General features: G+C 44.3%; 3 protein-coding genes across 3 annotated transcripts; 1 reads left to right on the forward strand and 2 right to left on the reverse strand.

Annotated features, from left to right (window-relative positions):
• Window positions 1-3,728: 3,728 nt before the first annotated feature.
• Window positions 3,729-20,836, forward strand: MCM10 (minichromosome maintenance 10 replication initiation factor; the record flags this gene model as incomplete). Its single annotated transcript, XM_080361300.1, has 19 exons — window positions 3,729-3,735; window positions 4,532-4,849; window positions 5,639-5,743; window positions 6,346-6,480; window positions 6,918-7,092; window positions 8,431-8,596; window positions 9,245-9,412; window positions 10,662-10,778; window positions 12,118-12,317; window positions 13,322-13,422; window positions 14,433-14,534; window positions 14,652-14,769; window positions 15,667-15,895; window positions 16,560-16,719; window positions 17,646-17,764; window positions 18,971-19,084; window positions 20,001-20,146; window positions 20,347-20,389; window positions 20,753-20,836. The coding sequence occupies 19 exons, from the start codon at window positions 3,729-3,731 to the stop codon at window positions 20,834-20,836; spliced, it is 2,607 nt and encodes an 868-aa protein (XP_080217426.1).
• Window positions 20,837-24,695: 3,859 nt separating this feature from the next.
• On the reverse strand, window positions 24,696-37,671 carry PHYH (phytanoyl-CoA 2-hydroxylase). Its single transcript, XM_080362023.1, has 9 exons — window positions 37,450-37,671; window positions 34,748-34,803; window positions 33,837-33,947; window positions 33,553-33,718; window positions 32,781-32,862; window positions 30,799-30,980; window positions 29,550-29,699; window positions 27,994-28,125; window positions 24,696-25,592 (listed from the first exon to the last, which is right to left on the reverse strand). The coding sequence occupies exons 1-9, from the start codon at window positions 37,540-37,542 to the stop codon at window positions 25,539-25,541; spliced, it is 1,026 nt and encodes a 341-aa protein (XP_080218149.1). The 5' UTR covers window positions 37,543-37,671; the 3' UTR covers window positions 24,696-25,538.
• Window positions 37,672-45,410: 7,739 nt separating this feature from the next.
• On the reverse strand, window positions 45,411-66,578 carry SEPHS1 (selenophosphate synthetase 1). The gene is made up of 8 exons (XM_080363262.1): window positions 66,379-66,578; window positions 63,106-63,209; window positions 58,627-58,734; window positions 57,600-57,754; window positions 56,730-56,820; window positions 53,616-53,715; window positions 51,879-52,091; window positions 45,411-46,834 (listed from the first exon to the last, which is right to left on the reverse strand). The coding sequence occupies exons 1-8, from the start codon at window positions 66,569-66,571 to the stop codon at window positions 46,620-46,622; spliced, it is 1,179 nt and encodes a 392-aa protein (XP_080219388.1). The 5' UTR covers window positions 66,572-66,578; the 3' UTR covers window positions 45,411-46,619.
• Between the last annotated feature and the right edge of the window lie 4,577 nt (window positions 66,579-71,155).

Raw genomic sequence — 71,155 nt, forward strand, 5'->3', positions numbered from 1 at the left:
GCATAGTTATAGCAGATATCTTGTATTTGGATGTGACAATTCTCCTGTCAGCCTATGTCCATAAATAAGTGCTCCTCTAAATTGTCCTTTGGATGAGGATCCAAGTCACGAGGAGAAAACACACTGAGCAGATCAATAGTGGAATTAGAAATAAAAAGTTTAGTCACTCAGTATTTTGCTTCAAACCTCAAACAGAAACTATTATAGAGCTGATTAATTAAAAAACAGGCCTCAATAGCATAAGATTTATGTTTCACTTGAAGCAGATGAATATTCTTAAAATACACACAAAAAAAATACCTGCAGATGTTTCCTGGGCCAAAGAGAATATTCTTGCACGTCGTGCTGTCAGTGAACTCTCAGCTACTGATACGAGGAGCAACAATCCCTTTTTTGCCTTTATAATTAAAGTGAGGAGTCGCTTTCATTTTGCTGGTTGTCACCGTTGTTCTAATTCTCCCTCGTAGACTCTGGATTCTACTTTTTTTGTTACCTGTAACTCATCTTCTCACCCAGTTTCATCTGTAGCTTCAGGTACTGCGAGAGCGACTGACATCTGTTGTGAAGAGGTGTTCCTGGGCTTGGCTGCAACCTTCTTCATCAATTACAGGTACTCCCAGCAGACACAATCTCTTACCAGCTTTTAGGTGGTTCCTTGAGACAACAGGATTTATGGGCTTTTTTTCCCTGAATCCAATTTTATTACAGGAGCTTTGTGATAGTTATGGATTCCGCAGCGATCAAAATCTGATGGAAATGCTACTAGGCCAAAATCAAGCTAATAGAATGGTAATAGAGCTGATTTCATCTCAGGAGCATTAACCTTAATGAAAATACGGAAAATCAATGTGAAACGCCAACAGAGGAATTACTTATGCATCCATCAAGTCCAAATTAATGATTTTAAGAGGCTTCAGAAAGAGAAAGGCCCTAACACAGCATATAATTGATGCAATGGGGAAATGAGTAGAGCAATAAGCTGGTACGTATTCAGAAATATTTTTCACAGAATCATCGCTGCTTGTACTGAAGAAATACTGAACCGGACCGCAAAATCCTGTCAAGTACACAGGACAGTCCCCTTGCTACAAGCCCTTGAGGTGTTGGACCGAGTTCAGGGAAGGGAATGGAGCTGGGGAAGGGGCTGGAGCACAAGTGTGATGGGAGCGGCTGAGGGACCTGGGGGGTTCAGCTGGAGAACAGGAGCTGAGGGGAGACCTTCTGATCTCTGAACTGCCTGAAAGGAGCTTGGAGCGTGGACGGGGTTGGTCTCTTCTCCCAAGTAACAAGTGATAGGATGAGGGGAAATGGCCTCAAATGGCACCAGGGGAGGTTTAGATTGGATATTAGGAAAAAGTTATTCATGGGAAGGGTTGTTAGGAATTGGAACAGGCTGCCCAGGGCAGTGCTGGAGTCACTGCCCCTGGAGGGGAGGTTCTTAGGGACATGGTTTAGTGCCAGTGCTAACAGCTGGACTTGATCTTGGTGGTCTCTTCCAACCACGATGATTCTTTGATTCTAATACCTGAGTTTGAATTTGCTCGCTTAACACAACTCCTTTAGGTTATTCAGCGGAGTGTGACGCTGACTTTAACCACCCCTGAGGACACTGACCAGACACGGCCAGTCACACCCACAGCCACCCAGGGCTGTGGGGACACTGCCTGCAGCCCCTCTGAGGCATGTAACACCGGCATGACGTCATCATCCCCACACCCGTGACGTCACTCAGCACAGCAGCTCACCCCGTATTGTCGCCGCTCCCTCCCTTGGCCCCAACCCCAGCAGCCACAGCTCGCCCTCCCTCAACCAAGATGGCGCCGGGCGGCGCCCTCTGCTGCCAGGACTAACGATGGCGCGGGGCGCGCACCCCCGGAGTGGCGGCCGCGCATGCGCGGGAGGAGGCGGTGCCGGATTGAAGTTTTGGCGGGTGCCGGGCAGCGCGCGGCCAGCGGTGAGCGGGTCTGTGTGAGGGAACGGCCGGGGGACTGGAGGGCCGGCAGCCCCCACAGCGGTCTTCGGCGGGCGGGGGCTGGGGTGAGGGATCGGAGATCCACGGGGGAGCCCTGGAGGAGGTCGGGGTTCCCCTGGGTGGGGGAGAAAGCCGAGCGGGGACGGGGAGCCGAGAGGAAGGAGGATTCTAAGGCGGGGTGGGGGGGGGGTGTGTGTGGATTCCGGGGATCTCCTGAGAGCGGGGATGGGGATCCCGCGGCTGTTGGGTCCGTGAGGAGAGGGGAGGCGGCGGGCACGGTACAGCCGAGCTCTTCTGGGCTTTGGGAGCTGTGGGGAGAGGGACAGGGGGGGCGATCCCGGTGGGCCGGGGGCACCGCGGGGCCCAGGCCTGGGACCCAGGTACACCAGCCCCAAGGGGGCCTCTGCCTGTCCACCCATGCTAGAAGACGTGAGGCACAGGCATGTATTAGCAGCCTCCTGCTCCTGTATTAGCAGCCTCCTGCTCTGGTGGTGAGGAAGGTTTTAGGGTAAGAGGGGGCACATGCAGTAGGGGACCCCCTTCCCATGCCAGGTGCAGTTTGCCTGTGCTGCCATGAAGCTTGGCCCTGAGCCTACAGATCTGGGTTTGGACCCGCTTACCCCAACTACAGCTGAACTGCAGGCACAGCAGATGTATTTCACGTACCAGGGCAAAATCTGGCTTCATTTCCTTGCCCTAAGAAGACCAAGAGGTGTACCAAGCTGATGCTGATGTAAATGAAGATGAACCCACAAGCTATGTTGACTGGAGCCCCAGAATTCATAGCGTAGAAAGCATCTGATGAGAGTGGGAAGATCTGCGATGGGAAGAATAAACAGTCCTAATCACTCAGAAGCTTGGGTCTGCAAACCACACCTCTCTCAAAGCACTATTAGCAGTTTATTCAACCTTTTGCCGAAAAAGATAATTTGCATCTGTGTTTTCTGAACCTGAATCCCTGTGTGGGGTCCCTGTGGGGCTGTGTGGGGTCCCTGGCCTTCTCCTGTATGCGCTCAAATTCTCTTTTGTTCTTTGCTGAAAATTAATATTTTGGAGCAAAAGAGAGAACTATTAAAAATGGAGTTTATGGGCAAAACAAAATTCTCTGCAGGAAGACGTGTAAGCACAAAGTTACACTTTGGGTTTGTGAGTAACCAGTCCATAGTGGATTTCCCTTCTCCTTACCCAGTCTTTCCTTGGCCATTTATGTCCGCCTGTGCTGATTATTTTCCATGGATATGTGTCCATGAAATGGAGGAGCTGTGAGAAAAGTAAAATATACGCTTTAAAGAATAAAACCCTATTGGAAGAAGGTGGCAGGGTTTAGCTCTGCTCACATTTTCAAGTGTAGGCTGAATCCTTTGTGGAAGATTTGCTTTAGTTAAATGCTAATTATTATTATGATGCAGGAGTGGTGAAGTGGAAATGGTTGTTACTGTGAGATCATGGTAGGCATTTCATAAAATCTGCATCTCTTGTGGGCTTTTATCCAAAAGTAGAGCCCTTACACTACAGTGAGTTCAGCATAAGTCAGACTTTGAAGGTAGAAATTGTACATGAGGGTTTTAAATTTAGTGGAGTCCTTATCTGTGGCTGTAAACAAAGACAAGGTGGTGGTTTGCAAATTGTCAAATAAGGAGCCTGAACGCAATATGTTTCTAGTTGAGCTATATCTATTTAACAATACCACTGTTGTTCTCCCCATAACAGAGAATATTATTGCTTGAGGGGCACTTGAAGAGATTCTGGTGAAATCATGGAAGGTAAGGGGGAAAGTATTCTTTTACTTTCAGTAAGAAAGTTGTCTTCTGATCAATATGTTGCTAATAAGTTCAAGTGTTCAGAAAACTTGGTAAACTTTTTAGCAAAAGAAATTATGTTGCAGAACCACTTGAGGTTTGCATTTTGCCTTCACTCCTGTCACCTTTCTGTGAGGCTGCTCTGTCCCTTCCCTGGTTTTCTTCAGCAACAAAGGCTAAATACATTTCTTGGTTTGTTCTGAATTTCAGTTCTGCTCTGTCTGTCCCATTCCTCTCTCTGTACGTGATTTTCTTTTTCTATTATTTGTCCCTTTTGTCCATATTTCTTTGTTCTCTGTTCTCTTCCTTGAACAAACCATACCTGAGAACATGCTTTCTTGCCTGCCTTGCATCTTCTTCTTCACCTTCCACTGGCAAAAGCCACATGGGTGTCTCTGTAGAGCTCCTGGCTGCACCTTTACAGGTCACCAGGCTTTTCTTTGTAACAGCAGCTATAGTGCAAACATGCATAGGGGGAAAAGCCACTGCTAAGTAGCCTGCAAGTTTTCTGCTGACTGTCAGCCTGGATCACAAGCTGAGAGTGTCTGCAGCCACGTTTCCATCCAACCACACATCAGGAAGCTGCTCTATCTTCCTTTAGCCAAAGCTAAATTAATTTATTTTTTTTTAAATGCCACTTGCTGCTCTGATCTAGTTTCAGTTGTCATTAGCTTGTAATTAGAGTATCTTGGATATTTTATTGCTTGACAGCTTTCTTGTAACCGAACAGAAATAATGCTGAGTTTAATTTTTGCCTTAGCTGATGATGACTTGGATCTGTTGGCTTCCCTCCTGGAAGAAAGTGAGGCAACTGAGGAGGGGAATCCTGAGGAGGAAGATGCCCCAGAGAATGAGGGGGGAGAACCAGATGAATACGATGAGCTCTTTGATGCAGAAGACGATGTGTCCTACACCGAGGAGGTTGATACCGAAGACAGTATGATCGATGAGCAGAAGGAGAACCTGGCTGCGCTATTTGGAGATGTGGATGACCTGCTGGAAGAGGAGGAGGCAGAAGAAACTGCCCACACTTCAACTCCCAGTCAGACAAAAGAGAAGACCAACCAAGAGCTGCAAGGTTTCTGCAACAGCATCTTTTATCTGTTTTATCATACGTATCTTGTCTATAGATTAATAATGGGCAGAAGGCAGGGCCTGTTGATTCTCACTTCAGGATGGTGCCCAGAGAGGGAATATAGAAATTCCTTGTCAAAGTTTCTAAGTCCAGTTTTCAGTGCTCAGTGGCCAAACTTACCAAACCTATCTTCTCAAAAGAAGACAAAGGACTGAAATAAACCAAATCAGGGAGACTAAACTAGCTCAGGTGAGCAGGACAGGGAAGGTTGCCTGTGTACCTGCGCCTTGTCTGATGAAGACTGATGTTGCTACAGTCTTCAGGGCTGTTGTCCTGGCGTCTTTGATCAGCACAACAAATGCTTCCTCCTCAGGATTTACTATCAGGAGGTTCTGCTGTACTTGTCAGTGTGGAAGCAGAGTTGGTCACTAAGCTTTCCTGTGTCCAGGCCACATACTTGATTATATCAGAAGTATTTCTTTATGCTAAGGAGTGCTTACAAGCCATTTAAATTGTCTTATGTTCTGTAGGAAAGACATATGCAACATGGCAAAGAACGTGCCACAGTCAAGTAAAATATTTATATGAGACAAGTCAGCTCCAGGCTGTGTGGAAAAATGTCCCTTCACTGTGAGCTGTGTGGAATCAAGTGAATCTGTATCATGGCTCTAGCCTTTGTTTTCTAAGTTCCAGTCATGTAGTAAAACTGCCAGACTTGCAGGGATCTCCTAAATCCCTGTTTGCCATGGTTTCCCGCTGTCTTCATTATTATCCTTCTCATCTCTTTCCTAGCTGAGCTGAGAAAGCTGCAAGAACAGATGAAGATATTACAGGAGCAGTTGCAAAAGACTGCAATTGGGCAGCAATCCAGTTCAGGCACTGAGAAGAAAAGCCCTGGTAATGAGCCTAATTAAATGGATTTATGATTTGTTGGCCTACCAACATGCAATTTATAGGCAAGACTCAAATAATCCTGAAGTGGGTACTGAGTAGCAAGTAGGAACAGTGGTCTGGTGAATTCCCACACAGGCTGTTACCTGCAGCTACAGACTAAATCAGCAAGCCGCAGTTTTGGTACTTGCATTGTGGGTTGATCTACACGGGGCAGCTTTCCTGGCTGAAGTGCTCCAGCGTCTTCTGCTGGAAATGTCCCTTCTTACTGACAGATGTTGGTACACCCAGAAAATACAGCTTTGTTTGTTGCTGTAACACACTGGATGTAGTAATAAAATTAAAAAGTAAGGGGATGTTCCTACTTTCCCCAGCTGCTAACCCCAGCTTTGTGGTTTCAGTAACATCCAGAGTTTTACATCCTCATGAGGAAGAATCATAGAGGCTTTTCCAGCTGTTGCATGTCAGATGATGGCAACTTAGCTGAAGAGTGTCTATGTGGGACCCTGACCTAGGCTTGTCATTCAAAAAAATTACTTAGTTTGGACTAGTTCTTAATGTTTGTGTCCAAATCCTGAGATCTCATAAATATTTGTGTTCTTGGCCAGGTAAATCTCCCTGTCCACCCTTAAAGGAAAGAAAAGTTCAGAAGCTGCAAGAGTCACCATGTTTCTCGGCCCAGCTGGGCAATCCTTTACCACCAGCCAGACGAGGAGTCCAGAAATCAAAAGCATCCTCAGCAGGTACTGTTCTCACTCTGCCTTTCGCCCAAACACCCTGGGCTTTTGACAAATGCTGATCTAGTTCCCAGCAGCAGTGCAGACACATCCAGGATAGCTTTACACAAGTCTGCGCACCAGTAGCAGTCTGGTCACAGAGCTTATTAGAGAGTTAATTGTTGTATTCTTTGCAGTGGATCTGCGGTCTGTGCTGTTAACCCCGTCACTGACAGCAGTCCAGCTTGCATCTGTGTATTCTACAGTTTAGCATCTCTGTAAAGTGAGAGCTGCTCTGGGAAGCTCCTCACCAGGCAGAACTTATTGCCTGAGTTACATGCGACTGATCTGGGGCTGTCAGTTCCCAGCTGACTGGGAGACCAGTTCAGTACAAATAAGACAGTTTTACATCCTTTTCTTAAGCATGTATCAAGTTTTATTTTCTTTCTTTTTTCCTTCTAAAGAGAACAAGACTCCTCTTCCACAGAAAGTCCTCAGTCTGGCATTCCAGCCTCTCAAGTCTGCCGCAGGGAACACACCCAGTAAGGTGCCCAAAGAGAAGACTCCTCACGTGTCTGCATGCTCCAGTGCAGCACCCCAGCCCGTGTCTGTGGAAACCTTCTCGGGACTGAGATTAAGGTCAGCAGCCCAGCACTGGGCTCTGGGGATGTCAGTTCTCCCCTAATGGGAGAGAAAACCCCATCAGTCCAACATCCTGTCATGCTGGTCACACAAGTGCTGTACGGGGGACTGGATTTCTGATTCGATGTATACCCTGTTTCCCTGAAAATAAGACAGGGTCTTATATTAACTTTTGCTCCAAAAGACACACTAGGGCTTATTTTCAGGGAACGTGATGAACAATAATCTACATTTATTCTTGAATTAAAAAATCAACATTTATTCAAATACAGTCATGTCATCACATTCTGTTACATCTGTCCTCCTTCATTCTATTGGCAATTAATTAATCAGCGTAGCAGGGCCAGGAGCCTGAATAACCTACCAGCACAGGGGCAGTCACTGCTCAGGTGCTTCATGAAGTACCACAAGTGCTACAGAAAGACAGGGGTAATTATAATACCCTGTTTTCCCAAAAATAAGACAGGGTCTTATAAAAGTTTTGCTCCAAAAGATGCTTACGTTTTTACATGTATAGCTGCCTAGACACTATTTAAGTTGACTTTGTTATGAACTCTTACTAGGGCTTATTTTTGGAGTAGGGCTTGTATTTCAGGTATCCTCAAAAATCCTGACAAATCATGCTAGGGCTTATTTTCAGGACAGGTTTTATTTTTGGTGAAACAGGGTATACTTCGTTTAACCATGTCCGATTAGTCAGTTGTCATTAGAGACAGCACACAAAGCCACAGCAGTGGCTGGTTGATCAGTAAATAGGTAACATAGACTTTTGTCTTAGTACCATGTTTTCTATTTTCACCTTTGCTCTTTTCTAACCAAAAAAAGCTATCACTTCATTAGTGCTGCCTCCCCTGGATGTCCTTAGCGGTGGAGGAGGGAAGCAGCCGGCACGTGCAGAACCCAAGTATGCTTCTGTTGAACAGATTTTGCTCCACGCTGAGAACTTTTGGGAGCCACTTGCCATCCCCATACTCGAGGTGGCCACAAGAGGTCTCTGAATACTCACGGTGTCTTTCCTCACCAGAAATCATGCTGGGCTTCCAAACCTTGCTCAGACAGTCATGATACTCAGTCCTTCCTCAAATGAGCAGAGTTAACGAAGGCTTGGGGCTAAGCTGCAGTGCAGCTTTTTGGACAAAAAACAGCATGATTAGTAACTTTCTGATATTTGTACATTGTCCTGAACTGGGAGGCTTAGTTTCAAGTGAACTCAGGGTTCACAGAGATATTTCACAGCAAGACATAGTCTCCCTAGGAGAATGCTGGATGGTTTTGTTTCTCTCTGTGAATTTATGCCAATGGATTTGTTCTTTTACATGCCATCACTTGATGTAGAAAACCCCGGGTTTCATCAGCTGAAATGGAGAGGAAAATGGCAAACCGGAAGCTCATCCGACTGTCCCAGCTCAAAAGCAAACTTGCTGCAGAAAATCTGGAGGAAATAGACTGGGTGACATTTGGAGTCATCGTGAAGAAGGTCACTCCTCAGAGCGCAAATAATGTAAATAACTTCATTGTATCGCTTACTTAGTCCCAGCAAAATGCTGGTTGTCTTTCTTGAAAAACTAATTAGGTTTTTAAGTTAATCAGTCAACTCCACGTAGTTAATGAAAAGCTACTGTATTAAAGGTCTTTGCTCATCTGGTTTCATGCAGTAATGCTGCTTTTAGTTTTCAGGATAAGACTCTAGTTTATTTAGTGCAATTGTGTCAGACACTATTGTAAGAAATTCTGAGTCACCATCCGTGGAGGTATTTAAATGATGTGTAGATGGGGCGTATAGGGACACGGTTTAGTGGTGGGCTTGGCAGTGTTGAGTTAACAGTTGGACTTGATGACCTTAAAGGTCTTTTCCAATCTAAACTATTCTATGACTTTCTTGTTCAGCAAGCAAAAGTGCTGTCCAGCTTTAATGTCAGGAAGATTGGTGGTATTACTTTGTTGGTTTGTCATTAAGAATCCCATAACCAGCTGTGTGGCATGGCTGGAGATATCATATCTGACCTCTGCTGAGGTTACAAATTGTGCTTTTCTAAATCAGGAAAACGCAGGGGGAGAAGTAAGACTAACTCTTTAAAAGCAACAGCTGGAGAGGATGCACTCAGTGTCTCTTGCTGACTGCTGAAAGGAAAGCGAATGTCTGTTCCAGGGCAGAACCTTCAGCATCTGGCGGCTGAACGACCTGCGGGATCTCAATCAGTGCGTCTCGCTCTTCCTGTTCGGTGATGTCCACAAAGAGCACTGGAAGACAGACCAAGGCACGGTCATCGGGCTTCTCAACGCCAATCCTATGAAACCTAAAGAAGGCTCAGATGAGGTGAGAGGATTTTTCACTTGCCCATCAGCTGCAAATAAAAACCTGTAGCTGAAACTCTTTCAGATCTTCTTGAGATTTAGCTTTATAACATGTGTTAAGGCTGAAATTCCAGCAGTTTGCCTGAATGGTTTGAATTGCATTCAGATATGTATTTGTAGTATTTGCTCCTGGCCTTCTGGAAGACTGAACTTCAAGAAGTCATATTAAGCATCTAAAACCAGAGTTTATTCAAGTGTTTAATCTGCTCTCGGTCTCAATCATCTCTTCTGTAGGTGTGGGGAGTGTATTTTCATTTGAGTTTATTGAGCTACTTCAGTGCAGTGCCTATTTCAGCCAAGAGGTCTCTCAAAGCTGAAAATGGTGGGGAAGCTCATTTCTCGCTTCTAATTTAAGCATGAGATGTGATTGCAAAATGTTTTGTGGTTCCAACATCGTGACTGAGAAGAAGCAATATTTGATTTATTTATCAATGTTTAATATCTTTTTTTATTGCACTGGAATGGAAACCGTTTTTACTGACTTCTGTCAAGGGGAATTTTGACCTAGTAGCTGGTGATGAAGTGTTTTGCATTTTAAATTCTCCAAATGGAAAAATCAGGAGTCTCATTAATTGTCTATTAAGCTATATAATTGCTTAAATTAACATGAACAAGCCGTAGAAAGTCCTGTCTGTGAGTAGAAGGGCATACCAGATTCAATGTAAGGGCTGTCTTTAACTGTTCAGAATAATTCTTCTTAGCTAAATGTCTACAGTTAGATCTATATTAAAACTTCTCCAAGTGTTTCTTACCTACAGATACAAGTCCCAGTATCTTTGGGTGGTGTGAAGATGACACTTATTGTATCACAGGCGTCAGTTTTGCTTGGACCGAGAGCTCTTGTCCATCTCCTCCTCTTCCCATCCCCTGCTGAAGGTGTTTGCCATGGTGGCGTCAGAGCCACACAGTTGTACAGGACCATCATTTAGAGCACAGCTGGAGCTGCTTTTGGTGGTCCTTGGTTTCTTGAGGCTCTGAGCGTAGAAATCCAATGTCCTTCATCTCTTTGTGGGAAAGAAATTGACTTTTTTTTCTTTATAACAGAGACTTTTCTCAGTCTCAACAGAGCATGCGGATTTCTTAACCTAGGCCTGCATTTTAAAACTACATTGTTAATACCAGAGGTACCAAACTGGACCAGAGCCAAAACAGTGACATCTGGAGAGAAGTCCATCCAGTCCTCCTGAAGGCATTTTCTGATTTCTTTGTAGGTGTGTTTGTCTGTTGACCATCCCCAGAAGATCCTCCTTATGGGTGAAGCTCTGGACATGGGCACCTGCAAAGCCAGGAAGAAGAACGGTGATCCCTGTGCGCAGATTGTGAACCTGGTCTGTATCCCAGTAGTCAGGACATCCTTAAGCTGCTGGTAAAAATCTGGCTGCTGATTTTATACTGATGCTCCGACTCTTGGACTTCTTTCTGGATCTTAACTTGTAATTGATTAAAGTAGGTGGTGAAGGTGCAAAATGAAACCCAGAGGAGCTGCTTCTGTGACAGCACTGTAGGAGTAAATGCAAAGCTAGTGGAAGGAGATGGTCTATGACCCATCACTGTCACCATCTCCATACCCTTTAGCTCCCCTTTGTGCTGCTGCAAGCTTCCACACTGTACTGGAGAACTCATCCAAGATGAAGCAACAAGAGATTTTTCTTGGGAATGGTGTATTTTGGGGACGGTTTTAACCCAATGAGTTCTGTGGCCCAATGTGCCCACAAGCTGGCAGAATATTTATGCCTCTCATTTCCAGTGTCAGGTAAAAGGTGCTGGGATTCTTTTTTTCCAGAGGCAGCACTGACTTGTACTAGCTTAAAGGACTTGTGTTATGATACCTGAAAGGAGCCCTGTCCAAGTCAGAAGGGTTAGTGTTAGTAGGGTGGCACTTAAAAGGAGGAGTGAAAATGAAGGAATGAAGAACTAAAAGTGTGTGGAGTGGGAAGAAGACAAATAGAGAAGGTACCTGTAGCAGAACAAGGCTCAGGAGGTGGCTGTGCACAGGGCTCTCCATGCCAGTGACATGTCCCAGTGCCACCTGGATGGCTGTCCAGCAGAAGAACCTCATGAAGGAACTGGCTTTGTTTAATTAACAAAAAAGTCTGATTGTGAGATAATTGCAGTTATGCAAATCTGAGACAGATTAGTATCAATGAGAATGGGGGTTTGTTTTGGTAAGAAGTTGAAGAATACCCTGAGTGCATTTATGGCACTGCTGTCTCTGACTGGCAGGCTCAGCGTTTTCAGTTCCAAACTCCCTCAAATTGACTCTGAAACCTCATGAATTAATTTGAACTGAGTGCATCAAATATTACTCTAGTATTAGTTTTCCTTTGTGTTCATACTAGTAGTAAAATTGCGTGCAGTTCGGAGTCAGGAATACAGAATCTGGACAAGAGGACCTGGGACTTCAATTTATTTCAGCTGAGGAATGGCCTTAAAACTCCTGGAGTGGAGGGAGTCCTTGACGCACAGGGGTTTTTTTACAGTGATTAGTATTGCCAATTTTAGTTTTGTTTTCCATTGTTGGAGTGTTTGCTGAGTTGGTCAAACGCCGGAGTACTACAACAGAGATATTACTTTAGTTTAGCTATAGAAGGATACATGTGGATAAGGGGAATGAAGTAAACTGTAATCGCTGGTGTTCTGCAACAGGCTTCTCCCATTTCTTTTCAGAACGACTGTGAATATTGTCAGTATCATGTGCAATCCCAGTACAAGAAGCTCAGCTCGAAGCGGGCAGATCTGCAGTCCACCTTCTCCGGTGGCTACATTCCCAAAAGAATTGGTCGGAAAAATCCCAGTTTGAAGGAGAGGCTGTGTCAGGATGGGTTTTACTATGGAGGTGTCTCTTCAGCAGCATATGCAGCCTCAGTGTAAGATAAACCACTTATTTTCCTTGCTTTTGAACAGAATTTCCCTCCCATATACAAGTGAGCGTAAAGCTGTCTCTAAGGGGGTCTATTTAGTTAGTTAATTTAGTCTATTTAGTTTATGACTTAACTACATTCATTACATAGGAATAAATGCCCCACATTTGGTGTAATCCTCCTGGCCCCCTGGGGTAACAGCTGCTATTTGATAGGAAAATTTTAACAGTCAGTGCTAAGATGTGGAAAGGGGTGGTTTTTATCTCTGAATTAACACTGTGTTGTGAAGCCAGGCAGCACTGTGTTTCAGCAGATAAAATGAACTTTATCATGAGATCCCAAGCATTCGAGTCTCAGAGATGAGTATCTTTCAGTGCTGTTCTCTTATTGTATTTGGTTATGGCTCATTGCATTTAATCCCAGACTCGGTGTATTCTGTATTTCCTCTTCCTTGACTGAAATAATACTGTATCAATACATGTTAATGAAGAAATGGTAGTACACCCTGTGTATTGTTAAGTGACCAAGATCAGTGGATCAGTGTACATGTCATAACAAGCTTGGAGGGCCCAGGTCCTTCTGTGGGGATTTGTTCATCCAAATCCCAGCTGTGGAAAGACCTGAGTCACAGCTGGATCAGGCCCTGTGCTTGCACAGTTTTTATTCCCTTCCCACTGCCCTCGGTGACTGGTGTGACTCTGAAGAAATTGAACTAATTCCAGTCTCCTCTCCACCCCTGGGTCTAACTGTGAGCACATCTTAGCCATTACCTACATTTACTTTTCTCTCAATGCACAGGAAACATAAATCTCAACCCAGAGAGAAATGGGAGATCCTAAATATTATACTAGAATTCAGGTGTAGATCCATATCCTTCCCAAAGACAGATGACAGGAGAGACCTTTAGGGTGTTTGGAGTTACATTGAAGCACCAGCCTAACGTTTGAGCTCCCGTCCTTGCCCTAAGCATGGGAAAACTCTGATGTTCTGATTTTGTTTCTTCTTTCTAGTGCAGCAGCTGCAGCACCGAAAAGGAAGATTCAAACCACACTCTCCAATCTGGTCGTAAGAGGAGTTGATGCAATAGTCCAGGAAACCAGGCAGAAAATTGGTACCTAACTCCCCGTGTGGTCACTTTACCCTCCAGATATTGCCAGCTTGACATGTAGCTGTGTCCCAGGACCCTGATACTCACTGAATGAATCTGGCAATTGCTTTGTAGAGAGACAGCCCTATGCAGGCTGCTTTCTCAGTTGATCAAAACTCCTCTTCCCTCTTGAGACTCCAGCTCTAAGGCAAATATAACTGAGGAACTGTGTAGCTCCATGTGTCTTTTTCATCAGTGCTGCTGAATTAAGTCTCCTGTTCTGTCTTTGGACAGTGACAGAAGATCTTTGGCGGATTAATGGGAACTGGAAATTTTAAGAACTTGGAACCAAAGGATTTATTTGATTTGATTAAAATAAATGACTTCTGTCAGTCTCGGAAGCTTCCAAGGAATACTGAGTATAAAACAGTCAGGCCTGCAATGCAGGGGACCTCCTGAGTACCCAGCCTGTTTCTAGGGCTTTTCTTTTGTGATCTTCAAAGCATGTTCCTTCTATAGGCTTTGGGATCTTCTCCACCTCCATTTAATTTCTATAAAACTCCCTCTTTATGCTCAGTGGAGAGCAGACAGTAGGTTATTCAAACTGTGTGCTCTAGATGCCACTTAGATGTCCTCTTGACATCTTCCCACTCCCTCAGTTGCCTCCATTTCAGACAACAGCGTGTGTGTGTCCTGTCTCGGGCTTTTAGCTGCTCTTAATTCTCCAGGGATAAGATGTGGTGGCTTCAGGGATTTCAGCCATTCTAAAAATGGGAACAGTGGGACGCAGCCAAGGCTGATGGGAACTGATTGATGAAATTGCTGAAGGTGTAGAGACATCCTTGTGATGTGTTCTGTGAGGACACGGCCTTGGGTAACCAAATATATGACAGAACTTGGCTTGGCTTTGGGGGGTGCTCACTCAGGTGATCTGTGCAGGTCTCTCCCAACCTAGACTGTTCTGTATATCTAAAACCATGCTCGCTTCTTTTCCTGGCTCCAAATCTCTTGTATTTCTGCCTCTTCTGCTCCAGGTGCAGCAAAGAGACCCATGCAATGTTCTGAGGAATTCAAGGAGCTGCTGGCACAGCCAACTTCTGGAGCACGAAACCTCTGCAAACACTGGACCAAAGCAGGTATTGTCCTTTTTCCCGAAGAAAAACTCACTCCTGAAATGACTTAACCTCCTTCTGAGCAAACATTAGTAGCTTTTTATTTTATTTGGGTTTTGTTTTCCCTTTTTTTTTCCCCAGATGTTGAAAAGAAGCAAGAGGCCAGTTTCCAGTCTGTCTCTGCTTCAGCGCTGCTCAAGCAACAGAAACAGAAATTGCTGGAGGCCAGAAAAAAGCGATCTGAAGAGATTCAGAGGCGGTAATACATACTGGCTTTCACAGGAAGGGTTCCGTTATTGTGGCCCTAAGCATAACTTTGGGAGGAGCTTTGCTGTTTTAATAAAAACTTCAATTTAAATAGAAATACCCCAATATTCAGTGGAGAACCAAACACCCCAGTACCTGGAAGGCATGATGGGAAGAGACTGATTAGGACTCCTGGTTGTGTTCATTGCTAGCTTGCAAGGGTCTTCTGAACCTTAAGATTTGCCAAGCGTTTTGTCTTTTTAACAAACATAAGAAGAACCTCGTAAGAGTCACCCTGGGTGAGACTGAGATTTATGTAGCCAAGTAGCCTCAGAAGTCTCAACAGGAGCCAAAACAGAACCTGAAGGAGAATAATAAGACAAGGCACAATCGTTATATTTCCCCCAAATACTCTTCCAGCCTGCAACAGCGTGTATCTTGGGGACTTCGCAAGCTAAAGGCAAATTACAGTATCTCTGAAGGAATTTTTTTCCCCATGAACCTGTTCAACCTCCATTGTGACCAGAGTAAACCTAAACCTTTGTGTGACTCCAGTGACAAGGAGTCCCACTGCTTAACTGCCTGTTCTTTAAAAGAAGCCCATTTTCCAAGTGCTTTCAGTTCCCCCTTCCCAGCTTCATTTGTTGCTTGTCTGGTTTTAGTTTTGAAAGCAATTGGTTGTTCACTCCTTCTGGTGACTTCTTCAAAGCACTCTTGATTTCAGTGACTCAGTGAGTTCCTTACCAGCCTTGTCTTACTCTCTTAAATGCCTAAAGAGCTGCATGTTTTTCTAGCAATAAAAGGCCAATTAGTGAAAAATCAGTCTGTATGCCATGCCTTTCTGTTGCTCAGACCTTTCTGTCTCTTTGACTTGTGTCCCTATTTCAATGGATTATTTTTGTCTTACCAGGTTTCTCCAGAACACAAGTAGAGCCGGCAGCCCCGCTCTCCCATCCTCCTCCAAACAATCATCGCTCCATTCCCCAGTGCCTGGGGTGGAGTTTCCCAAAGCTGCCAAAATGTCGACTCCTCAAAGGCCCAGGCTGGGCACAGGCTTCTCAGAAGGAGAAGATATCCTTTTCTTTGACAGGTCTCCACCTCCAAGACCAAAGCTTGACAGTTTGGCAGAAGCCAAAAAGGTAACAGCTCTTTGAGTCTTTGTGCTGAAAATCCCTGGAGTGCTGAACTGTGCATGGTTGTTCTTTGGCGTTGCTGGTGCACTGGATTGTGGGTGTTCTATTTGCCAGGTGGGCGACAGTGAACTGAACTAGTTCAGCTCTGTTGTGCCATGAATTTGGATAATTTTGGTTTCTAGCCAGAACACACCGCATCTTGCCTTGGCAAAGATCTGTTCACATGTTTGGCAAAGAAACTTGTCTCTTCCGGCAAGGAAGAAGGGGATCTTAGAATTCTGAGAGTATGGAAGGTTGTACGCAATTTTCTATTAGTTCCAAATTATTCCAAATTTATGTGGAAATCTGAAGTAATTTGATTTCTCTGGAAAACATACTGATTTGTGAAGCAGTCAGAGCACAGCTGCAGAGATACGAAGCCTGGCAACACCCCTGGAGGAGTGATTTTTGTGGTTTGGGAAGTCACGAGAGGTTGGGTGATGTGGTGAACTAGATGTACAGTGTACAGCATGGCTGGGAATTCTGTTGGGCCTCTCTTCAGCCACCTCAGCACTCAGGACAAGGGATCTTGTCTTCTCTGTTTGACAAACTCCCTCTGCTACTTCTGGAAGTAGGAACGTGGGAGCCTGACTGGTCGCCAACACATTCGCTGCTCTTCCCTGTTTTCTAGCTGGCTGCGATACACCGACTGCGAGCAAAAGGCCAGATTCTTGCTAAAACTGACCCAAACGGTGTCAAGAGGAAAAGAGCTGATGTTGATGATGTCCTAGAAATTGTTGAAAGAGTTGAGAAAAATGTTGCTCAGCCACAAGGTACAGAAGCAGTGAATGGTATGTAACGTTAGCTTCTGGAACAGAAAAAAATCTGCTTATTTCCTGCTGAATGGAACACTAGTTGATGGGTTAAGGACCTAACTGCTGTGCCAAAGAGAGGCCAAGTTATGTCTGGTTAGAACTCAGAGGGTTTGTTGCAAAGCTAAACAACCTCTAATCCTGTGGAGAGTGAGAGATGTAATCTCTGATAGCTCCTTGCCCTCATCGCTGTTCACTTTCTTCTGGCACTTGACATCTGCAATAAAATGGCTGATTTAACCAAGGAAAACCCAGAACTAGTCCCACCTGGGAAGGTGGCTGAGTTTTCCATGGGAAGTTGAGTTTGTCTTCTGGTGATTTACTGTGTGTTCTTGGCTGAGGACAAGGGGTAATGGGTTTAAACTGAAACACAGGAGGTTCCATTTAAATTTGAGAAGAAACTTCTCAGTGAGGGTGACAGACACTGGAACAGGCTGCCCAGGGGGGTTGTGGAGTCTCCTTCTCTGCAGACATTCAAACCCGCCTGGACACCTTCCTGTGTAACCTCATCTGGGTGTTCCTGCTCTGGTAGGGGGGTTAGAGTGGATGATCTTTTGAGGTCCCTTCCAATCCCTGACATTCTATGATACTGTGAATCACTTAATTCCCTTTAGAGTGTCTCCATCAGTCATGGAGGCAACACTGCTTGCTCCCCTGGGAGCAGTGTGAAAATTCCTTGTACAGTGCTTTGAGAAAGCAAGCAATATTATTTTAAAAAATGCCTGGTTTTATTTTTTCTGAAACCATGTTTGAACTTGGCTTCACGTTCTCCTGAGCTATGAAAGGCTGCTGTTTGACCAAGACATCTACCTGAGAGACCTGAGAATTCCAAAGTCTCCTGCAGTGATTGTGCTTAGAGATCACAACTTTTGTTTCTGTAGGACTGAGCCTTTTTGTCTCCTTAGGTACAGATGAACTGGAGCCTGCCCAAAAGAAGCGGCGTGAGCAGCTGGCCTATCTGGAGTCAGAAGAGTTCCAGAAAATCCTGAAGGCCAAGTCCAAGCACACAGATGTCCTGAAAGAGGTACGGCCTCAATCCAGCCGTGACTGAGGGCTCAGAACTAGGGAGCTGGCTGGACTCCTTATAATTTCAGCAAGCAGCAGGCACCCAAATGTGTCAGAGGCACCACATGGTCCTGAGGAGACGGGTCACAGAATCACAGAATGTCAGGGATTGGAAGGGACCTCGAAAGCTCATCCAGTCCAGTCCCCCTGCCGGAGCAGGAACACCCAGATGAGGTTACACAGGAAGGGGTCCAGGCGGGTTTGAATGTCTCCAGAGTAGGAGACTCCACAACCTCCCTGGGCAGCCTGTTCCAGTTTCTTCTCATGTTTAAGTGGAACCTCCTGTGTTCCAGTTTTCACCCATTGCCCCTTGTCCTGTCACTGGTGTCACTGAGAAGAGCCTGGCTCCATCCTCCTGACACTCACCCTTTATATATTTATAAACATTAATGAGGTCACCCTTCAGTCTCCTCTTCTCCAAGCTAAAGAGCCCCAGCTCCCTCAGCCTTTCCTCTTAAGGAAGATGCTCCACTCCATCCTCTTCGTGGCTCGGAGGTCTCTGAGCACACAGTGAAGTTTCCTTGTTAGTGGATGATCAGAGAAATCCTTCTGCCTTAAAATCAAACCAGCCACGTGGCTGTTTTGTCCCTCATTTCTTGACATCTTGGCCACGTAAAAACAGCTTCTACCTTCATCTGGGACTCCTGTAAGTTGTGGAGCCTGTGTAACGCCAGCAGTTGCCCTGCAAGGCTGAGAGGTTGAGTTTTTCCTGTTGGGGTCTTTGCTGAGTGTGTCCCCAGGCACACGGCACCTCCGGTGGCACAGGGCTCTTGTCTGGGACGCATTCTATTGGTATGAAGTCCTAGTTGTTTTAAGGTCTTCTGAGGAGTAATATTTTGGCAAAGAACAATTCCATTTGTGACATCCGCCCACCTGACCTCTCCCTGCACTGTCCCTGTAGGTATGTGCTTATGTCAGCAGCACGTGCTGCTGTTAAACCCTCCCACTCATACATCTCAAGGGTGGCTCTTTTCAGTGTTGGTGAAGCACAGCACATGCACTATATGTTGGGGTTTTTTTTAAAAAAGAGATAATTTGGTGTTTCTCTGGCTCCCAGAGTGCAGCCTGCTTCAAGGAGGCCTAAAAGTAATTTGCCCTAAGGCCATTTATGGAGTGGTTTCTCCCATCTCTGCCTCCCCACAACCCTTTGTGTGTGTGTTCACAGGTTGAGGCTGAACTGCAGGAGCAATACTTTCAGCCGCTGGTGAAAAAAGAAGAAATGGAAGACAAGATGAGGAGCATTAAAGAATTGAAATGTCGAGTTGTGACATGTAAAACGGTGAGTGAAGGGTAACAGCAGTGCAGTGAAATATGCATCATAGAACCATTTGGGTTGGAAGGGACCTTTAAAGCTCATCCAGTGCCACCCCTGCCATGAGCAGGGACATCTTCACCCAGATCAAGTTGCTCAGAGCCCCGTCCAGCCTGGCCTGGGATGTTTCCAGGGATGGTTCATCCACCACCTCTCTGGACAACCTGGGACAGTGTTTCACCACTCTCATTGTAAAAAATTTCTTCCTCATGTCTAGTACAAAATGATGCTGGACCATCCTGCGATTCCCATCAGTCTCTTGGCCACAGTCCAGTGCAGGGTTCAAATGGAGACAGTTCTGTTTGTTATGCCTATTGCTGAGAGCAGCTCGTGTTCTGAGTGACTGAGACACAAGAACACTGGCGAGGCAGCTTCAGTGCTGTGCTGAACACCTCGACTCCATGTTTTTGCCAGCAGGTTCCTTGGCTGTTGGTGTCCTGAAAATATTTATGAATTTCTTCCCTGCATTGCTTTGTACCAGGACGCTCAGTTCCCCATATTACATGACAAAAATAAGCCAGGTGCCTTGAAAACATAACACTGGGTGGGATTCCTCTTATATCTGTGTGTCCAGGAACTTTGCCATCAGGAAGCAGAGTGGAGCTCCGTTACTGTCCCAAATGTGCTGGGAGGAAGGAAGGAGTTACCTCCCGTTCCCAGAGTGTCAGTCCCTGCTGGACTTTCCCTCTTTCCTGTCTGTTTTGGGGCTGCACAGGGAGGTGCGGGGAGCAGGGCCACGGTGTGGCAGTGACAGAGCCTGGGGTGATGATCTCAGACTGGTGGATTCCTCAGGATAGCAGAAGACCCAGACTCTGGCTCTTCAGCCATGGAACGGGTCTCACATTCTGATGAAGTGCTCACAGCCCTTTCTCCTCTCTGACAGTGTAACTACACCTATTTCAAGCCCCTGGAGACGTGTGTGCAGGACAACCACGACTACCACTGGCATGATGCCATCAAGCGATTTTTCAAATGTCCTTGTGGAAACCGAGCTATTTCCCTTGACAGGCTCCCAAAAAAGCCCTGCAGGTAAGAAACGAGTCACCTGAAATAGTGACTGGAGCATTTGCGCTGCACGTTCATAGGGAACTAGTTGGGAGGCACACACCCATCTCCTAAAATGGGAACGTTAGCTCTTGTGCTAAGCAGCATGGGGGTAGTTTTGGATGCCCTCATACCGTGCAGCAAACACGCCGCAGTGTTCCTCACCTACTGTCTTCATCTTTCAGTACCTGTGGCCTCTTCAAGTGGGAGCGAGACGGGATGCTAAAGGTGAGTGTGAGCTGGCGGTGTGAGCATCTCAGCACTCCGGCTGCTTCTCTTAGTACTTTTGTCCCACGTGTGGCTTCGGTGCCCTCATGAAGTGAAACCAGGCAGCTCTGCATTTGTCTGGTACATCCAGGAGCGGTGGTTTAGTGGAATTTCTCACTTTCTGTTCTTGAAATTCTGTTTTATTTAACCCTGGGGACTTTGCTTCAGACCGAAATTGTAAGAATTCAGAATGCTGAGATTCCTAGAGTGTCTGTCAATGTTTAATCAGATAACTTAGCCCTACTGCAACTTCTGTTAAAGAAATGTTTGGGTGACATCTTATCCACACTTTTAACTTCTTTTCTCCATCATTCACATTTCTAGGAGAAAAAAGGTCCCAAGATTGGTGGAGAAACCCTTTTACCAAGAGGAGAGGAACAACCCAAATTTCTCAATAGTCTTAAGTGACCCGGAGCTGGTATTTTTCCCAACATGGGAAGGGATTTCTGTGTCTAAAATGCACATTTCTTCCCTGGAATGCCAAGAGGATTCTGGTTTTAGAGCTGGATGAGCAAAGGAGTGAATTCCTGATGAGAAGGACACCCACAAAGTCTCCACCAGGGCACGGTGTGGATATTCAGCTTTCATCTTTTTAAAATTGACTGAATAAGGCTGCAAGTGAAATACATATTCATGCTTGATCTTTCTTACTAACAACTTGTTTACAAGATTTAACCTAGAAAAGAGACACCTAGGGAGGAATTTGTACCAAGAAATCCCTAGGGATCCCACAGTTTATGTTGAGTAGCTGGTGTAGATTGACCCACCAGAATTTTAAGTTGACAAATCATCATGAACTGGAGGACTGTAGATTCCACAAGCACTTGTGAAGTTAATGCTGTGTAAAGGCCAGCCTGTCAAGGTTTTTCACCTGTTGGCCAAAGAAGAGGTGTGAGAGGGTTTTAGCCACAGGGCAGTTTGTCGTTGGCTTCAAAATGACTCACTTTTAACCTTCAAGCACAGATGTCAAATGGTTCCTGTGTTGTCTCCTTGGCTGATGTGTTCAAAAACCTTTTGGTGGCTTCAGCATTGTGAACATTGTGGTGTTTGCGCTGCAGACTGGCCGGGGCTCTTCTGGAAGCCCTGGCCCTGTCCCCACACTATGGTACCTTTCCAGCTACAAACCTCCAGCTCCCACTTTTAAGAGGATTTTAAGGAATCTGGGACCGTTTTGTGAGTGATTTTAAAGAGCTCAGTGATTACACTTAACAACTTTTACTCTTCTGGCATTTTAGATTGTCCTGAAATCTTCCCTCGTCACCATGTCAGCTGCATGGGGGACAGGAGCTGTCTCTGACCAAGCAGGACATCCAGGCTCTTTTCTGAAAGCACATCTCTGCAGAGATGCCTATGGCACTTGGTCATCTTGTCCTGCTCCTCCTCCCTCGCTCATGCCCCGTAGGACCACGGGAATCCTTTTAAGTGCCTAAACCCACCGGTGCCTTGGTGATTTGGTGAAACTGCCACCAACAGTCTCATAGGTCCCTGTGGCCTTGTCAATACCTCTTGTTTGCTTGCACAGGGGCTGGGAGAGAAACAAGTTGCTTCATTTGAAGCAACTGGACAGGTTTACCTCATTTTTTTGCAGCTCTCATCTGCTGGTGCTTTTGCTGGGCAACTATGCTCAGCATGTGACGTACATTTCAGACTCGTGTTGATACCATTAGATTAGGGGGGGGTGTCACTGGTAGGTGACTAAATACGTAACTGTAACATTGCTTGGGAGTGTCTCCTGTTGATTCCTTATTTGGAATAAATACAATGAGCAATAAAACACTCCCTGGGTTTGTATGGTATCATTTATCTGAGGAAGAGGAGCAGTTGCTTGCTCAGCCTGGGAGCTTGGTCATTCAACCACACACCTATCAACAGAATTTCTGAACCGCAAAAAATAATACAATGCAGCCACCAAACATGCTTTTGCTCTAATTTAAATATAAAAAGTAAATCCATGTAGTCATTAGCTGTATTAATGCTTTCTCATGGGAGCTCATGCTGAAACTTGCATGAAACTCTTGATTCACTGTTTTTATTTTGCATGGAGAAAGGATGATAGAAACCTTAAAAACATAATCATGCATAGAATCTTATATAAATAATATTAATTTCATCTATGATAATTATAATTCCATTAAGATGATTAATCACCTTACATTAATAGAAGTATATCAAGAGAGAGACTAGAAAAAAGTAATCAAGAAGTAAAGCATATCTCTTGCGATCATTTTTCTTTGATTACCTAAAATAATTGCAGCAAATCTGGTTTTGTAGGTCAGGTTTTCTTTGAAGTACATCAGCTGTTCAACCTCAGTGCAACTATTTCGTTTTAGCATAAAATGATTTTGTAATGCAGTATTTGGGTAAGTTTCTTATACAGAGGGCAAAAAGCACATAAATTTGCCTACTCGGAAGCTGATGCTCAACATGTTTTCCATCCTGGCCTTTGTGAGTGGTATCAAAGCTTCACCCAAGGAAAGGGGACAGACTTTTTAGAAGGGCCTGTTGCTACAGGACAAGGGTTGAGGGTTTTAAACGAAAAGATGGGGGCTTTTCACAGGATAGCAAAGTAAAATCCCCTTTCTGATTAAAATAGCTTGATACTTTGGGATCACTGAGGCTGATAAGACCTTGCAGCCCTGCTGTGGCCACAGGTCCCTCTGATAATGCCCAAATCAGCTGCACTCTGCCAGGAAACCCTAATATATTTATGGTTGTTGTGGTTGTGGTTTTTTTTTCCCAAAAAAGCCCAGTTTTGGAAAGAAGTGAACTTCTGGTGCTCAACTTCACCTGGTGGGGAATGCGCTTTGGAAACTTGTGACTGCAGAACCTCTACTGGCTGGGATGTGTGGGAACCAGAACAAGAAAGCACTTACCAGGTAGATCCCTTATGCAGGTGGTCACATTTACATGAAGCATCCTTTGGACACCAGTCCTTGCTCAATTACCCTGTGAGGAAGAGCCTGTAGATCCTTACACTCCCAGGGCCATGGTCCTGCACCCATGAGTGCGCAGCCTTGCTGAGAAGGAGCCAAGAAGCCAGATCTGGCTCTGCCCAGGGTCTTCTGGGGGAAAGAGATCAGAATCCTTGGCATTGCAAGGGTGCAGCTGAGCTGGCCTTGCACACAGCTGACAGGAGTTTGCCTAAGCTTGGTTTTTCCCCAGGCTTTGAAGTACCCTTGACCTCTGGTGGGAAGGAGTGAAGACATGAGTCTCTCATCAGGTGGGACAACTGCTGAGTTCAGATGATCTGAGAGGTCTTGGATGGGTTTGTTCTTCTGAAAGAGGAAATTTAAGCCTAAATCTTTAGTTAAGAGATGCACAAATTTTTAAAACCAAAACTAAAGTTCTGCCTTTCCTTGTTTCTCCAAGACATAGTAAGAAAAATTCACAGCCTGGGAATCTGGTGGACATGTGTAGCTCTTCTCTGTGCTCGCAGCTCCCTCTGCAGTCAGCTCACATACAGCAATAACACTGAACAGTGAAGTCTCTCCGTGAATCCTGTGTCACGAACCAGACGGGACACTCAAAAGTGCCAGAGTTATACCGAGGGCATGGGAAGAGATGCAGGAACCAGGATACTCAAAATCACTCCCTGAGCCGGGCTGGGATCCTGTCCTAAAGTCTTGCTCTCGTCACACTTCTTGGTGTTGTAGTCAAACCAAAGACTACCAAGAGGATTTGTCTGTCTCCAGGTGGGAAGCACAGTGCAGACACTTCATCCCACCACCAAGGGTTTAGGACCAACTCAATAATAGTGCTCAAACCTCACCTTGTTCAAGAAACACACAAACAAGTAAAGCTATAGACGCTGCAGGAAGAGGAAGAAGCACAAACCCCTCCTCTGCATCACGCTGTCGTGCATGGAATGGCTGCAACAGCTTTGACTTCAGCTGGGCATTTCCCCGAAGCAGAAGAGTTTGAGCCTTGTGGTTCAAGGACAGGACTGCACCTGGTCTCCTCTCTTGAATGAGTGACCTCCCAAGCTGCAGAATAACAGAGCAGAAGGAGCCATGAGAGCCCATCAGTGCAGCCTTTAGTGCTGATTTGGCACCTTGTCCAGGTGGAAAAGAGCTGAGGACTGATGTTTTGCACTGGGGTATTCAATGACGCACTGGCCACCAGAAGTTCTGAGCAGCAGAAATAATACAACACAGCTGTCGAATGCAGTTTTGCATCTCTGATTTAATCTGTATTTTTAAAAAAATAGATTCTGAAAGTAAGAGAATCTTTCAGAAAGCAATGAAAAACATTGTGAAAGGCGAGAGGATCATTTTGATGCACATCACCCTGCCACTGGCACATCCTGAGGAGCATCTAACAGCCTCCCTGATCTAGCAGCGCTTTTTCCCAGAGCCACCAGCCTACGAGGGGGACTCCCTTGTTTCCAACGGCCTTGGACTGGTTGCACAAGGCCAATGGGAGGCTGGTTTGCGGTCCAGTAGCTCCCAACCCTGTCAGCCACATATTTCACTTGTGCCAGCACTGCTCGGTAAGATATGATGCCACACAAGGTCACGTTTGAGGAAATCTACTAGTGATCATTCCCATTTTTCTCTGTGAGCAGTTACTGCTTCCCCTTTATCCAGTTCCTAAGAGCTGATTCTGCTGGTACCAATATCCTCACCTTCATCAGCTGCGTTAGCAACTTCCCATGTGAGCTCATACCGCTGGCTTGCATGAAACTCTGATTAATTGTATCTCTTTTGCATAGAAAAGGAGGTTGGAAACATTAAAAAACATACCCTTGCATAAAATCTTATGTTAGTATATCATCGTTCCAAAGGTATGCCACATGAGAAACTTTCAAAAACCAAGAATGAAAGCAATCAAAAAAGTCAAGGTGATCTTTCAAGACTAATTCTTCAATTGTCTAAGATAACCACAGCAAACCTAGGCCAGGTTTTCTTTGATGTACATCAGCTATTCAGCCTCAGTGCAATTATTTTGTATTAGCATAAAATGATTTTGCAGTGCAGCATTTGGCGAAGTTACCAGCACAGAGGTCATCAAACCACATATGTTTCCAACTGCACAGGTGCGGTCTGCACTCTCTAGTCGGAGCAGCTCATTCTCAGACACGTGTTCTCCATCGTGCTCTTCAGAGGTTGTTCTACAGGTTGATTCTTTCCCCTCGCACAAGCCGTGCTCGGAAGCTCCAAATGTCCTTCAAAACAAAAATGAGACAAAGGAAAAGCCTTAGGGGCCGGCAAAAAAAATGGTGACCAAGATTCCACTTTACAGAGATGGAAATAGGTACAGCATTCTCAGCTTAGCTTCCTACCCATAAATACATATGAAAATGCTTGAATATCCTTTCAAATCCTAAATATCAAGAACCAACAGCTTCCTAACAAGGGGAGGAGGAGGGGCAGGTGCTGAGCTCTTTTCTTTAGCAACCAACGACAGAACCCGAGGGAATGGCAGGAAGATGTGCCAGGGGAGGTTCAGGTTGGACATTAGAAAAAGGTTCTTCACCCAGAGGGTGCTGGACACTGGAACAGGCTCCCCAGGGAGGTGTCACGGCCCCAAGCCTGACAGTGTTCAAGAAGAGACTGGACAACACCCTCAGACACATGGTGTGAACTGTGGGGTTGTCCTGTGCAGGGACAGGAGTTGGACCTGATGATCCTTGTGGGTCCTTTCAAACTCAGGACATTCTATGAAAATGCAGCCCTGACTAAGACAGAGGTGCAGCCTCCACCTCCAGGAGACAGGCTGGCTGCAGGTGTGACATGGATGGCAAGGTGTCCACGGTTCAATCCTGGAAGGCGGCAGAAGAGGAAACATGAGCAGCACAGAGAACGTGACCCTTGCAGAAGTCTCCCTTGCCTGCTTGTGCAAGACATGCCCCCCTTGCGCGCCTTTGGGTCATCAAAACAGCTCACCAGCTACTACACCTTCACACTGCTGCCCAAGAGCAAGTGATATTGTGCAGTAAAAACCAGCAGGAAATAACAGGTACGAACGCAAGGCCTCAGCCAGAAATGAGGTGCTGGGCAGGCACTGCTGCAGCCTGCAAAGCAGAGCAGACCACGGCTGTTTGCTTCACCAAGCTAAAACTTGGGCAAGTACCTACCTCAGCTTCACAGTGTCAGGATTACTTGGTTCTTATCATTAGTCTTGTGAAGGTGAAATATAAGAGCTGGACTCTTCTCTGGGAGAAAGCTCCAACTCTGGTTGAAAAAAACCCTTAAAGCTACATGAAAACACACAGAGTCATCTGAGGCTTGTAGGGGCACACTCAAAAGAAGGGAACGGAGCTGGTGAGGGGCTGGAGCACAAGTGTGATGGGAGCAGCTGAGGGACCTGGGGGGTTCAGCTAGAGAACAGGAGCTGAGGGGAGACCTTCTGATCTCTGAACTGCCTGAAAGGAGCTTGGAGCATGGAGGAGGTTGGTCTCTTCTCCCAAGTAACAACTGACAGGATGAGGGGAAATGGCTTCAAGTTGTGCCAGGGAAGGTTCCGATTGGATATTGGGGAAAAATGCCTTCACCAAAAAGGTTATCAAGCATTGGAACAGGCTGCCCAGGGAAACGGTTGAGTCACCATCCCTGGAGGTGTTTAAAAGACGTGTAGAAGTGGTGCTTAGGGACAGGGTTTAGAGGTGGGCTTGGCTGTGTGAGGTCAACGGTTGGACTCGATAATCTTAAAGGTCTTTTCCAACCAAAAAGATTTTATAATTCATTTCCATTCACGAGAAGGAAACTTCATTATGCACCACTTCAGGTTTCACCATGTTCCTAAATGACTCCAGGAATAAAAAGTCAAGCAAGCTGTAACTTTACAGACAACATATAAGACCAGGCTTGCAAAACACAGCCGGACACCCCACCATACCCAGCATGGCATGGGAAAAACAAAACAAAACAAAACAGAAACCCCAAAGGTGAAGAGGAAAGTCTTCTTCTCCCTAATGCTCTATATATGTAATATCTGCAAAATATGTACATTTTAAAATAAAGTCACTGCCTGTTACATCTAGAATTTACTGCCTCAATACCGACTGTGCAGGTGTTTGGGAGCTGCTGTGGATTGAGAAATTCAGAACATTTCCATCCCAGTAACAAGATTTGGGATTTTTTTCAGTGGCTGAATCCCTGAAGAATTTAGGTTTGCTTTCTATTTTACACAATGGTTTCATTTATTCAACAAGAGTCCATTACCCCTTTTTAGTTTGTTTTTGGGGCAGATGTATATCACTGCTGACACACCTGCTGTAGCCTCAAGTCTAAACAACTGATGTGGGAAGGGGTTGACGTGCACTCACAAAACCCATTTGGACAAGCACAGCTGGAGGAGGAACTTCCAGAGCTCAAGGGACGTGAAGGGGCTGCCCAGGGAGCAAAGCCACTTCTCCAGCATAGCAAGAAACAGCCTTTCGAGCAAAAAGGCCCCAAAAAAGCCTGCTGGACATCCCCTGAACATCAGGTATTTTATTCTGCCAAGCACCTCTGCTTGACACAGCTGAACCGGGCATCGCAAAAATCACAGATCTGTCACACAAGCAAGACTTAGGAAAGAGAACTGACCTGGATTGTAACAAAGGGCACACAGAAAAGTCTTACCCTGAGTTCCACGGAAGTCATGTCGTATCTCTTTTCAAACATATCTGCCAGCTCTTTCTCCAGGTGCTCTTGCGTCGTGTTCTTGACGTCAATGTAGTAGCACTCTGAGCTGGCGAAGTGACAGCTTATACTCTGCGTGAGGAAATCAGGCATCACTCACTACCACACTGATTACAAGTGGAAAAAAAGAACTCTTGTGCAACCCACATCGTGGACACCCTGTCCCTTCCTTACACATCATGCCAGCAAATTCCTTTCTCCTTTCCGAGCAATCCTGCTCTCCTGAGAGTGTCCCCTTGGAGAAATACACTTGCTGGAAAAATACTCTTGCTTGCTGACATGTTCTTCTTCGTTCCTTCTCTCCCAAACGCTCCCCCAGCATGAAAAATATTACTACATCTCAGAATATCAGCAACTAGATTGGGAACGGGGATAGTCAGGGTTGGAGCAGAGCTGTATGTTCAGTGAAGGTTCTTGCTTTCTGCACCCAGATGGTCACATCAACCCACTAGTTTTGTAATAAGCTCTTGCTTAAGCAGGGTCTAGAGGAAAAACTAGCAATGGCCCACCAAAAAAAGCTGTTCTCTCATTTACACGAGCTGTGCCAGCTGCAAGTGAGACCATGACAGATCTCAAAGGGTGCTGAACCATAACGTGGCTCAGAGAGGTCCACGGTACTCACTGATTAACCCTAAAGACAACCAGATTTTGGGATCTGGCACAGTATGAGGAAGCTCTTGTGTCTCGGTTGGGTACTAAACAGGATTGTTGCTTCATTACCCAGGAAAGAACCAGCAGATGGGACTCTCTGGACCTGATGTCCTCTCTGCTTTCAGGATTGCAGGAGGAAGGAATTCCACACCAGTAAACTGCTCCTGGGGCTGAAAGAATGGGCCATATGGGAGTAGATGCAGGCAAAACAAAATGAAAATGGAGCAGCCTGTGGTGCAGTGCATGAGGGGAAGTAGCTGCATTGCTGCTGGTGGATACACCAGTACTGGTGGCTGCAGTTCCCTGACGTGCCTGTGTGAATACACCTCTGAGAAAGGATCAGGCCTCCAAAGGACGGCACATTTGCCTGTTTCAGTTAAATAATCATGATGCAAAACGAGCAGATGATGCGTAATCACATCTTCAATAGAAAAATGGGTCATGTTATGATATAAATAAATATTATTTATTGGATGACAGAGGTTCCTGCTCTCCAGAGGTGAGATACCAAAAAGGTGGGGGAAGAAAATGAGAGAAGCTCCTGATATTTGGAACGGCTGAAAGGGAACTATTGGAAAAGCAAATGCAGCCAGCCAGGCTTCAGACATGTAATTTCTACTCCTGCTCTGTTTTTCTCAAGCAGCCCCACAGCAGGCTCTTCTCCCAGAAGACAGAGATGTTTGAAAATTAGAAAAAAAAGAGTGTTAAAGTATATTAGGAAGCTAAAAACTCATTAAAAAGTTTACCCACATATTCACGAGCTTGGAAAGCAGCAGGGGGATAGTTTGATCGGTTTTAAAACATATCAAAAATATCAAAAGCTTTATTGAGAGACGGTTTCCTACCTTTCGGAAACCTGTTGTCTTGTTTATGCCAGAGCCGTGAATGAGCAGGGGATGGAAGAACACTGTGTCTCCCTTCTCCATGACAAGGTGAACTCTGGGACTCTTCTCGTCCTCATCAAGCAGCCCATGGAAAAGTTTGTTGGTTTTACCCTAGAAAAAAGAAGGCTGAGTTGAAATCAGTTGGTCAAAATTAAAACAAGTCCTGATTATCAGTGAGAGGGACTGCAGGGACAGCTACTGATCTGCTTTTCTCTGGGCAGCGTATTTCACATGTCCAACCAAGAGCCTGCCCATTTGCCTACAATTCTTCCTACTCCAAGCCTGAGGTAGAGCAAAATAATACCTTTTCTGTTTCCTGAAGCTGGATTCAATTGAGAACATTTCTCTGCTGGACAGAAGAGAGAAGGGCAACAGGGAATCCCAGAGGTGTGGTCTGATGCCACCACTGGGGTCATAAAATCATGGAATGGTTTGGGTCGGAAAGTACCTTAAAGATCATCTAGTCCAACCCCCCTGCCATGGGCAGGGACATCTTCAACTAGACCAGGCTGGTCAAGGCCCCATCCAGCCTGGCCTTGAATGTCTTCAGGGATGGGGCACCCACAGCTTCTCGGGGCAGCCTGTTCTAGTGCCTCACTACCCACATTGCTCATGTTGAGCTTCTCATCAACCAACACTCTCAAGTCCTTCTCCTCAGACCTGCTCTCAATCCATCTCCATCCAGCCTCTGTTTGTGCTTGGGATTGCTCTGACCCATGTGCAGGACTTCGCACTTTGGCCTTCTGCTTCCAGTATAACCACCACCAACACCAGGCCAGGTCAGCAAACATCGGTTCTTAAAAGCAAGATACCACTTGATATTTAATTGCACCCAGTTGTTTACTCTTCAACTTCTCTTTTGGACAGTACACATGCTCACCAGGGCAGAAACAAATTCACAGGAGAAAGAGTCCTCAGACTCAGCAAGGGCAGTGGAAAGTGATTGTATGTGTTTAAGCCATTATGCCACAACATGCCAGACAATTTCCAGACGAAGGTGGGAACAGAGGCAAATCTACCCAGGCTACATGGACTATGGCCAACCAAGCAACCCTCTCCTAAAGAAACAAGTCATTGTTTGCATGAAAACAAAAAACCACCACTGAAACCCTCAGCTTTGACCTGCACCCCACCCCTTCACAGTGAGCCCTCCCCAGCCAAAAGGCGATCCCCTCATGCCTGCCCTCCCCAGCCCCTCATGCCCCTCTACCTCCCACTCTGGATAGCCGTGAGGCTTCAGGGGCTCCTTGTGCGTCCCTGGCTGCACGATCAGGCACCCGTTGTTCTGGTCGGCTCTCTCCATGGCGGTCCAGGCGCACACGATGAGGTCCGCGGGCCGGAAGGGGAAATAGTGCAAGTCCTGATGCATGGGGTGGAGGAAAGTCTGTTTATCTGCAACACAGGTTCAAAACCTTCAACTTCATTATGGAATCACAGAATCATTTCGGTTGGAAGAGACCTTCAAGATCATTGAGTCCAACCATTAACCCAACACTGTCACTAAGCAATGTTCCTAAGAACCTCATCTATGTGTCTTTTAAACCCCTCGAGGGATGGTGACTGCACCACTGCCCTGGGCAGCCTGTTCCAATGCCTGACAACCCTTTACAGGAAGAAATTTTTCCTGATATCCAATCTAAACCTCCCCTGGCCCAACTTGAGGCCATTTCCTTTCATCCTATCCCCTTTTACATGGGAAAAGAGACCAACACCCTCCATGGTACAACCTCCTTTCAGGTAGTTGTAGAGAGCGATAAGGTTTTGTGAACTTTACCCAGCATGATGTTGCACAAATCTTTCCCAATACAAAGGGTTTCAAACTGTTGTGCTGTCTGAAGTCACCTGATCTCCCACTGTGTTGCAAGCAAAATCAACCCTGTTGTGCTGCACCCAACACGTTTATTTAGCCTTCTTTAAAAAACAACCCAAAAAAATCTCGATTTATGGACAGACAGCCTACCCAGCACTCTATTAGCAATCATTCTAGAGGCTTTTTTTCCCATGAAGTCTAAAACAAAAATAAATATTTCTGAAGGTCTTTTTGTTACTTATTTTCCCACTACAGAAATGGAAATATATCATCCACATCAAAACAGTCTTATGTGTATTAATTACATATTTATTTTGCCAGTGAGCTTGCTTCTCAAGTAGATATAGTTAGGATGTTTCCACTTCCCTCACTTACCATATTATTTATACTTTGGGCAGCATAGAGAACTCTCCTGAGATCTGTACCTCTCCTAAAGTACTCCTCAAAGACCTTGAATGGAGATACAGAGCAAATATAGAGTGGCTTCCCATTTCTTGTCTGTTATTGGCTTGTTTTCACTTAAAAAAAATATATATATATGGTCTCCTGTTGAATTTCCAAACCGAAATGATACAGCCTTCTGTGGAGTATTTAAGATGACAAGCGGAGATGACTTGAACTAACTCAGTACTTTAATAACTCAATGTACTATGTAGCTGCCCAGAAGCTGCACAGTTAAGAACAAGAAACATAGCTCAGGTCTCAACTTCACTAAACCAAAACAGCTCATGCAGAGTCAAAATTACTTTGAAAAACTGTAATATAGTCAGTTCTGTTCTCTCCCTCCCTCCCTGCCCATCACCCTTCTATAAATTATTATCACAACTTCCAGCAGCAGGAGCCAAAGCCAGGCTTCAAAATCCTTCTTTTGGCACCTATTCAAGTGTCTTCATATCAAAGTGCTGATGGTGTAACAACTAACAGTGACATCAGGAGCATATCAACTGCAAGCAGAGGATGATCTCTGTATTTATAGCCTTTTGCCAAGGTCCATGGAAGCACGCCTTTGCAACACATTTGAAAAGTCAAGCTTGGAAAGGGTATAATGATTTAAACCCTATACCTTTAAGCAAGAGAATCTGGCTGAACAGAGAGCTCGCTTGCCCACTTTGGACATGTCACTGGTACAGCCAAGACAACCACCATCTTTAGCCAACAAACATCCACTGAACATCAAAAGACAAGAAATCTTATTGCATCAAGCCAAGGTTAAAAGAAAACAAACTATTACCAAATTTGCCTTGTAAATTTTCAAAGTTACATGGTTTTAATTTGTTTCATTTTTTAAACAGCTTTCCTAAAACACTGAGTTCAATTTTGGCCAGATAGAGAGCATACACACACCAATTTCTCTATTTTCCTCTTATCCACATTTTTCTTACCAGAATCTGGAAGTTTATTAATCAGCATGGTGTGCATTGCCATGATGTTTGGCCCTGTGAAGCACTCCACATATTTGAGGACCTATGGGGAAGAAAACATTAGAAATACAAATTAGAAACATGAAAGACAAGAGGAAAGGTTGCTGAGGAAGCACTGGGACGTGGGTGTTCGTCTGAGGAGGGTAAAGGAGGAGGAGGTTGGGATGGAGGGATGCAGGACAGGAGGCAAGGTCCAGCACGATGGCTGGAAACCAAGATGAAAGATAGTGCAAGAAGCTGCTGGGTGGGGTTGAAAAGATGGGGAAGGTCATAATTCCACAAAGCTATTGTGGTGTCTGCCACAACACAAATATGGCCACAAAGCTGGACCTGCTGACAGAGAAGAAGCTTTGCCCAGATAAAAGACATTCAGAACATGTTGCTGATCTGTCCTACCAGCCTGGCAAGGTTTAGGATGGTCACATTCCTGACTGGCTCCGTACCACAGGAGCAGAGGAGCACAGCTTTAAGTCTTCTGTCCTGAACACAATCCATCCTGTGTTCATGCAGAACACTTTTAAAAGATGACTTGATATTCCTTCCTCACATATGTACTTATGGGACTGACACACAGGGGCTCTAAGGGATAAACAATGTAGTTTTAGCTGAATCAAAAGCAGCTTTTTCATGTAGGCATTAAAACATAGATACGTGCATACAGGCCCTTCCACCACCATCCCCATTTTTACTGGTTTTAGGGGTACAGGGTTGGTTGCTTGGTTGGTTTTTTTACCTCTGGCAGTGTACAGTATCTGAACAACTCTTCATCTTCCTGGAAGTCCTGCACTTTATTAACTGCTTTCTCAGATTGACCATACAGGAATCTCAGAGACTCATCTTTCATAATCATAGCTCCTGGTGGATTCACCTCTTTTTTACAGATCCTGATGAACTCCTTCCTGCAAAGCAGAGAGAACATCCATGCTGGGAGAGTCCAGTTTCATCCAGCTTCCCAGAGCTCCCTCAAGATGCTGCTGCACTCAGGACCCCCCAGCACCTTAGGCAAGTGCCCCATACCTGAAGCGCTCAATGTCTTTGTCAGAAATGAGCTTCTTAATGAGCAGATACCCGTTGTCTTCATAGAACTGCCTTTGCTCTGTGGTGAGGACATCATTGTCCAGGGTATAGCTGAGACACAGAGAAGCAGCATGTTAGTAGAATCACAGAATAGTTTGGGTCGGAAAGGACCTTCAAAGCTCAGCCAGTGCCACCCCTGCCATGAGCAGGGACATCTTCACCCAGATCAGGTTGCTCAGAGCCCCGTCCAGCCTGGCCTGGGATGTCTCCAGGGATAGTTCATCCACCACCTCTCCGGGCAACCTGGGACAATGTCTCACCACCCTCAGTGTAAAAAAATGTTCTTCTTCATGTCCAGCCTGAATCTCCTCTAGGGGAGGACTGGGCAGAACAACAGGAGCAGCATTGATGAGACCTGGCAGGGAGATGGTGACGTGGGGCATCAGCAGCTGCTGGGGAGAATAGGTGAGAAACACTCCCCACTTGCATGTCCACCTCGGCTCTGCAGACGTGCAGTGTCCCATGCCTCAGCAGAGCTGGCACGGTGTGTCCACGGCTGTGCAGCATCTCTGCCCACAGCCACCCACTACTTCTGTGACAGAATTCAAAGCATCCCACTTGTGCCCCACTTTCAAAGCAGGAAAGCTGGGATTGGTCCTACACAGCTTTATTCTCAACAGAGATAGGGAAGCACATGGGAATAGTGCCTGCAGTCAGATTACACACTCAAACATTTTCAAGATGCACATACAAGCTTTTTTATTAAACTATAGTTAAGCAAAGGAGAATATACTCTTGCAAAATGAAAGGCTACACAATGTCTGGTGATCAACAAGTGTGCTAGGGTAGAAAAAATAATGGAGTTCTGAAGAGTGTTTCTTTTAATCTCTACAAAGGAAGATCGAGCTTACCGAAACCTCCCTGGTTGAGGGACAGCACTAACTTGGGCTGAAGTAGGAATGCTTGTCTGGAATGGAAATTAAGGAATATACACTCAAGCACCATAGAATAGAAGAACATCTATACACATCCATCCTGAATCCTATAATGCCGTTAATCTTATAGATAAGTGCTGTGCTGGACATCCAATTCATATTTTTCTGTATTTTACTTCTAAAAAAAAATCTTTCCCCCTTTCAGAGTAGCACATCTGGCAGAGAAGTATAAAACAATAGCACAGTACAGCCTTGTCCAAGTATACAGGAAAGTCAATACAAAACGCCTGAGACTCCCGAGTAGTCCATGGGCCTCGATTAATCCTGCAGAACTTCAAGACACTTAGTGCTCAGTGAAGATGTTCACTTGTCCAATTTCCTTCTCTATGCTCCAGACCTACCCAAAATCTGGGTTGCCTCCCAGAGGTGCTTCTCTAGCTCTCTCCTCCTAACATCATTCATTTTGGTGAAGATGTGGAGTATTTTAACTTTTCCCCTCACACACATGCTTTTAAGAAGAATGTATTCACAGACACATTAGCCAACTGAGCGGGCTACATAACACCTGGGAGCACTCAGAAGCAAGTAAACGCTTTTGGAGAGACCAAAGCAAAGGCACAGGAAGGTTTGAAGATCTCCAGAAGCTCTTCCAAAGCATCTACCTGCTGACTCTCAAGGCACGGTGCAAACTCCTGCATATCTAAGACAAGCACAATAAACCTGTGTAGCTCTATTAGAATCTCCGAATCTCCCTCCTTTGCCTGCATTTTGAGGAAACCATCTTCACTTCTACAGTTAGTGTGCTGGTTTCTTTTCCAGTGTGCCACACCAGGCAGCACCTGAGCTGAATTCGCAGCTGTAGGAATGGAGGTCTCAGCAGGCACTTATCAATGTGACTTTTTCTCAGCTGCTTTCCAGTAAGGAGATAAGTGCTGGTGTTACTGAAGCAGCACTCCCCCCTGGCTCCTATACCAAGCTAGAAAGAAAAACTTGCCACATTTCACCTTCCTGAGGCCACGAGAAGATGCTGAAGGCAGAGTTTTCCCATCATTACACAGAAATAACTCATCTTCCAATATACCAATACAACCAATATACAAATATCTCTAATATACCAATCCCTAACTCCAGGAGGAAACTGGGTACGTACAAGATGCTCTTAAGCTTTCCATTACACAGGTTAATTTTAAATAGAGAGGATCAGGATGCTCTCTCATCCAGGTGGGAAGGTTTTGGAGCCTGGAGTGAACTGGCAGCAGGCAGCTGACCCTGCTGCAAGTCTCACAAAGCGGAGAAATGTGGGTGCACACAGCTGCACCCCAGCGTGTCAGCACGGAGACCCCGTGAGTGGTTTTCACATTCTGTGTCTCTGGTATCGCTGTCAAGATATTTCTCCTTTCATAAAGGGAGAGGCATTTTCTTAGAGGAAAAGTGACTATCTTACTCAAATCACTAAAGCCACAGGTTAAAAGAAAACCAGTGCAGTGCTGTAACATATAGCAAATAAATCTATTCATGTTAGATTTTGTCCTTTACTTTATCCACACACCTTTCTTGCTCCAGCCCAGCTTAGTCATATTTTTGTCCAAAGCTCCTTGCATCAGTACCATTGTAGCTGGATTTAAAAAGAAAACAGCTTGTGCAGCGCATCTCCTGACTTACTCCATCTTTACAATCAGAGTGCTTTCCCTAGCATTTGCTTCCAATTTTGTGTTCCTACTTGCACCTTTGTCTTATGGCAGTTTGAGTTGGCTACTATTCATCTATTTGCATATTTTTAATTTATTTGAAGACTCCAACATCCTGTTTGATCACATCTTTGCCAATTTATTATGATTCAGAGGTAACTTGTCAGCATTCAGGTCTCACTGAGAATCAGCAGCATTTAAAAATATATATATATATATATATTTTAAAGCAAGATTTATGGCAGCAGCTTTAATAATACTATCAGTAAGCAGTCTTCATTTAACTTTCGCAAACATGGGACAGAACAACGTGAAAACTTCTTTCTGCCCCAGTATCCTTCCTCTGATCTATCTCAAAGCCAGCGGCCTCAAATATTCCCACCTCATTTCCCACACACAAACCAAACCCTGATGTTTTTCCTGCTGCTAGTCTACCCTTCAAGCCTGTACCTCAACAAAATCTGGGGCTCACTGTGCAATTGTTAAGTCTTGCAGAGTTTATCTCCCCCAAACCCATGAATCTCTTGGAAGAAAATCTGCTGCAGGTAACCCCCCTGCCCAGTGCCAGGGGCGGATGTGCCATGGGGGGCTGTTGGGAGGCAAGCGGCTCATCAGATGCACATCCCAGGACCTGATGGGTGAGGGGGCTGAAAATCAGATAAAAAGCACCAGGAAACAAGAGGTTTTTGGGGTGGGATGGGTGCTGAGGCCAAAACACCATGGGACGCGCTGCCCTGGAGCATCCCAGCTCACCGAGAGGCTGCGTGGGGCACGGCCCCCCTGCACGTCACCACCCCATAAACAAGGAACAGGGCTGTGACATTGTCTGTGCGTCCTTCCCGACTCCGGTACACCTCCAAACCCCTCCCTGGCACACAGGAACACACCGTGCGGGGAGTGCTGGGCAAAGCTGGCTGGGGTGGGGAAGCAGAGCCGCAATGGGGTCAATATCCCGCTCCCCCCCTTCCCACCGCACATCGGAAAGGATACAAGAGCGGGGGCTGCTCCCAGGCGCGGGGAGAGGTGCCGGAGGATGGTGTCCAGCCGAGCTGCCGCCCCTGACCGCTTCCCCAGCTGCTCCATCGTGCTCGGGGAAGCCGGAGCGCTCAATCCCCAGCCTGGCCCTACAAACACAGCCAGGGAAGAGCAGGGCCCTGTTGGCGTCTGCGGCCTTGGCCTCAGCTGCTCATGCGCCAGCAGCTGTGCATGCTCAGAACGGCTGCGAAACGCCGTGTGAGCCAAGGGCTGGCAGGGTTTGCAGATGGGAGGGCCTGCGGGCGGCTGGGACGGACGTGGGGAATGCTCGGCACATGCTTTTGCACGTTCTCCCGGTGTTTTTCCCCTTCTCTGCCAGCAGTTACTGAGCTGGAAGGATTTCATCAGCCCTGTGCAGAGAGCAACACTTGACGCTTCCAGGCGCAGATCACGGCCGACGCTGGCACGGGTGTTTTCTTTGTCTCCCGTCTCTAAGGAAACTGCCAAAGCGTTTGGAGAGATTTTTATGGACTCACTGTCAGCACAGTGTGGTGGCAGAGCAGCTTGTTTCCCAAGTACCTCATCTGCACTGACAGAGATCTGGGATGCTTGCAGACTGCATCAAAAATTCGCACCCGAGCCTGGGTGTTGTGCTGGGTGGCCTTTCTGTCCAGCCTTCTGGCACAGCTCTGGTGCTTTTGAGTAAGAAAAAGAGGGCAAGGAGCAAAAGGAGCAGTGCAGCACCTGGGGAGGTGGGAGGGGATGAAAAAAAAGCCCAGAATGGAAAACCTGGGGCAGGGAGAGGGGGAAGAAGTGTAAAAAATGTGCAGCTGCAAATAGAGGTTGCAAAAAATAAGCCATAGAGGCTTGGTGTTTCTCTGAAGATGGGATATGCTTAAAAGTGGTATATTCAATATACACTGTCCTTAGCACACTTTCATCTGCCTTAAATACCACTGTGAGTGTGTCACCTGGCACATTGCAGAAGAATATTAAGGGACTGAAAATGGCCCCATCACTAAGACCTGTAGCACAGTTCATAAGATTATTTTTGTCATCTTTGCACGTCCCCTGCTGCCACCATGCTGTAGAGCCTCATTGCTCCTGCAAAGTGGACTTCAGGCCCCCTGTGTCACAGTTCAGACTAGTTTGTGCCACTGGTGTGACAGTTCATCCTTCAAGCACAACACCAGGAAGAAGATGCTGCTGGAATCTGCTGTCCTTCATCTTTCCCTGAGCCAGGGGGATTCATTTCTGACCAGGACAGAGCAGGGAGGTGGGGGCAGAAGCAGCTCTGAGGAGGATGAAGGTGGGAGGAAGGCAGTGTGCTGCCTGCTCTGGATCCAGCCCTGCTGGCTGCTCTCCCACCTACTCACCCAAGAGATGGAGAAGTTTGAGATCCAGATGAGGGAGCCAAGAGAGCCCAGAGAAGCAGTAAACTGAGGGCAGCAAACCTGGTGATAAATACACTGCGATAATATAAACTGCACAGCAGCATCAGGACTGGAAGGAAATTAATGCTAAGAATTTGCATTATTTTGCCAACCCAACATAAGCAGGTACATCTTCACACCTGCCCATTTGTTCATAAACCCCTTGCTCATGAGCAACAAAACTGGGCCCTGCTTCTAAAGATGCCCCATCAAGAGCAAGTCCCTTGTTGCTCCAGATGGTTTCATGATGACAGGTTGTGCACTAAAACTCTGCATCACAGCTGCTGTAGGAAGCTTAAGTCCCTTTTGCAATGGGTTTTGCTGGAATCTGAGGTGACATGTTGATGGATCAGATGTTCAGCTGTCAATATGGTAAGCTTCATGTTATTGCTATAGATAAACAGATGCCAAGGCAGGGATAGGAAGTGATTCTGAACTTAATCTGTATCCTAAAAGCCGATTCCCTTTAAAACTCAGTGGCAAAACTCCCAATGATTTAAGTAAAAACGTACCAGAGCAGGTTTTACTGATCCATTTGTGGCAGCTGCCTGGACTGGTTCTGCTTGTGGTTCTCACAGTCAGAGGCTCCACCTATGTTCAGAGGAGTCACTCCCTTCAGGGGCTACAACAAAACATAGGCTGTTCACAAAAATAGGACAAACAAGTTTAGGAATTTAAAAAACCCTCTCATATGACAAAACTATTTTGTGTAGTCAGAGGCGAGTGTATAAGCACCACGAAGGAACAACTTGCAGCAGCAGTGACAGCGCCCAGCCCTTCATTGCCAATAAAATCAGGCCTTTGACTCATGAGCTACATGAAAAATCTATTAGAAGTCCCTCAAATCAAATTCGGGGGAGAGGAGAAAAAGAAAGAAACAACTAGAGTAACAGTCCTAACTGTAACTGCATGAAAGCTCTATTTATATTTCAGATATATGCTGCAATTGCCTTCACAATCCAAACTGAAACAGGAACCCAAATAAATCTTCATCTCCTTCAAAATTCAGGTTACGTTCCCATCAAAAAGATTAAGCAGAACAATACTACACATGTCAATCTGACACAGACCTGTTTGTAATGTAGATATTTCTTCTACTGCATGTGTTTGACAGAATCTTGTGCAAAAGTGTCTTTCATACCTGAAAACAAACAAATCAACCAACCAAACTAACCATGAAAACCCCAAAAGGAAATATGTAGTTAGTGATTTTGCTGTCCTCATTTAGGAGTTTTGAGAACTAAGATGCTTTCATACCTACAAAATACAGACTTACATACATACACATATATAATTTTTTAAACAGGAAGAGCCTCAAAAAACTAATCTCTCTGTGCATTTAATACAATTATTCCTTTTTACTTACTGTGTCTCTGGTCATCTTGATAATTCTACCAGTACTACCCAGTAGCACTGGCTTGTGCAGTAACTCCCATGTCACTGGACCACCCTGTTACATCACGCTCCCAAATTATTCAGGATTCATTCTTAACCCCTCATCCACCTTGGCAGGGAGGAGTAGGTGAGGTGACTGCCCTTTATTTGTACCCTCGTGCAAATATAGTCCCTGATCAAGCTTTAATACAACAAAAGACTGACCTCAGGCATTGCTGGCACCACCAGTGACATCAATGGCACAAAGGCTGGTTGTGGTGTAGCCACACAATCTAAAAGCAGAAGTGTGACGCATAAAAAAACCACGTCCTTTGCATCTTTATCTGATTTTTATACAAAAAGAAAATCAAACCCAAGATAGTGCAGAGTGAGTAATTTTCAAATGCGTTGATATACCTCACTGAAGTAGACTGAATCTCATGAACCTAGGCAAAGAAAGGAGAGAGAGATGCCTCTGATGGTGGCATTCATATTTTTATTAAAATTAATGGCATTTAAGAGGGGCTGTGTCTTTGCAAAGTATTTTTACAGCTTTGTCTGTCAGTTTCCTGAATTTTATGGAACATTTTTATACAGCTGTTTTGCATTTGGCTTTTCGTTTTAATGTTTTCTGCCCATTAAATCACAAAACTAATAAAAACTAAATTATTGAGATTTCTCCAGCAGTACAGGAACGGTCCTAATGCACAGACTTATAATTTAATAAGCATCTCAATTGGCTATTAAAATCCTCATTATGATCAGAACTGTAATTCCAAAGATGAGGTCTTCCGAAAGCTTAATTTACTGTGGAAGGGAAGTGGCAGCTGCTCCAACTCAGCAATATTAGCTTTTTTCAACTCAAATGCCAGGAAAGACAGATGTAGATGAGACAATAACAAGAACAACAAAATCTACCACCAACGCGGAGGTTCATTTGTCATCACTAGAAGATGCAAGAGGGGCTTCTGCAGATACACAAGCAGTGAAAGGGAGGCAAAGGAAAATGTGGACTCGGTGGAGAACAAACTGTGGGGACGTAGTGACGAAGGACATGGAAAAGGTCAAGGGTCTTGAAGACTCCTCCACCTTGGCCTTCGCTGGCACAGTCAGTTCTTGGCTTCCCTGTGCCAAGCAGTGGGGTCTGGTGCCACAAAGCATCACCCACACCGTAGAAGACAGAGCTGGAGACCACTGAAGCAGGTTGGGCGTTTTCAAGTCCATGGGACCACATGGGATTTATCTGTAGGAGCCAATGTGACTGCAAAGCCACTCTCTCCTGGTGCCAAGGGAGGAGGTTTGATGACTGCAAAAAGGCAAGTTTCATACATGCCTTCACAAAAGGCAAGAAGAAGGATCTGAGGACCCTGGTCTCCAAAAAGATTACTGAGTAAACCCTCCTGGATTTGCTGTGTTCATGTACACCAAGGATTTGGAGCAGCCATCACAGATTTACCAAAGGCAAATTGAGTGTGACCAACCCCCTCACCTTCTGTGATGGAAGGGCTCTGTGGACTAGGGTAGAACAATGTCCAGCCTGCACCTTGACTTTCCGAAGGTTTTTGCCTTCTTGAGACAGACGGACTGTAATGTGGGTGGAAAATCAGCTGAACGGCTGAATATGAGCAAGTAGCACCATGAAAAGGGGTGACTGCACACTGGGCTGCGCTGGCAAGAGTGCGGCCAGAGGGCCAAGAGAAGTGGTTCTTCCCTCTATGAAACAGTTCATGAGATGACAGGTGGACACTGTGTCTAGTTTTGGGCTCCCCAGCACAGACATTGACAGCCTGGAGCACGTCCAGTGGAGAACCACCAAAATGAGGGGGCTGAAGCACATGATGCACAAGGAAAGGCTCAGAAAATAGCTCAGCTTGAAGAAGACTCCAGGGAGACCCTACAGCTGTCTGCAAGTATCTAACAAGGGGAGATAGAGAAGGCAGCCAAACTCTTCTTGAACGTTTACAGGAAAATTTAGAGACAACAAACACAAACTGCAGCAAGAAAAGTTCCAGTTAGATGTAAGGAGAAGATTCTGCAGAATGGGGATAGCCAAACACCGAAACAGAAATTTCTGCCCTGCAAGATATTAAAAACCTGACTGCACACAGGCCTGAGCACATCCCTGTTACCCCAAGGCTGTCCCTGCTCTGGACCAGGACACTGCAAGATACCTGTTCCAAACCAGGTTATTCTGAGTTCAGCTATGGCAGTAGGAGCATCGCCCAACCAACCTACTACAATAATGAATGTACAACAATGCACATAAATACATTTTTACCTTAGAAATATCAGGACAATTTTTCTGAGGGTTGGAGATGTGGGCAACAGCTTTTTCATGCCTACAACAGAAAATAGGCCAACATTGCAAGTAAAAGCACAAAACGACACTGGTTGGAATATCAGCATTAGCTTAAATATGTCTTGGGTGACAGAAAGACATGATGTCATGGTCTGGAGACGGGACAAGGAACAAATCACATATGTGGAATCAGGGTCTGGTGCAGTAAAGCCTGTGCTGAAGTCTAAACTTCTGCTTCTGAAAGCAGAAAAAGCCCAGTTAAAGCTAATATAGACACACTTGGAGGAAATGCTCCATGTGGAGGACACATGGCTGTGGGGCAATTCTAGTTAGTCAAGAGACAAGTTGAACAGCATCAATTTCCACAAAAGCGAAGTCCTGTCTCTACATCTGGCCTCTGCCGAATTTCAAGCTTTGGGCAACCCCTACCCACTGGCTGTGGCATTGCAGCCTGGCTTCTATCAAGCCTGAGAAAGGGGCTCTTGGGACTACAGTTGTCCCCAACTTCTGAACTGTGGGTGCCCACCCGCTCAAAGAAAGAGAAGTCTTCAGAAATACCAGAGACAGCTAGATCCATCACAGCCAGCTCTAAGAGCTTAAATACTCCAAGCTTTGCCTGCATGGTTGGCTCTCACACCACCAGCTGACCTCAGCAGAAGTCTCTTCTGCAGAGATGTTGCTCTTATTGAGGTCCTACCACTCCCCGAAGGGATCCCCTTGTCCCTCATGACCTCTCAGCCTGGGAAAAATGCTGATCTAAAGGCTGAATAGGGGGATATTTTATTATCTTTGCCCTCTTCAAACACTGGCCGCAGAGGTTGATGTCACGCCTTGTGGTCAGAATGCAGGTGACAGTGACCCAGAAGGTGACTCTTCCCAACTGTTCACCAAACGTTCAGTGAAAAAAATAAATGAAACGGTAAGTATTGGCCACTGTGCCCATCTGTTCCTCCCACAGTCACTCAGGTTTGTTGCCCTCTTACTGCAGCATTCACATGAATTTTCATATCTCCTAAATAGAAAAGGTTCAGTCCTGAAATTCTAGCAACACATGAAATCAAAATAATACCTTAAAAAAAGGAGGACGAAACTATTCTGACTTCATAAAATGCCACAGACAATTTTAAGAGTATGATTTTCCCCAATGAAAAAGCAAAAGGCTGAGAAAACCAAGGTATTAAAGAGAGATAACAGATACCGGCTTTCCAAGAACACATGCTACTTATCAAACGTATTGCTTTGGCTAGTGAATATTCCAATTAAATTCCTTCTTCTCAATCTCCACTCTTCTCACAACTTCAATGAAGTGTTACAAGCAGCCTTCTCCTATAGACTGAGGGATGGAAGTTGGTACATGCAGAGGGACCTGTGTATGCAAACAAAAGTACATTACATTTGTTTAAATGACTAGACATGGCTAATAAACCATTTGCTGTTGCTTTCTTAAAGATTTTTGATGCTAGCATCTCAAAAAATGTGGTTAAATGAGATCTTTAAGAGTTGTGTGTCTTTGGACTTGCTGGCTCAGTCCAATATACCCTCCTGGAGCTTATGCTTGATCTGAGATCTCTTATTTAGCAAAACAAATCATAAAAGTTCTTATGAACATCACCAGTCCTTCACTGATGAGGCGACGATGACAGAGCACTTCCCAGCGGCACATCTCAGCAGGCCAAGCCAGGAAGCACTTTGAGATGTAAATTCCAGCCATGAGGAAGCATCCAGAGAGGTTTCAGAACATCAGTTCACCCAGAGGGGTTTTGCTTGTACATGGTGTCAATAGCTGCCAAAGGGAAGCTTTCCTCTGAAAATCCATCTTGTTCTTGCCACTTCAGGCACATCTGGAGAAGAAGTGTTGTCTTCATAACTGGTTGATGAACTACTCAACAGAAGTTAAAAAAAAAAGAAAAAACACACCCCAGTATCTACCAATTAAAACATTTTGTTTTGCTCAGGGTGAGCTGACACACATCTAGCAGCAGTTTAAAATAAAACAGACCTTTGTAACAAGTACTTTCACATGGAAGTAGTCAACTGGTTTTTTTTGTATGCATTTGATCTAGTTAGGTTGTTTTTTTTAACCTAATAAAATAACATCTTGTCCATGACCAGAAAGAAAACGAGCAGAAGCCAGCTCCATGGTTTTGTATCAGAGCATAAAAACGAACTTCGTGAGACAGGAGGAAAAAAATCAATCAGTATTTTTTGCACATACAACTGGGTTTTGATGCTTTATTTTCAGAACTGCTGTGAAAAACCTAACAACTTCTTTTTTCCCAAAGCAAAGTCAAAATCTAAGTTACTGCTTTGAGGTCTTGCGGTGAACATGCAACTCACGGACTTCTCTACAAAAAGGAGCGTGAGGTTCTGGGTGGATTAGGCTACTCACAAGGGGGAAAAGAATTTCTAGCTTTGCTGAGCCAAGTTTTGACTAGGAGCAAGACTGGAAATTTAAACCTTCATGATGCACAAAACCGGTTCATGTCTCAGGACTCATTTTCCATAGAAGCCCTCGTAATCCGTATTGGTAGCAGTGATGATTATCCAAGATTTTCTTCTTCCTGGTCTGAATGATCAAGGAGTGAATTCCACAATCTGGGCTTTCGGGATCCGTTCTGCTCACAGGGCTGCTCATGAACCCTCCTCTGGGGTAGTGCAGGCACGGCCAGGAGGAGTTGCAGAGGAAACAATTCAAAACTGTTGCTTGCTTTGTGCTGATAAGCAAAATAAACAAACTAAAGTGGATAATATACTTGGAAATACTCTGCCTGCCCCCAACTTTGGCATGCAGGTGTAGATATTCTAGATCACCACTGGACATCACAGCTTGCAGAACTGATCAAAGGAGTAACAACTATCAATATAACTACACTTGCAATAAAATTTATAAAGGCGGATTTATCCACCTTCTGGTTTGTAATTCAGCTGGGAAGCAAAAAAGTTCATGCACTTATACAAGAGCAATAAAAAAAATTAAATATTTATTTTGAATAACAAGCTTAAGTTCAAGCTGCAATGTTGGCAATGTAGATTTTAAACACAGATCACAAAAGCGTGCACGAAAATGTATTTGAGCAAAGAACAAAATAATACTAAGAATTATACTAAACAGCTGCTGATTTTAAAGAAACAAAAAAGGCTTGTAATCACTATACAAAATATAAAATGTATTAATCACTACCATCCACAGAACAGAGGTTTATTTTAGTTTGATTATATTTAAAAATTATTTGTGTATTTATATAGTGAATTGTAAATGAATTATTATACAGTAACCTCCTTTTGGTCTGCAAAACCTTTGTTGCACTATAGCACATCCAATCACATTGCAAAAAAAAAAAAACAACAAAAGAAGAATTATTTTTCCTTACTATCAATAAAGAAAATCATTGAGAATACAGTAAATATTGTCAGGTCTACAAATAATGAAATTTAAAATGACTCCTTCGACTCTGAAGCGCTTTCCATGCAAAGTCAGCACTTGCTCGTTTAAACAGAGTGCACTACCAAGCAATGTCCAGGGTCATAGATGCTCTTGGTAAGACTAAACCTCACCAAAAAAAAAGAATAAAAATTAAAAAAATAATCAAAGATTGAATGTAATCATGCAACCCTCTTACTACTGGGTATACCCACTGTGTCACTGATCAATTTATTGCCTTTCTGGAATATCACTCAAGGCATCAAAATTAGACTTATGATAAATATACATATAATGAAAGGACACAAACTGCTATTCGACACTACTACTGGTAATGTCTGTGCTACGTGAAAGCACCTTTAAAAAGAGCCTATGCGGCAAGAGATAAGTGTCTAAAGATTCAAAATGAATCAACAGTATTGGATAACAATATAATTCTCAACTCAGAAGCTGCCTCAAGATTAGGTGCATCTTCAGTTAATGTAACAGGAAAAAAAGGCAATGGATTTTTATTTTATTAATTGTATCCACTCATAAACTGACCTAAGGCCACCAGATGTGCAGACACAACGAGTTTTCTTTTCTTTTTACAGTTCTTTAAATTGTAGGATGATAAAGGAATAGATCTATTTAAAAACAAACGGCTATTTCATCTATATTAAGAGGTGGCACCAGGCGTTGGGTTCACGTTCTGAGTGGCCACCTGTGGTGCGACTTCAATGATTCGTGGTTTGTCTATAATTCTGGCCGTGCGGTTGCCCTTCTCTACAATGCCAATAATCCACGCTTGGTGACCTTCACCATATTTTGGAGACTTGATCTCGGCACAGAAACGTGCTGCTTGCTCTCGGGGTAAACAGATGAGGAGGCCTCCTGTGAAGAAAAAAAACAAAGCAGAGCATTAGTAAGGTTGAAATGCTTTGCAATCAGACGTTTTGTTCTGCGAAATTTTTTACATAGACAGATACTTGGTGGCTTCAGTAGATTCTGTTAAACTCCAAGAGAAGACATGGTAGAAGCTCTTGCTTTACAGAAATAAGTTTGTGCCTCAATTCAGTGCTTAGTGGGTAGGTAAATTAAGCCAAATACACACAAAAGATGTTGGCAAAAGGACATCGTACTGATGCCAACAAATGACATACTGAAACAACACCAGCATTATAAACTTCCAGCAGAGGACTGCAAAGTACCTCTACACAGAAACGTTTTGGATAAAGGTCATATTCAGATATCTATAGTCACATATCGGTAGCAGCTGATTCTGCAAGTAATCCCAATGCCTGCCACGAAATCATTCAAAGTAGGGACTATTACCAGGGAATGCAAGAGGCAGAAAATTAAACAATCTTGATCCAGTGTTCCCTGTGACAACCCTTTTGACCCCTTTGTTAGGGGATTTCCTAACCTTTTTTAGCCTTTACCCTAAGATGTTTTTCTCTCAGAGGCAACTGAGAAATAATTTACTAATGTTTTTCTGAAGCAGCAGAGTAACTAGTTAGCACGCTTGCCATTCAGCTACTAAACATAAGAACACTTCCATCTAAGAACACTTCCATTCTAAGAATCCCAAAGCACTCAAAAAGGTGCCTTGGTGAGTGAGTTACTAGAAGGAGTTTCACTGTTGGCTCTGGCACAAATTTCCAAAGGGCTATGCCCAAGTCATTAAATGTTTTGGTGCTACCCTGTATGACTAGAGCATTCAGCTTTTCTGTATCCCTCACTTTTTTTTTTTTACATTTATGCCACGTTGCAAACATGTGAAGCACTGCAGCAGAGCAAACATCTGCAGATACCTAATTAAACCTCAAAGCATTATATGCTACGTGTGGTTTGCGCAGCTCACGTCTGTACGCTGTGCTGTGTTCTGACGCACAGCAGCCTCTCGTAAGGACGTCAAAATATCATCTCCTGCTGGAAAATGTTTGGAGAACACAGGCAAGAGAGTATATTCATGCAAACAGGAATTTGCGGACATGCTCAGGCTTGCGTACTTTTCAAGAGTTATTTGACCCTGTCTTCTCTGGGCAAAGGGCATCAGCCAGCAGCACAAGTTGTGCCACCACCTCTGAGCCAACCCTGGGGGCAAAGTGGCACCTAGTGAGCCAGCCATCCTGGGCTTGGTGCCACGTCCTCCATCAAGGCTCCGGGGCAGCCTCTTGGCACCTTTATGTTTGCTTTTCCAAGCAAGGAGTCCTCTAAGTGGTGACTAAAGAGGCTTCTAATTTAAGGCTGTGAAGAAGAAGCAGTTACTGAACATGAGGAATTATTTATAAGGATACGTGGAAGTTGTTTTTTAGGTTCTGTATGAAGCAAATGAGTGCGCCCTCCAGAAAAAACCCTACCTCCCTCAGACATTTTGGAACATCCAGGTACTTCCACCCAGAAGCTTGAAAGACAGTGTTTAAGCTACTCCAGATGTAACAGACAAATCAATAAATTGCAAAGGAATTATGTGGCATTCCCATGGAAGGCTCTAAACCAAACTGAAGAGAAACTAATGTCATGGTACAATCAAGCCCGGGAAGAGGTTTACAAGTGGTAGTGCAGAGAAGGTGCTGACTAGCCAGAGGGGAGAAGCAGAAATATGGGGAATGAAGAAATAAGAAAGAACATGAGAATAGCCTTCACTTAATTTTTCCCCACACACTCTCTGTAATTTGGTATTAGTTGTACACATACGCTGTTAACATGCTTTGGTAAGATCAGAAAAATGCGCAAAAATCTCAGTTTCCAATCAAAAAGCTCTTCCCCCCTGCTGACTGCATCCCACAGTTTGATCAATAACCCTTAATATAGTTCTATGGGCTACTCTTGATAAATGTAGGACTTGTGTCTGCACGGATTATAATTATTTCTCTAGTAGACTGACCAGTCTTTTTAAACCCTTGGGTAAGTCCTTATGGTTCTCTACTGTGTATTCTAGTCTAGTCTGTGGTATGGCCTTCTCAGCTGCTCTGGTTTTTGTCCCCTTCACCTGTACAAGGTCACAGACAACAGCAGTTTAAGTGGTTGCGATGTGTCTGTGGAAAATTTCATGGGGTACTGAGTTTTTGAGGTCTGCATCAGCCACTGCCAAAGACAGAACAAATTAACTGCAGACAGTCTGCTGCATGCTTCTTTCAGGAGGTGAAAGGATGCATGTATTTGGTGTCTGTCCTTGCTTACCTTTTTAAAAATCTAAGGAGGTTTTTTTTGCTAAGAGGTTTTGAACATTGCTGGTTTTAACAGTTGCATTGCAAGTAGGGAAGTGGACACAGAAAACTTCAAAAGCAGACTAGACAAAGCGTCGCAATCCAGAGCAGAGGTACAAACTGTTCGTGAAATGAAACCCACTAACACAGCCCTTCTTTTCTACCACAAACACTATGCCGTTGAGATACCTCTAACACACTAAAAAAGCTGGCAAACATCAGACAACAAAAGGACTGGCAAAAATACACACATGCATGAATATCCCAGGTAGAGTAACTTTGTGACTTATTTATGTAAACAGGCAGCCTAATAAACAGACTTAAGTTTTTCGAAACTGTCCAACTGCAACTTTAACCTTTACCAAAAGGTTACCTAAAAAAGAACACAAAATCACATAAAACTGCAATTTTAAGAAAATAAGCCATCAACAAGAGTGCCTGGAGGATGGAACACATGATATCATAGATCTTTCCAACACTGACTTTTGTCAACAGGTGCCCAGCAAATGCGCACTTGAAAAAAAAAAAAAAACCACAACAGCCTTAAAATTCATTCAAATAGTTTTCCAGTAAATTTCTCATTGCCTGCCCACTCTGCTGAAAAACATCTGTTCACAAATGAAGCAGCTGTAGATAGCACACTTTAGAACACAAGTTTAGAACAACAGAGAAGGTGTATCTATATTATGGTATGAACAGCTCTGAGCAGTCCCCCAAAAGGCATCCTCACAACTGGACACAGAGGTGCAGCAAGACAAGACTCCTGCCTTCATATAAATCAGTGCCAGGACATATGTGTGAACAGCATGGGCCTGAGCACTGAACAGCCTCCCCAGCACAGCGTGCCCAAGCTAACACACACTGCTGCGAAGTGTCAGGCCATCCAGCAGCAGCCTAACACCTCTGGGACTGCAGTTATAGAGCTTTCAGACCAGAACTGTTGTGTCCATGTGGCTATGGATTGTTCTAACGTTCAGCAGACACTGCCCTGTAACAAATCCCTACAGTCACCTCTAATGTGACAAATGCAACGCTGCGATGAAATCAAATATACTTGTTTTGAGGCACCAAAGTTCACAAATAACCAGATATGTCTTGCTGTTTTTTCCCATCATCATCTACACATGCTGAAATGTAAGACGTTCAGCATTTCAAAGACACCTCTTGCTCTCAGTCCCAAAAGAGATTCTGAAGTGGATTGTTTTCTGCTTCCAAGTACTCGCCCAGCAGCGCGTACATCCACACGGCTTTACATTCCTTCAGTGAAAAGAGAGAACTGGATATCCTCAGGGTGCCGTGCGGGCAGCTCTGAAGGCTCAAGCACTCAGTTTGCAGCTAAACGATTCCCAGGCCAATTGCTGTACAATCCTCAGCCGCAGCCACTCACCTGAAATAGCATCTTGCAGCTCTGCACCCATGCTATTTGTTTTGAACTCTTTGCAACCAATAACAAATGCTACCAGCCCTCTGGTTATGTGGACTCTTGGAGAGTAAGAATCTGTCTGGTGTTACCAACTTTATTGACAAACCACCACCAGATATTTCTGGTCTTTGAGGCTGGATTTGAACTCCTGAAAGGAGTTCATGTCCGATATCCTATTACACATCATCTGAGCCACACAGCCTCTGTAGGACAGAGTGTCTGTTCAAACACAGATGGCTAAGGAAAAATTCAGCAGATCATGGTTAACTTGTGTATTCACTAGGGGAAAAGTTTATGGCTCTCACTGTGATGCTTCTTTCCAGATCCCTGAACTGTTTTGCTTCAAGGGGCCCCCTCTGTTGTGAACTGCAGAGAACTTGGATAATACTCTTGGAGAGCAGGAAGAGGGTGGGGAAATGAGATAAGAGAAAGAGATTTGTTGCTACATCTTCTCCATTTACCAAAGAGGAATAAAATTTAAAGAAGAAAAACAAAATGGAAGAGAAGATTCAAGGGGCAAATGAAGTATAAAGACGTCCAGTAGAAGACAGCTGTGATACTAGTCAGCAAAGTGGCCTGCACTTAACAACAAGGCAACTTCAAAACCATCGGAAGTTCTTATCACCCGATGATTGTTTAAATGTTTGTCCATAGCCCGATTCTCAGTACACATCTATTGTATTCACTGTCACAGCAAGTGGCAGCTTTTTAAATAGAGAACTCAAGTAATGAATGGGTCAGACTATTACTTTTTTTTCTGCTAGTCCCTTAAAGTCAGATTTTATAAATGTAAGGGGAAAAAAAAAAAATCTATATTGTTTGTTGTCTGTATGTTGTGGACAGAGAAGGCCTCAGTTGCCAAGACTGGCCCATTCAGCACTAAACTTCACACATATTCATAATGAGAACAAACCACCACTCATTTGACTGGCAAACCTACTGCAGGAGATAACTGTGTCAGCTGAGCTGGGATTTTCAGATATTCACTGTTCTGGAGGTAACAGCTAAGAGAAAAATAGGTTTCAAGAGAATTCAGAAGCATCACTAACTTCTAACTGCAGAATGTTCTAGATACAGCACGGGTTTCTATAATAGTGTTTCATAAGGAAGTAGAAGGAATTCAGAATGGTGGTTTGGAAGTTAGGCTGAAGAAGTTAATTGCAAACAGTTGTGTGGCTAATGCTCATTAGCTTCGCTATATGCCAAGCCAACTGTAGTTTTGAATGCAAAGCACATTGGAAATGTTATTAAATTCTAACATGGAGGAGCAGGGAAAGAAGAGGGTGGTACCACTGTCACCTACCTGAAGTCTCTGGACAAGTCCCATGCATGAGGCCAAACATATTGCCACAAGCCTTACTGACAGCAGCCATCTTACCAAGAACAGGAAGGTTATGAATAACAAAGGAAACCTCATTTCGCTGCTGCTTGGCAAGGTTTTGTGCATGCCCCAGGATTCCAAATCCTGTGATGTCTGTAGCTGCATGTGCATTGAAAGTGTGCATGAGTCCAGCAGCTACAAGAGAGGGAGGAGGGGGGGAAAAGAATCAGAATAAAAAAATCATCAGGGAAAACAATTCTTCAACAATATTTCACACAGTTTGAATGAAATTGCATACCTTTAATTTGAATCACATTAGGTTAAATTAATTAGAAAAATGATGTTTGAAGGGAACTGCAATTCACTAATACTGCATGTAACCCTTAAAAAAAAAATGCACTTGTATTTGAGGTATTAAATCATCCTGAAAATTCAGCAGCAAAGTTGTATTTATGAGCATGCTCTATTACACATGTGCTACTAATTCATATTAGCAGTCTAAGAAACAGGGGCTTGTTCCAGATTCAAACTTCCCACAACTGGGGGCCGGAGAGGTTCTGAGCTCAGCTTTGCTGCATTAAGAGCAAGGATCAGACTCATCCTGGGTCACTCTTCTCACATCCATAAAACCATCACATCAGAACTTAAGCTCTGGACACTTAAAATTTAAGAGCTTAAGAACAAAGCCTGCAGGTTTTGGGGGAAGGGCCCCAGCTTCCTCACCTATGCATTCATGAAATTCTTGGGCATTTACAACTCCAGAGCCCTGGGTGGGAGAAGGGCACCCCTGCACGCGGGACAATAGCTCAAGTTACGAATATTTAAGTGTTGTTAAAGGTGCCCGACAAGAGTGAGTGGAGAAAAACAAAACCAAGAATGCTTTGCCCTTCTTTGGTGCTTCCCAATACAAGAGCAGGACCCAAGTTCTTTTCCATAAGACAATGCTGGCCATTTATTTTTTTCCTGGAAGATTGTGTCAAAGAATGAAAAAAAACAGTGGAACGACATAACAAATACCAATTGAGAACTGAATAAATGGGAGAAGAGATATTTAACTATCCCTGTTCTTTCATGAGAAATAAGGAAACACCTAATTCTACTCTCTGCTCCTCTGAAGATACTTTCAACAAAAGTGGGAAATCCTGGATTAAAATTTCTAGAGTAAAAGCGGAACCTTCCCCCTAACAAAATTAAAAGGAAAACAAACAAACAAAACCACCCCCAAAAACCCCAACCAACCAACCACCCCAAAAAAAATGTGTTACATATTCCACACTTTGGGAAGCATATAACATGACAAAATTTAAAAAAAACAAACTTAAGCATAGAAAAATGAAGAGCTTTTCCTTTTTTATTCTATTTCATTATTTTTTTTAACCTTATTACAAGTCAGGCCCTAACGAGTTCTCTAGGCACAGAAGATAAGGAACAAATCCAACATATTTCCCTTTAAAACATCCTCTAACTTACTGGGATGTTACTCACAACACTCACATGAGTCATAATCATCTCCAGCGGCATTTGTGTTTTTGCTGTGTAATTAAAAGAGGGTGTTTGATTTTAATTTACTTGCTTCACAAACACTGAACAGCAGAAAGATAAGCCAGAAGGAAGGCATAAAGTGACTGTGTCACATTTACCCACGGCAGTGAAATAAAATTAAGTATGGAACTGGAAAAATCCACAACCTCCAATCTGTAAATACACATCTCTTCTTACCTGTTCTGTTCAGTCGTGCCATATTCATCATTGCTTCCTGGTACGCTAGTTCTACATCTTCTTGTGTTACCACCAGTTTGATTTTATTCCACTTTTCTGGCTAATAGATGGAATAAAGAGAAATCTTTTAGGTTTTTGGCTGTATATTTTAAAGCACACCCTTACCACTTATAAAAATCCTTTATCCAAAAGGTACCTTTTCTTTTTAAACTCAGTTAAAGAGGAGCAAAAGGTTCAGCGGCCAGAGGTGCCTGCCTTACTGTACCTAAGTAACGTTAACTTTAAGATCTATTAGGCACTAAGCACCTCCAATCTTGGTTTCAGCATCAGAGTGGAGTGGAATAACCTACCCTAGGGCAAAGCATCAGCATCTCCTTCCACCCATTCTCCAGTGTCTCTCATGCCTACATCACATGCTAAGCAATGCTTTTCATCCCAAAAGGGTCTCAGAACAATTTAGGGAATAGTACCTTTATAAAGGGCAAGTGTTTCATTCAAAGCTGAAGTAATTCTAGATCCAGAACAAAACAAAGCAATCATGTAGATGTTAAGGGCAACACTACAAACTGGTTTATATTTTTTTTCCAACGGAAATAAAATTACAGAGAACTGGAAATAAATCAAAATAGATTTTTTTGAAGCCACAATGCCTGCAGTGCCATCCCACAGAAGAAATGCATAGAACAAACTTCTTCCTAAACCAAAGCTGCAAAAACTACTAAGAATTCCTATACAATGCTGCACTGGGGAAGTATCTTGTCAAAGGGGCTCTTATTCTTAACAAACAAGGGCTGACTTTGAGGGGTATAAGAGATAATCCAGAAATAGCAAGAGGAAGAAAGAGACAGGTCAGCCAAAATAAACCATTTGTTAAAGAGCAAGGAAGTATAGCAGGAAGATCAGAGCTTCTGAAACAAGGTTGAGCCAAGTCTGACCAATTAAGAGAGCAAGTAAAAAAAATAAATGAGGCTATCACAGAGGGGACAGAATAGTGATTATTCTACTGTGGGTATGACTGAAAAACCTGAACAGTCATTCTGCCTTAGTTTTCAAAAACATGGTTCTGAGGCTGATCATGGGACAGAAACGGGTCAGATGATGGGAATGGAAATCACAGATGAGGTGGGAGCAGAACTCAAGGCTGAGGCTAGAAGGGCCATAAACATGGGATATGAATTAAATGCAAATTCCCCTCCACTATAGCAGTTGGATAGTGGGGTTAGTAGAGAGGAAACAAAGGCAGAAAAGTTCACCAAAAAAATGCTTAAGCAACTTTTAAAAGCAAGCTCAGATTTCCAAATGGGAAGTGTCTGCAGACAAGAGCAAGGGCTAGAAAACCCCTTCTGAAAAGGCACATCACAAGCTTTTCAACTGAAAGAGGAAAAGGCAAAGGGATGCAAGTTCCCACTTGTGGACCAGCCTAATCAGTCCACATCATCAGCCTGGCAGCCAAAATGACTTCATCACCCCTGGGACATCCCTGACCTGCTCCCCCAGGGCCCCAAGGGGCCCAGCTCCCTGCAGATTCATTGCAGCCTCTTCCTTTGCACCCCATGGCAGCTGCTGCCAGCAACACAGCTGGGGCTTGGCTGCAATAACGCTGGCAGCAGCCAAGCAAGGAGGACAAACTTTGCCTCCATTTGGATCTTCCTTTCATTTGTCACCAGGAACTCATTCGCTACTCCTCTGTTTAAATATCTCAACTTTTAAGGTTTTTTTTATTTGTTTTGTTTTAAATTTGTTTTGCAGCCACATAGCTCTACACTCCAGTTTTCCTTCCTTGCCTGTGCATAAACTTGGTGTACTATGTATCTTCTCCCACATACTTTTCAATACTAATTCAAATTCCCTACTGAAATTTGATTTATGGGTGGATTAGTGACAGGTAATTCTAGTTTCACTTTCCCTACTCTTTGACAAAACAAAGCTAAGGAAAAGGCAGCACAGCTACTCAGAAATTTTCCTACCACAATCGAAGACATATTCTATTTACACCTGATAGGAGGATTGATTTCCTTGCTGTCCTTGTTTTTCAGACCAGAAGGTGTTTCTGGTTAACAGTCAAGGAAATTAGAAGTACTTGAAATACGTGCAAATTCAGAATAATCTTGATTTGCTAGTCTGTTTGTCAGCACAATAATAGATATGCTAAGAAGTTAAGATCACGGCTAGAAAACATACAATAAAATCGGTGTCTTGTTTCACCTCATATCAAGATTATCTACGGCCCTGATCCTTATATCTGACTAGAAAATGCAGGATTCTGCAGAGGTCAAAACTGCTAAGCCAGATCCTATGAAGGAGAATTTCTTTTCTTGTTGCTCATGCATCAGACTCCAATGAAGGTTTAAGCTGGTTCTCTCCCACTGTTACTAACACAGGCCTTGGAATTAGAATTCATCTGACAATGTAGTGGCCAACAGCCAAGACAGAGTAGATTCCAGCTCACTCCTCTGCCAGTCTATTGGCTCAGTAGTCCCAAAAGTAGGAAAGATTCATCTTTTTAAAGTGTAAACTGAGCAGTTATAATTCTGAAGGCACATACTGGGAGCCAGACAACATAAGCAGATGCCAATTTTGCAGTCACTTTTCAGTTCAGTGGTTACATTTTTGCCTGAAGTAACAGATGGAAGTTTGTCTACATACACAATGCTGCTTGAAATATTCTTATTGAATGCACAGGGTAATACATGTGAAACGTACACAAGCAGAAAGCCCACAAACACAGACAGCAATCTTGGCCTAACTACCATCAAATAAGCTTTTGCAAATTACTTTGGCAGGTGGAGTAGGGTATAATTCTACCCAGGGTGCTAGTCTGTTGTTCTGTTAGTAAACAATTTTATTGCAGCAATGCCTGAGAACTAACTAAGAATTAGATGCAATTAAGATGGGCTCACTAAGCACAAAATAGTAAACTGTCTTGATTCCAAAGAGTTTTACACATAAGCAGGTAAGGCTGACACACCAAGGAGGAAGGAGGAGGGAGAAGGCAGATCATTCCCAACTGAGCCCTCAGTGTACTCATCACACTGCTGAACTTTGTCGTTTTGAGGGAAAGTCACATTTAACTCACACCCCTCTTCCCTATTTCTTTTTTTGCAGTGTACTCACAATATCTAGCCACTGGTGGACAGCTACAGCGACTTGTGTTCCCAAGGGTTTAGTTAATACAAGCACATCTCCTGGCACTGCGTTGTCTGGCCTGAAAACAAAGAATTAATAGATTAATTAAATTGTGAGATTCACACACATTATTAGGAATAAATGCTGATAATTATGTTTTCACAGACCTACGTGTCTTGTCGCACAGTAAAATATTGACTAATTGCAGAATTAATCTTTGGGATTCATTGTCATAGGATATTATTGAGCAAAAACTGCAAACTTATTTTAAAGTACTAATCCTTCTTTCTCGGAGCAGAACAATGCTTGCAGTCAGACACACAAAATTACATCTTTTATTTCCATTTACTGGAGATATAAGGAAAAATCAACCTTTGTTACTTGGAGCATAAGATAATAATCACCAAGATCACAAACGAATTCCTTTGTACAGTGTAACATGCCACAGTGGGATATTCAAAATCAGCTATTATTAAATGGACAGAATGCTGTAAACACGGCAATTTTGTAGTCTTTTACAGCCATTAACAGGATAATTGGGAGATGGTTTAAAAATGCATGCATAAATATGACAAAAATGTGTCCCTAAACAGTCTTCAATACCTTTAAAGGTTAGAAGCTTAACTCTCCTGTCAAAAGGAGAATAGGATCAAAAGATACTGGGGGGTGGGGAGAAGTAAGAGGACATCCTGTTTAAAAAAGCAAATATGTACAAAAGAGATGTGGCATCTGTTGAGTGCTAAGGACAAATGCAAGCAGGAGAAGGAGACAGATCACAAGATCACAACACGGTATTTAAAGGATTGTTACTGTATCCCTTCAGACCAGTGCCTTTGATTGTTTGGCGATTTAACTTACATTATAAATTCATTAGGCTGACAGACTGTCGTGGCCACTCCTCCTAAAACAATCCAGGGATTTAACACTGTTTGGCCACCAGTAACAGATGTTCCTGCCTCTTCTGCTGCATCTTTGAAACCCTGGATAATTAGAGGCATCACTTTGTCTCTTTCCTAGAGATCAAAACAGAAGTCAGAGTTCCATACACAGCAGTGCTCGTCATTTCAAGACTGGTCCAGGGCTTTTAATCACTCAAGCCAAATGCCCTCATGGCAAACAGCTCACAACAGAAAAGCCAACCTTAGGAAGAGGTCAGCCTCCTATTGCATGTTATCCCACAGAGCTTCGGTTTTAGAGCTCTTTGTAAAAGAGGTGAAGAGACATTCTTACACTGAAGAAACATTCTTCACATGAAAGTAAGGAAATCAGAGTTCTGGAAACTCAGAATTATCCTGCTGTTGTACACAGGTACAGTCACAGCAGTGCAGTGCAATAATTCAAGTCAAATCAAGCCACATTTGGCCTCCACTAACCTGTAAAGTTTCAGCTTACTTCCTTTTAAGAATAAACATCCCTTTTTTGCTAGAGCAAAACAAACAAACATGCTGGTCACTTCCACAAACAAAAAGAGAAAAGGAAAAGAAAAGCAATCTATTTCAGTTTCTTCTGCTTCAGAGAGATGTTACAAAGTTGGCATAAGCAAATCAAAGTATCAGCCAGACTGATACATGAATTGGTAATCAAATGCTGCCTTGGAGCAATATTGTCCTGAACTGACAGAAGCAGGGTCCTCATTCTGGTGGAGATAAAGGTATTAGCAGCAGAAGATTACAATGACACAGAAAACTGAACTTCTAGCAAGTGACTCAGAATGTTTGTGAGACAAGACCCATACTATGAACTGAGACATTCAATAAAACCAGCTCTTCTTTAAAAGGGTTCAAACTTGAAAAGAAAATACGCTAAAGGTAAATACATTTTAAACATGTTTAGCTGTTTGGGTCTTCCTTCAAAAGCAAGTACATTGAAAAAAAAAAAATCTTACCCTGTCTGTCATTTTATTGCTGATTGCAAGGAGCATCAACATGTTGTCGCATTCTGTGACCCCCATGGCGTAAAGGTCACTTAGGACATTGGCACACGCTATCCGTCCCTGAAAAAGACAGGAAAAAAAAATCTGCAGGACTGTTTGTGAATGTTCAGCCAAACACCTGCCAGGAACAAAACTTCCAGCATGAGTTTGCACTCTGAGACAGCTGCTTATTCAGCAGGCATTCAACAGCATTAAGAAACCCAGCCAAAGATAAGGTATGATCCATTTCACGTGATGTGCCCATCTAGAAGCGCAGCTATCTGTTCCCTGTACAGGTAAGAAAATAATCCCAGCTGTCTTGGTCAATATACCATTTTACTGACTACACAAGAATCCCACACTGAATTAGACTGGATGCTTAATTTGAGAGGCTGAAGTTAGACCTGACAAAGTCTAGCTTTGATAACAAGTTCAATTTACTTAATCTGATATGTTCCCATTAACTTTATTCCAGTACAAAACTGTACACACTGATAACTGCGGTATATAATTCACAATTGCTAGGCAGATAAACCAAAAAGTGTATATTGCTATACCTCTTCTGCATCGCAATATGTAGAAGACAGGACCTTGATGAGAAAGACGTTTGTTCATCTGGACTATCCTAAGTTTTTGGGGGAGTTTTCTTCTCCGATGATACAGCTGTGCTTGTCAGCACACAGCCACACTGGGGTGTTTCTTTTTCCTGTCAGGACATCAATAAGAAGCTATCTGCATGCTGGGGTTATGGAGCTCAGGGCTCCCAGAAGCTGGCCTTGTCACCCTACCACCTGTGAGGGAGACGTGCCTACTCTGTCACTTGTTCAAGTGACAAGATCAGGCTGAATTTTGCTACAGCACATACATTTTTATTGACTTTTGTGTGTGTGAACACCTCCACCAGCAAAAATTTGTCTAAGAAACCTGGTTGTCTGCTGAAGATTACTGTAAGAAGTCATGAAGCTGACAGGACTGAAAAGGGATCCCTTGCACCATGTGAGCTTAGCTATTCTAATTCCAATAAATTAATGGATCCAAGTCAGGGTTTTTTTGGTGTGTGGACCCAGCAGAGATGAGACATTGAGTTTCCTGATGTAGATGCAGAACTTTCTGATGTAGGCTGTGCCCTAAGAGATGGCAAGATAATTTCAAAATACAGCAATTCTGTTGTGTTACTCTGGAAGACTCCACATATTTTGTTAAAATTGTTTTAGGTTTACAGCTGCAGAACTGTAACCAACATTTGGTTTTATGATTTTCAATACGTGTTTTTCATAAAGTTCAGAGGCAACACCACTGTGATAAAAAACAACATGCTTATTTGACACAATTTGGACTACAGAAGTATGCTTTAGCTGGACGACAGATAGAAATGTGTTTAAATGCACTCCCCTATCATCCCAAAAACCTTGGAGTTTGACCACACATCCAGGATTTTTTGTAAAAAACCAGTATTTTCAGGCAGTTACCTCACTTGGAGATGACATGAAATAACACCTCCAAATCACAATTAAATATAATCCACTTTTTCATAAATTCACGAGCTTCCGGTGGCATCAGTGGAATCCCTTGTATTTCGAACAAGAACATGTTTTAATCATTTAATTCTTAAACTATTAACAGAAGAGTGAGTTGTGTACTGCATGGTTTGGTGATATTGGCTGTTAAATTTTCAAATGTTTAAGAACACTAAAGCCTGCCATTTTCCTCTTCTGGAAGGAGACTATCAAACCATTCTCCGCTATCTTCTGTATTTACCGAGCAAACTGCTGGTTTATGCCCTCTTTGGAATGACAGATAAGTTATTAAAACCACACTGACAACAGCTCTCTGTTCTAGTAGTCAAGAGGTCAGCCTAACACTGCTTTTGCCAACTGGCAAAACCACTACGGAAACAAATTCAGAGAGTGCAAGTCTCAAACCTGAAGGAGCAGAGGGAACACACAAAGCATGTGAACACCAATACACACAACAGGATTCACAAACGGGTCAGCCTGACCACTTGCTTAGTCTCCCTGGAACACAAGTACCTATGTGCAATACTAAGAACTATTTACAAGGGCAAAAGATGAAGTATCAGACACCCATCCCCACTCCTGAGTGATGCTCTTCTTCAAAGAGCACCAAAACCGTCCCTGGAATGAAGAGGGAAGGAAGTCAGTCTCAAACCAGCCATTTTCCAGCTGTTGTACTCAAAAAGGTGTCTCCACAGTGCTACAACAAGCCAGTACCAGTCCTCTCACCAGCAGCTTGATACCTATTATGAAAACTATTTTGAATTGCTTCTAACTTTTCCAACATGAAACCATTTAAGCGGAAAAGTCCTATGCTGGAGACAGAATTTACAGGTGTACATCCCAGGGACACTTCGCACAACATGGATTGAGTGTTTTCAAGAACAAAGCCAAAGAGAAAAGGGGAAGAGGGTTTTTTGCATATAGCTGCAGAACTTCATTTTAAAATAAGCAGTGACAGAGTGAGAAAGCTGTTTTCTGAAGCAGAAATCTGAAGCTCAGCTGAGCCCACATACGGTTTAACCTTCCTGAGCCATTTCTTAATCCCTTATGTCACAGCACCCTGCTTGGAGTTCATTTGCACTTTTGGCTTTCTCTGCTTGCTTCCTCTCCCCCCCAGGTAAGAAGAGAGCTCAGATAAGAAGCTTGCAGGTAGACACTGTTCACAGAGAAAGGAAGAGACTCTAAATCAGGGAACACCCACCCAAAAACACACTAGAATTGACTGGGTAAGGGGACAGAGCAGAAGAAAATCAAGCGGAGCATGTACTACATGGAGAGTGAGAGTGAGATCTGAGTAGAGGATCCAGCAGCTCAAACCCAGCTGGAAATCACTGCAGGTATCAGCAAGAAGGCTTGTGACAGAATCCCTGCTCTTGGTTAGCTTTTTAAAAAGAAATACACATCTGTAAACCGATTAGGAAGTGGCAAGCCACCACATTAAAATGAATGCTGACAAGAATGAAAAGTGAAAACCCTGAGAGTCAGAAAACACCAAAGCTAAAGCTGCTGGTGCATGTCAATCACAGTACAGACTGTAACTACCATGCAACCACTAAAGATGGACTAAGGCCAAATTTACATTCCACTTCTACCACTCTGGCCTAAACCTCATCTGGGCACGGGCTCATCTATCCAGTCCTGTGGCATCTCCACCCCCTTGTATCTCCAAACAAAACAATCTTCCCCCTTCACCACAGCCCTCTCACACTGTCCCTCACAAGTTTTTGTTACAAGGTGAGAAAAGAGAGTTTCTCAGCTAATGAACTTGAACACAGCCCCCCAATAACGCTTATATACACCTTTTTTTTCCTCTGGTTCCTGACAAGTTCCCACATGATATTAAAGCATACCACTTGAATCAAATGTCTCAGGAGGGCTCAACAACTCTGTACACTAGAGGCCAGTCTGAGATCCTGGCTGCTCAGTTTGCAGAAAGAGAGCTCTTTTGAAACAGAAATGAAAAGAGCTATACTTGCATATGTGCACACACCATCTGGTCAAGCATGCTAAAAAAAAGTCACTCCTAGTCTCAAACCGCATGTCCAAAACCCACCTGACAGATCTTACAGAACAAATAACAAACTAACAGCAGCAAATAAAGCATACAATCACATAAACAGCAGCAAAGGCAGAGGCTGAAGCAAAGGAGTCACATTCAAATCACTGGAAACATGAACTCTAGCATTTCTTAACTTTCATTAACTTGCATTTAACAAACACCTTCTGCGAATTCCTTACAGTTTTACTAAGTCCTTTTTTAAAGTTCAGTTGTTTCCTCATGACCTTCTGCTCAAGTCAATACTGATCACCATCACATAACACCAGAGGCATTTCTACTGAGATGGACTAAATGAAATACAGCCACAAAAACAAGCAAAGTCGAAGCAGATGCAACCTCCAACAGAAATCATTTAACTTAGCCATCTGTAAGCAGAGGTAGTATGACGGGAAAACTGTTGTTCACAAAGCACTCTGTTGCCAGGTGCTATTGCCAACTCCTGTCATTTAGACACTTCCAGTTCTAACATGTTACCTGGTTATTTCAGAACCTCAAAAAAGGCAAATTACAATGTGGTTCTGCTCGTAAGTGGAGTTTACTGTCTGCTGTTTCACAGACGGCTCATTTTCTCCCCTTTTGGGCTTTTCAAGCCAAATCCCACAGAACAGATGGAGGGAAATTTGAATTAAAGGTGGCAGTTCTCCCAACTTTCATCCATAGAAAGCAGCACTGCAGCATTCCTGGCTGGTATGGAAAACATTATAAGATGAAACTATGCCTTTCCCTCTTCACATGTATTTAGGAAAGGCTCTGAATGCAGTTAATCAAACAATGAGTACTGCACATCTAGAAAAAAGAGTCAAAATTGCCATCAGATTGGTGAGATGCATAAATCAAATCAGCAACATAGCTATCAATTAAGTTTAGCCAGCTTACCATCATATAAGGATCATCCACAATAGGATAAATATAATCTGTCGTCTGGACCAACGACAAACCTCCATGTCTTAAGGGAATAACGCAAGTGTCCATCCCAATTCCTGCAAAGACACAAATCCAGTGAGGTAACTATAACCTTAATTATCTGTTGCTCTTAACGAAAGAACTTAAAAGACATGTATGTAAAATACAACTCACAATACCGCCTAAACAGACGTGGCAAATTCCTTCCTTAGAGAAGGCATGTAGCACAAATAAGAGGAAAACCAAGCAAAGAATGAGAACTCCTAACTGGACAGAAGTGTAAACAGCTGAAACAAAAACTAAACTACAATGTTCTACAGTTTGCTGCAGCATAATAATAGCGCATTGCTTTCAAAAATATCTGTGCTTTCATGTATGTACATTTAAAATTAAGAGCAACTATGTGATATTGTTGAAAGCAAATAGGTTTTCCTATCTTTCCCATCTCAACCAAGACGTAGCAACAGTTTTAACAGGACACAGCCTCTCATAAAGGGCATTTCCTTACTTCAAGAGGAACAAAAACCACCAGAAGTCACAGCCTAGGCCCTTGGTGAAGGGCCTATTCACACACTTGGAGCTTTTGCAACTGTGTTAACCTTGCCTTACTTCTGTGAGGCTAAAAGGAGGCGAGACAATCTGCTAGACAGGGAAACTCCTTTGAGAAAACCACACCACGACACAGTGGCACTAGATATTTCAAACAGAATAAGCAATATTAAAACCTCCAGGCATTTGCTGGGATGCAAGAGCCTGCACAAAAGCCACAGGTCACAAATCACAACATGTTAACTGAGCCGCGCTCCCTGTCGATAATCTTGTGCCTTGTGGCAATGGCAGGGAGCTTACCGCCTTCCTGGGCTGGCAGTGAGCTGTCTGGAATTACTCTGCATAACTCTCGTGGCAAGAGTCTTCAAACCACCACTTTTCAGGGAGCAGATGCTGCACAGTAACTTTTCCCCGTTTATTAATGAAACATGCTACCACAAGAGCTACAAACCAGCATTTGGCAGTGTCCTGTACAGGGAGGGAGGGAGTTGCTATCTGCTGAGGTCCTCCTGAGGGCATAGGGCAGGTCTGCCAGGCAGTAGGTATAATAGGTGGAGAGGATCTTGCCTCTCCTGCCTACAGAGGCAGAAGATGTCGCCTTAGAACAGAAGGGTCACTGACAGAAGCTCACAAGCAGTGGCTTAGGGCTGCTCACCCTCTGCAGAAGCTACCAAGTCACTGTGCATGATGTCCAGTGTTTCCAGGGAACTGCATATAAGCAGTTAGAGAGAAGCAGCTCATGTATCCAGGCTGTTTTGCCCTCATTTCACCTGTTCATGCCATAACACTGCAAGATTGACCTCACTTGAGCAGTTTTCCACAACTTCAGCAAAAATGCTGCTTGACAGACAGGTCAAAGGGCCATGATGGCCCTTTTCAGGCTACGTTTCTGTTCCACCAAAAAAAGACTGCCTAAATAAATGAATCTGCTCAGGGAAGTGACTGAAAAGAGTGATTTCAAGGTCCATAACAGCTCTGAAAATTAAAATCAAAGTTGCAGTTTCTTATGGATATATTCACAGCCATATTTAAAATTGCTCTGGGTAACATCACTTGCAGAACTAGAAAGGACTAAGGTTGAGCCTCCTCTTGGCAATTTCCCTCCTGACTGCACCTCAAAAACCTAGTGCATACACATAGGCTGTAAAGTTACCTGTCTTTCCCTTTTAAGCACAAGGTATCAAAGGCAAATAACACCAAACTTATCCAAAGACACATTTGTTAAAGGCATACTCACCATAAAAGCATATTTTTAAGAGACCTCAACCCTCTACTTTCCATTACTAACAGATTTCCTGTTACATAAGATCATACCTGCACATTGATGGCATTAGTCTACTTGTTTATTTTTTCATATAGCTGGAGAAGAAAAATCTATTAGCAGTTCCATTACTGTTTAGAGCCTGTAAATTTATAAGAGAAAAAAAAGAACAACAGCTGGATAATTAAATCTAAACCAAACTATTACTGACTTTAGAAACTGGTCAAACTGAAGTGCTGTTGTGAATACCTTCTTTAATTTAGGGAAAAAAAAAAATCACATAAATAGCAATTTGGGGATAAAAGAAGCTGGAAGTGTCCTTCATTAGGGAATATTAAATTATAGTGCCACCCCAGCTCTACACACAATTGCTGCTTAGATATTTCATACAAAGCTCACCATTGTTTAAGCAAGAACATGGGCTCCTTACTAATCTGTCACTGAATTCAATCTCTACCAGAACAATGGGTTGCAACCTGTTAGCCTGCTAATAGACAATTAGTAGTATTAAAATAATTTTTAAAAAGGTTATTGGACACTAAATTGGTACTTAAATAACTTTAGAATAAACGCTACATTGATATTCCTATGTCAAATAAAAAAAAATCCATTTTGTGCTGCAAAGCAGAGATTGAATATGGCTGACTACATAGACAAACATAATTAAATGTGCCACTAAACATTATCTACATTAATTTATCTATATCAATATCAGGTACAGCAACTGGTATCAAAATACCTATGTTCACCCTGTTCACCATGTAGGTGGCTTCTGCAGGTTGATTTCCCTTACTGCTTGCATCATTGTGCAAATACCAAAGAGAAAGTGAAGCTGGCAAGGACACAGAAGTCTTGGAAAGAGCCTTTTCCAGGCAGCTTCTACAGGTGAGCAAAACAGAGCAGGGAACAAGGAAAGGACAGAAAGGAAAAACAACAACTCTGAAACAATTCACTCCCAGGCTCAGCTGAAGCAAGAAAGTTTTCTCTTGTTCACTTTCTCAGACCCAGGAACAGAGGGGAGAGGAACTTCATCTGTGATTCACCTAATTCCATAAATAGTCATTGCACCTGTTGCATAACTGTCCAAAGGCAACGTACTAATATTAAAGTCCAGAAATTAATCGATAGAACTTCAGTTTGCAAAGCCTCTACTGGAGAGAGGGAGGAGACTAGCTCCTAAAGCATGTGCCTATCATGATGGCCATTCCTGACCATTTTTTCCTTGTAGTTGAGTGCACTGCAGGATGTTAAATAATTAAAATATTATTGTATCCCAGATGCCAACAAATGACAACGTGAGAGTCATTCTTCAGACTTCTGTGCATACATTACACAACATACAATCCACAAACTGATTAAACAAACTGCAAATGAGGTCGTGTCACTACGCACACCAAACAGAAGGATCGCACGTCTCTAGACGAGCAACTACTTACCCAACCTGGGCATAACTGCCCCCAGGAACTGTTCATCTTCCTGAAAATGGTTTTCTTGTAGAGATTCAAGCAGCTTCTGCAAGACATCCTGAGGCACTTTGCAGCCTGTGCCTTTCAGTTCAGTGAATCGGGTCAGACGGAAGCTGTGGTCCAGTTCATAACTTTCTGGGTTAAATGTCTCCCGAACAGACATGGTTCTCTCGCACAGACTGCTGGCCTTTCCCACCCCAGAGCAATGGTACCAGCTTCACTGCTGATCAGTCTAATTAAAAAAAAAAAGGGAACGTTAGAAAATCCTAGAACTTGCAAGACAACAGGTTTTCCACATAGAGCAAGTTAAAAAGAAAGGGAAAGCACTCAACATCACCTTTCACTTGTTAAGACAGGTGGGCACATTTTTTGCACATGACCCATTTTTTTAAGACTACAAAAGAGTGACTCCTCTTCCTACCTTCCAACATTTAAAACTATAACCCAGGCAAATTAGAGAACGACTTTGTTTTCCAGCTATGCTGCATAAGTTTTTCATAAAAAAAAAAAAAAAAAGAAGAAGAATCTAACACACCAACCTCATTTAACACAGAGGTAATGAAAGAAGTAATAGTTCCCAGGGCACTGAGGCAAATTTCCAAAAGACAACCTGGGCCCTGATCCTGCAACAAGCTCAGCAGAGACATCTGTCTGTACTCAGCTCAGTGCATGGTCATGATTTTAGCCATTAACATATTAATCTCAAAAATAAGATGCTTTTCAAATAATGGCTCTGCTTCGGTTCTGATGTAAGAAGCTGAAACTCCATAATACACCTGTTCTCCTTGGGGGAAAATGCAAGCCCGGTGTTCTGTTAGTACAGGTAACAGGAGAACAAAGAGGCCATACTTAAGCAGACTGGTTTACCTCCAAACATGCCAGTTTACCTCTTGGTATGTTCACAGACATAAAAATGTTGAAAAGGAAAGTTTCTTGCCTCTCAAGCCCTTTTTTAGTCAACTAACGATACTGAGAATACACAGAATTGTCCGTTAAAATTGTAATGTAAAAAGACACTGATGCAACTCATTTAATAAAATTCTTAACAATGCACGTCTAATTTTAGAACGTTTTTCCACTCTGACTCATATACACCACACTCCAAAACTAATAAAAGGCCTGAGACACTGTGTTCTAAACAGGAACGGCTGTGATAAAATGCAATTCAGCCTTCTCAGCGAAGAAGTTTTCAGGAATTACTAAAAACGACCTATCTGCAGTAGTTTCTTAGAAAGCAAGGATCCTGCCTAACAAGAACAGAGTTCAGCAGCACCGCTGACAAAATCTGATACTGATGGTCATGTTGTTATGAGGTTAAGCTGAAAAGCAAAGAAAAAAAGAATACAAGTGACTGGTATTCACCAAGTTCAGCAGCGTTAAATGGAAGAAATTGTAAATCCACAGACTGTGCAACTGATCTCCCCTATACAGCACTGATTAACGAGTATGTCCATTCCATATACTTTTAACCCTACTAATTTATTGAATGCACTGTGTAGGAATTGAAGTTTTAAGCTCCCTGCAAACTTCTGATGTGGAGCCCAACTCCCCTTTACGGCGCTTTCCCTCCTTCTCTGGGAGGCGTGGCACTTATTTAAACCGAATCTTCCAAAGCCCAGGCGCGGGCAGGAATCCAAACTCCAGTTACAAGAACGTGTCTTGGATGAGCAATGAATCCAGTCTGTAGCTGCTGTCTCCCAGTGCAAGACACTAAGGACTTGCAATCTAAATAAATAAATAAATAAGAGATAGTGTCTGGAACACAACCTGTCAACAGAAATGGGAAACAAAAGCTTCTCAAGGAGGGGGATTTTCGTTGTTTCTTTATTTTTTAACACTTCTAATTAATTCCAGAGGTTTATAAAAAGCAGCTTGCCCCCCAAAGGAAACATTTTTCCTTCCTCCAACTAGTAATTGTAATATGCTTAGCACCCCCTACCTACTTATATAGGAAAAGATTCAGAGGCCACAGCCCGCCAGGAACTTTTTTACAGCCTTGAGGACTGTAAATAGACACAGTAAAATAAGTTCCCCAGTTTGAAAACAAATATTGAAACAAACAAGACGGTCTTCTTTAATGGAAAACATCCACTGTGCAAGAACACAATAACTCTTTAACGAAGATGGGAATAAAGCTGCATGCATCCATGCATTTCGCAGACTGCCATGGGAGCAACCTTGCAAGGCCAAGTTTCTTGTGACTGCTGGCAGTCCATGCAGGAGTGCAATCTGAGCGTCAAGCAGTACAGGAAAACACCTCGCAACCCAGATGTTTCTTACTTTAAAAGAGCGGGATAATAAATATTAAAAAACTAAAGTTTAACCCTTGCATCCCTAAAGAGCAGAGAGAGGAGAGCACAGGAGCAAAGAGGGGAGGGCGAGGAAGAACTAGAGCCCGGTACCTACCCAAAGCAAACCCCAGAGCAGTTAACACCAACCCAACCGCCCGAGCCTGACCAGGTGAGGAACCGCAACCACCACTTATCCAAGGAGAGCGGCGAGCAGCGCTGCGGAGAGACATGGCTCCGGGACACCTTAAATTTCCAGCCACTGCCTTTAAAGGCGAGCCAGGGCCTTCACTCTTTGTGCAGCCGGAGAGGAGGAGGAGGAGGAGGCGGGGAGGGACGAAGAGCAGCCCGGCAGAGCGGCCGCGCACCCAGCGACCCCGCGGGCCTCACACTGGAGGGGTGAACCCGGCGGGGCGGGGGTGGCTCAGACAGGGGTGAGCGCCCTCCCCCCACCCCACGCACCCCAAACTCCCGCGGGCGGGCGCGGGGCGCACGTGCGTGCAGGTGAGATGTCGGGGGGCGGGGTTAACCCCTTGTAACCCCTTGCATGGGGTTGGGGGGGGGGGGAGGAAGGGTTTGGCGGCGGCACGAGCGCGCGCGCCCTGGGGCCGGTGGAACGTTGGGCGCGCGCGCTCCGTGAGGTGAATGAGTTGGGGGGGGGGGGAGAGGAAGAAGGAGGGAAAAAGGGAAAAAAAAATATGTCGGCGGGCGAAAAATTTAACCCGTCCGTTGCCAGCGCTGTTTGATTTTTTTTTTAAAGCGGCCGCAGTGACGGCGCGGCGCGGCGCACCCCCACCCCCTCCTTCCCGCTTCCCCCCGCCCTTCCCCCGGGGCCGGGCTGAGGGAGGGCGGCGCGGCCCGGGGCCAGGCGGGCAGCCCGCGCCCCGGCGGCACGGCACCGCGCCGCCCCCCGCACCCGGCCCGGCGTAACGGCGGAGGCGAATTCCCCTTTAAATCTCCCCGCCTTGCACCCCCACCCCCCCCCCTCCTCCTCCTCTCCTCCTCCCTCCTCAGGTCTCCCTCTTACCGGCTCGCCTCCTCGCCCTCCGCCTCCTCCCGCGAACGGGACTCCCAGCCCAGTCCCACAATGCACCGGGCGCGCCGGGCTCCCTCAGCGCCGCCTGAATAGAAATGCAGCAGCCGCCGCCGGGCACGGGGGGGTTAAACCACCCCCCCAAACCCAAACCCCGGCACCACACACACCCCTCCCGCCTCCCCGCGCGCCTCGCCTCGCGCCGCGCTCCCCGCCCCCTCTGCCCCCGCCCCCCCCCCCCCCCCGGCGCGCTCCCGAGCGGGCGCGCTCCGGCGGTGGCGCGCACGCCGTTTCGGGCCGTTTCAAGCTCCGCGCCGTGTCCGTGCACGCGTGGGCTGCGGTGGGGTTGCAGCCCCGTGTGCAACACGCCACGCGAAAAGGGGGGTGCAGCCTCTTGGGGTGTCCACGCAACGCCCCTCCCCCTGTGCTGCGTGGGTTGCACCGCGCTGCAAATGGATGCGGGGACAGAAACATCCCACGTTCTGGGGCGCACCCCAATAGCAGGGTGCAAACGCGAGGTCAGTGCAGTGGATGCGGGGACGGACAAGTTTCGTTTCCTCAAAACTCTGCAAAATTCGTTGCTCCGGCGTGTTGTCCTTGAATTGGCAAAATGTTGGGTTTGGGAGCATTTTGTGGGGGAAATGTGGAGCTGAGGAGACAACGATGAGAGGGAACAGGCACAGACGTGAAGAGGATGGATCAGGCTCTCTCGAGTGGTGCCCAACAATAGGATGAGGGGCAATGGGCACAGACTGAAGCGCAGGAGGTTCCATCTGAATATGAGGAGAAACCGCTTTCCTTTGAGGTGCCAGAGCCCTGGACCAGGCTGCCCAGAGAGGTTGTGAAGTCTCCTTCTCTGGAGACATTCAAACCCACCTGGACACATTCCTGTGTGATCTGCTCTGCTGAACCTGCTTTGGCAGTTGGGTTGGACTGGATGTTCTCCAGAGGTCCCTTCCAACCCTAACTGTTCTGTGATTCTGTGCTCTTCAGGGTCCACCACCTGGGGTAATTTTTTACCCAGAAACTGGCCAAAAATTCTCATTTGATCAATGTTACACCCAAAAGCTGGGCAAGAAAGAATCTGAGGGGGTCAGGTGCACTTGACGATGGGCACATTTCATAGGATCATAGAATGTCCTGAGTTGGAATGGACTCACAAGGATCATCAAGTCCAACTCCTGTCCCTGCACAGGACAACCCTAAAGTCCATACCATGTGTCTGAGGGCGTTGTTCAATCACTTCTTGAATATTTGGCCAACATTAATTTTTCCTGGATGCAGGGCTGAGGTTGTTGCCTCAGGAAGCCAGAGGAGCCCTCAGGTGTCATCTCAAGGGTCTCTGTGCATCCAGGATATTGGTTCTTGTCCAAGAGTATTTGCCTAAGTCAACCCTTTTCCACCACTGATTTGCAAAACATCCGTT

This window comes from Nesoenas mayeri, assembly GCF_963082525.1.
Source record: "Nesoenas mayeri genome assembly, chromosome: 1".
NCBI lineage: Eukaryota > Metazoa > Chordata > Aves > Columbiformes > Columbidae > Nesoenas > Nesoenas mayeri.

Bases quoted from the DNA above. Each gene is read 5' to 3' on its own strand.
- PHYH (XM_080362023.1), bottom strand. From the start codon at position 37,542: ATGGAGCAGCTGGGGAAGCGGTCAGGGGCGGCAGCTCGGCTGGACACC. The intron at 28,126-29,549 runs GTAGGAAACCGT...TTCCTCACGCAG, and splicing joins AGACAACAGGTTTCCGAAAG to AGTATAAGCTGTCACTTCGC. The intron at 25,593-27,993 runs GTAAGACTTTTC...TTTGTTTTGAAG, and splicing joins TGACTTCCGTGGAACTCAGG to GACATTTGGAGCTTCCGAGC.
- SEPHS1 (XM_080363262.1), bottom strand. From the start codon at position 66,571: ATGTCTGTTCGGGAGACATTTAACCCAGAAAGTTATGAACTGGACCAC. The intron at 63,210-66,378 runs GTAAGTAGTTGC...GTGTCTTTGCAG, and splicing joins GGCAGTTATGCCCAGGTTGG to GAATTGGGATGGACACTTGC. The intron at 57,755-58,626 runs GTAAGATTTTTT...TTTGATCTCTAG, and splicing joins GCAATAAAATGACAGACAGG to GAAAGAGACAAAGTGATGCC.